This window comes from Nymphaea colorata, chromosome 5, assembly GCF_008831285.2.
Source record: "Nymphaea colorata isolate Beijing-Zhang1983 chromosome 5, ASM883128v2, whole genome shotgun sequence".
In the NCBI taxonomy this organism is placed as follows: Eukaryota; Viridiplantae; Streptophyta; class Magnoliopsida; order Nymphaeales; family Nymphaeaceae; genus Nymphaea; species Nymphaea colorata.
This window is the reverse complement of record NC_045142.1, coordinates 7692885-7764973: the sequence shown is the minus strand read 5'-3', so window position 1 is coordinate 7764973 and position 72089 is coordinate 7692885. Positions and strand designations below refer to the sequence as shown.

At 37.0% G+C, this 72089-nt stretch overlaps 3 protein-coding genes across 7 annotated transcripts; 2 read left to right on the top strand and 1 right to left on the bottom strand.

Moving 5' to 3' along the window:
* The first annotated feature begins 15966 nt into the window (after positions 1–15966).
* On the top strand, positions 15967–31323 carry LOC116254795 (ribonuclease MRP protein subunit POP4). 3 transcript variants are annotated; one of them, XM_031630372.2, is made up of 9 exons: positions 15967–16197; positions 19532–19596; positions 19874–20077; positions 21066–21139; positions 21585–21853; positions 25666–25734; positions 26262–26320; positions 26467–26568; positions 30885–31323. In XM_031630372.2, exons 2-9 carry the CDS (start codon positions 19554–19556, stop codon positions 30983–30985), a joined length of 921 nt encoding a protein of 306 aa, XP_031486232.1. In that variant the 5' UTR covers positions 15967–16197; positions 19532–19553; the 3' UTR covers positions 30986–31323. The 3 variants fall into 3 exon arrangements, with proteins under 3 accessions (XP_031486232.1, XP_031486234.1, XP_049933971.1); XM_031630374.2 differs by lacking the exon at positions 19532–19596 and having other exon boundaries at positions 15971–16239; XM_050078014.1 differs by lacking the exons at positions 15967–16197; positions 19532–19596 and adding an exon at positions 16260–18555.
* A 15404-nt stretch (positions 31324–46727) lies between these two features.
* On the bottom strand, positions 46728–52200 carry LOC116254731 (protein NRT1/ PTR FAMILY 2.7-like). 3 transcript variants are annotated; one of them, XM_050077949.1, is made up of 4 exons: positions 52034–52200; positions 51684–51952; positions 48610–49148; positions 46728–47711 (listed from the first exon to the last, which is right to left on the bottom strand). In XM_050077949.1, the coding sequence occupies exons 1-4, from the start codon at positions 52161–52163 to the stop codon at positions 46871–46873; spliced, it is 1779 nt and encodes a 592-aa protein (XP_049933906.1). In that variant the 5' UTR covers positions 52164–52200; the 3' UTR covers positions 46728–46870. The 3 variants fall into 3 exon arrangements, with proteins under 3 accessions (XP_049933906.1, XP_049933907.1, XP_031486140.1); XM_050077950.1 differs by having other exon boundaries at positions 46728–47699; XM_031630280.2 differs by having other exon boundaries at positions 51735–51952.
* An 8799-nt stretch (positions 52201–60999) lies between these two features.
* Positions 61000–65575, top strand: LOC126410072 (protein NRT1/ PTR FAMILY 2.3-like). Its single transcript, XM_050077935.1, has 3 exons — positions 61000–61122; positions 61199–61416; positions 64988–65575. Exons 1-3 carry the CDS (start codon positions 61011–61013, stop codon positions 65573–65575), a joined length of 918 nt encoding a protein of 305 aa, XP_049933892.1. The 5' UTR covers positions 61000–61010.
* The last annotated feature ends 6514 nt before the right edge of the window (positions 65576–72089 follow it).

Sequence of the window (72089 nt, the reverse complement as noted above, 5' to 3'; positions counted from 1 at the left end):
GAAAAAATTGAAAATTTTTTGTTGCGTCCACGTATTATTTAGATTTGGGTTCAGTTTGGCCCTACCCGGATGCAACCCACAAAACCATGCCCCTTTTCGTTGTAGTTCGTTGGACCATTTGGCCGTCCCTGAAAAAAATCCTGGCTCCGCCTCTGGAGCTGTGGGTTCGCTCCCACTCACCTTCTAGCCCATCCTACAATACTCACAATGTGCTCCATATCAATATACCATATTCTTTATATCAAAGATATTTCTATGATGATCAGCATTTTCCATACATTCGAAACTATCATAGAGAAGGATAATCTCAAGCTTCTCTTCGCCCATTTGGTATTAAATTTTCCATCTCACCCCAGACGAACGTCTCTATGAGATTGTTCATAGGCCCCAAAACAAATTAAATATCTTAGCTGCAACCCTCCATAAGTCGCACTCCAAAAATAAAGTGGTGGCAAGTCCCCTTCTTCTACAGGCAACTGTAACATCTGCTGGCTGAACAAATGCTAAACCTTTAAGTCTCCCGTTAATAAATAGTTTCCCACTTAAAATCAAGAATAAAGCCCACTGGCCTCCTGCAACCTGTCTTTCTCCTAACTCCCATCTTACCATGTGGCTAGTTTCATTTCATTCCCACAACAAACTCTTCCCATCACCACGACTTCTTGGACCCAACCTTGCCATAAGATAAGCTTTTCTTTCTTAGGTATTTCCTCCCAACAAAGTCAGACCAAGGGGCTGCCTTTTTGAGTCAAAGCCAATTCCCCATCTTCAAGTGGTCTCCATCAAGGGATCAAGTTCTCTATGCCGCTCCTGTACATAATGAGAGCACATCGAATATGGACCATATTACCAATATGCATATTTACTTTAATGTTCAAACATTGCATATGCACAACAAATATTTTTAATCATATTGTTATCTTATACTTCTGTAATTACTTCATACCCATGTCGTTATCTCATACACTTTATCTCGTACCCCCTGTGATTATCATCTTTGTCATTAACTCATACTTCTATCATTATTATACTTGTGTTGTTATCTCAGACTTATAGCGTCAGAGATAAAGACATAGAGTGATAAGAGATAATGACAATAGAATGAGAGAATAAATATGAGTTAATGACAGAAATATGAGATAATATGCATAAAATAATAATAGATATAGGGGATAATGACAAATGTATGAGATAACGCTATGAGCGAGGCAAAAAAAGAAATGAAGATGTTTTTTCGCTGCTCAAAAGGATATATATTGGTCATAATAATATGCATATACAGACTGACAACTTTTACCTTCATCAATTTTTTTATGGTTTTTTTTGTCCCTACAAGTTTTTTTTTTTGGTATTACTCATGAGCATTTCGTGTCGTGATTAAAATGACACATGAAAAATTCATACACGGCACAAGCGTATATAACCAGCTTCACCCCATCAATGGTTTCAACTTATCGAATGGATAATCTCCAAGGGGCCTGATGCAATCGACATGGCAGGGGCTTATAGGTGGCCACAATCTTTGTTTTGAGCTCTCGTGATATCAACTCTTTATATTGCAAAAAGGAGGGAAGGGGTTCATTAGGAAGGGAAAGAGGAACCAATATGTAAGTTGAAGAATAGCAAAAAAATCATCAGAAACACCAAAAGCAGTTCTGTTAATATGGGGGATGAAGAGAAAGGTGTTTCAGCTTTCAGCTGGGCAGTGGAATTAATACTCCTCCTAATCACCTGGAACTTATCGAATTGACCTACTTGTAGTTAATTTTATCACTCCATGAGAATTTGCTACATTCATTTTGAATGAAGGATAATACATGTCACTTAATGAGAATTTGCTACGTTCACTTTGAATGAAGTATAACATTTGGTAAGGTAATTTGAAGCATAACATCCACTAAATTTTTCTCACCAAATCACTCTTAAGATCATATTTATAAGATTAGACTTGGAAAAAAATATTTTGATAATTAATTTTAATAGGTCTAGTTTTTATCTCTTGCATGTTAAACTTTTGCATTTAGTTTATTTCATCTAGAAAAAATAAATTGAAACCATAATTTTTAGGAAATTTGAGTCAACTACAACTGAATTCTAAAGGGCCTCTTGAAGTTAGTCAAATGGCAATGACTTTGTTAAGCATCCCAATTCTTAATGACAATGGTTATTAAAAAGCATGCATGCTTAATTACGAGTCAAATAGCATTGAATCGTGATATAAGATTTTGAGTCCTTGCATGGAAATGAAGGGAACAAAGCCACAAAGTGATTAGGAGACGTTTGGCAGCAAAGTGATCGGCCTAAAAAGGATCAGTAGTCAAACCCCGAGATCGCTATCACGACCTCGCTAGTGAGCTCTTTCTGTGGACCATAATAGGTCCTAAGTCAGAGTCTATGAATCTTGAGGGTGATGGGCACTTGTGGCCTCTCTTTGAAGCGGTGAAATGAACCATTCACCCTTTGAAAAAAAAAGAAAAAAAGAAAAAAAGTCATTCAGTGCATGATTTTTCACCATTAATTATAAACCTCTCTAGAGTTAAAAATAAAAAAACAAATTGAAACCACGAGGTTGTGGATGGTTCCATGAATGTGAATAAGCTAATTTAACAATTCAGCTGAATCAATTGTGAATCAGCAACAAGAAAATTCATTATGTTATTTACCAAAAAAGGGGAAAAAATTATGTAAAAATCATTTAATAAATACTGAAAATATGTAAAAATATTGAAGAAAAAAAATGTGTGGGTGACATGGCATGCCCTATCAGCCAATGAATTGAATTGGTCTGCCGCCTATTCCATTAATTGGTGAATAGCCCCACTGTATGTCCTGTCCGTCTATATGCTTTTTCGTACCTAAAGCTTGCCAAAAGACAGCCATTGTCACTCTCTCTCTCTCTGGTCTCTCTCTCATTAATGCAAACAATAGTGCAGCATTAATGGTGGTGTCATCTTAGGCAAAGCGCTGAATTCACCCCACCCATGGCTGATTTGGCGACAAGGTTTAGAGCCTTTAGCGAGTAGGGATGTCAATATATCCAATCTAAATCTAATATTCGACCGAACTAATTCAAAAAATTCAGATATAGAACATGATTTAATATTAATAAATTGGAGCAGATTCGGATTTAAGAAATACATCGGATTCAAAATTGGCAAAATCCTCTTCAAAATTCGGGTTCGGATTCGGATATGAATACAAAAATCAGATTTGGATTGTAAAATCACATTTCTTTTTCAGATTTGGATATGACTTTTCTTTACTCGTATTTGAACCTGAATATGTTAATATCTGAAAAAGCGCATATGATTAAGGGTATATCCAATCTAAATCTGATCCATTGACATCCCTATTAATAATGGGTTGCACTAGAGGCCACCAGTTATTCATATTCCAATTGCCACCTTCATTGGCAACAGACCTTATATTTAGAGCTAAGATTACTTGAACTGAAATCCAAGGAGAGCCAGGCATAGTTTGGCTTGTTGCTTCTCTGATGTTGAAGTCCTGGTCGGCTCACAGAAATGAAAGTTGCTGTTCATTATAGTCTTAAAATTTTTATGTGCAGGGCGCTGTCTGCTCTCTTTTCTTCTATACATGCAGATCCCACTGGATCGCATCGTACCACATTTTACATTATGTCAGCATAGCGCCCATAGAAATCAAACTAAGCACATGAGGTCTTTACACCCACCCATTTGCAGTGTCCTCTTCATGGCTTAAAAGTTTTCGGATCTCACTGCCCGAGTGAAAGGGGATCCCTCTTGCCTACATGGTCATGTTTTTAGCTCTTCTCTCTCTCTCTCTCTCTCTCTCGCTCTTGCAAGCGGAGGTTAGCTGGTGAAGAAAGTTTTAGGTTTGGCCAAGCACTGTAGTCTATCAAATTACAAAATGCTCTTCTTGGAAAACAAAAAAAAAAGGAAAGAAAACCTCCCATAATGATAAAATGGAAAAGTGTACACTAGGTAGTTGAAGTTATGCTGAAGTTGATAACCAATCTCTTTCTTTCTCTTTCTGGTAGACAAAATCAAAACAGACTGTTCAATTGGCTGGGAAATACTTACCTATGACATTGACTCGCCATGTGTTTTCTGCAATTCCTCTACATATGGCCTCATTTTCACTCAACATTCCTAACTTGCGGTTGTCACTCGATTCTCAAAAGATGGCACAGCCAACTCAACTCCAACTCCTATTGTCCTACTTTATTGAGATAGATATAATATGGTAGTCACGCCCTCTTAAAAATGGAACGCTTCCTTAAGGCCATCACATTTATTTTTAACATGGATGTCGGTTTGGACTCGGTTTCAAGGAGGTCCTACCTCATTCCATAGCATGATCAACTCCTTCACATGGGAGGAGGATAATTGAAGCAATTTCTCCATCTCCTTGTCTATCATTCACTCAATCCTCTCATGCCATGAATGTTCAGAAGCAATTGCTATGGAAACCAGGACCACTACTGAGAACTCGATCAAAGGCGTGGTTTGTTTTTGATGGACAAGGTTCAGACACAGAAAAATGTGAAGAAATGGGGTTTATAGCTTGTTTTGGTACTGCAATAAGGTTCAATGTGTCTTTCTTGCACTACAAAAAATCGAGGCATATACCAATGCCCAAGAAATGCGGATGAAAATGGCCAGGAGTTTGTAATGGTTTTTCTGATGTTTTCTTTGTTAGTTGGTGAAGAGAGTGTCGGTAAAAATCATTTCTTTGTCCTTTGTTGAATCATCGTGGTTCCTGAGCTTTCAATTGATTCACAGGGCCTCAACAAGATAATTCCTATCAAAAGTAAATTCATATGTATTAGGTATAAACAAAAATAAAATAAGGTAAGAGAACACTCAAAAGGCCTATAACAATCAACATAGGATGACCCAACTTGATATTTTGGCGCTATCATCACAAAGAAGAGATTTAGGGTTTTGGTTCCCTCATTTTCTCTGGAAAGATTGAATCAAGTGAGGTCTCTAAAATGTTTCAAATCTTTCTTTTCTATTGCACGCTGCAACCAGAACCAGTATTAGGGTGTTTTCGCTTGAGCCGTACGGGACGAAATTCTCATATACGGTTCTCGAAGGGGAAGCCCCTTCAATTCAAATCGCCAACACACCAAACACGTAGGTAAAATATGATTATTACCGACATCCGAGTGCATCGGTGGTAGTCTTTTCCGGACATGGAGAACTCCAACACCAATGGCATCCACTCAGTCCTTTGCAAGAAATTTAGCTACCATGCTTCTTTGGAAGATTGCATATTTGTAGTTTGGTGGCCGATTGGACTGTCAGGAATGACATTATTTTTAGGAGTACAACATACGCTCATTTTTAGGGTTCAAACTGAAGCTTACCTCATTATAAGAGCTAGCCACCACCAGGATTTGATGAATTTGCCACGGCTCTACTTAATTTCTGTTTTTAAACTTTGTTGTTCTCGTCTAAACACTCGTTTTCAGCTCTTTCTTTCTTCCAAAGATGTGCTAGAGTAGATCAAGAGCTGGTAGCGAAGTCATTAAATTATTGAAGTGTGCATATTTAAGACATGATAGACCATTAGACGTGCAGATGATGCATGACTGTTTTAATGGGCATACACTCCCATAAATTATATCACTATACATCAAATGTCTTGTAATGACACATTGCATGTGCCATTGAGGCCGGCCGCTGTGTATGTGCCCCCAACTCCCAAGGGGTGTGTTGGTGCACAGGGGCGGAGGGAAGGAGGGGCCCGCCCGGGCCATGGCTCGGGTGAGCTTAGGAAAAAAAAAAAATTCTTACATTGAAAAAATCAAATTTTTTTAGTTTGGCCCGACCAGTCGCTCATCGTTGCTCCTTTTGGCCCGACCCTATTTCGGCCCGCAAATCGTCTTGGCTCGACCCTAGAAAAAATCCTGGCTTCGCCCCTGTTGGTGCATGGCTTGAGCCCGCGGCTGGCTTTGTCACCGCAGGGTATGTGGTCGTTAACTTACCCGCACAACGTCATTCCTCTTCTGCCATTTCCTCTTGATGGTCGGCAGTGGAGATCTTCGGCCGCCGGCGGCAGCAAACTGCGACGGATGGCGGCGGCCTTTAGCATTGCAGGATGGTCATTTCCTATTGTGTCATTCTTCCAAGATCTGCCACACTGCTGTTCTTCAAAATCTGCCTTACCTGCACCGGTTCTTCAAAGTCGGCTGTATAATCATCTACCGTTGCTGCCATTCTTCATAATCTGTGTGATTCCAACATGTTCGTTTCTTCACAACCTGTCGCTTTTCCCTCTTGCTCAGGTTATTCACCTATTCTTGTGTAGAACTGTGCATATCATTCATCTTTGTAAAACTGTACATATCATTAATCGTTAGAGCGCTTGTTGCCCTATTGCTTACGTTACAAGTCAAATCCAAAACTGCCGATTTCATTTTTGTTTTTTATATTTTGAAATTATATATATATATATATATATATATATATATATATATATATATATATATAAATTTTTGTCCTATGATACTAAATTTGTTAAAATTGTACTATCCCTACCTGCTTCCTCGTACTCTACCAAAAACTAAAAACTACATTCGTACCTATGTGACATAGGTGCCTTGCACTAGATTCTTAACTGCATGTGATCTCTAGTTATGAGTATATATATATATATATCTATATATATATATATATATATATAATATAATTTTTTCCTTTCATGTTTTTATAATTTTAATTTCTTAGTAAAATCTCAATATCTAATCTACCGCCCCAATGATAGAAGATTAATTTGTTATGTAGTCAGGATTATCTTGATGCATGGAAAATTAATTCACTTTCTTATATTTTTAACTTTGAGACTGGTGAATATATATATAGTGAGTAAATGATAATTTTAGCTATCCAGAGTCACCCAATCATCTAATTAAAATTGTCTATTTAAAGCAAATTAATGATCGAGAGAAAAACAAGAAAAAAATGTATAAAATTATAATACTAAATGATGAAAATGTTTATCACGTTTTCTTTTCATTTTTTCTCTTAATTGGGCAAATGTTGAATCGAACCACTCTGGTTAGATGGTTGAGTAACTCTTAAAAGCCAAAATCATAATTTAATTTTTCTATATACATACATACGTATATGAGTGTTCGCATGTGTGTAAATACAAATGGTTTCTTAAATGAGTTTAAATGTTTTTGTGGCTCACATGAAGCATATAATTGAGATAATTGACCATTTAAGCTTGGCACTAAAATATCTAATACAATGTCACGATTTCAAGTTCAAGCTCTATAGCTTGTCGGCTATGCATTTAATACATTTACTGCCCATTTGGTGGCCCTATGGCTAGTCATTAATAAATTGTTTGGCCATTGACCTTGCCACACCCATGAGAGTTGCCGCTGTTGAAAGCAACTTTAATCGCTCCTTACATGGGGTCAAAGCCATAAATATTGTTTAAGGGCACTAGTTATATAAATTTAAATGAGAAAATTTGTCATAAAATAACAAATACTAAAATAAACACTTTTTGTGGGTTTATCCCCAAGTGCCTCTTCTTCTACATCTCACCACTCGCACATACACCTTTGTATTAGACTATGTTGAAACTATAGTCACAGAAAACGCATTTATTCGAAAAAAAAATGAAAAAGTTTGATAAATTAACTAGCAGTTTAAAACTTAAAAAATGTTAAAAACAAAAAAACGCGTTTTAAATCATTTTTTTGTGTTTTTTTCAGCTTTTTTGATGTCAAACAATTTTTTTTTCATTTTTTATTTGTTGCAAATCTACTTATCTTTTGATATTTGTGATTAGTTTTTTACTTATTTTATTTTCTTATATTTTAGTTTTTTAAAATTTTTAAAAATTGACCATATTCTCCTATTTTTTTGAAGTTCACCGTATTATATTTGAGAAAAACCTTGCCGTTTAAAACTCATAGACGTTATTTGTGACTATGGTTGAAACCCTATTTAATTAATACTTGGACGAGAGGCATTGAACTGCAATGCTCCTTGCCCAAATGACCAAAATGGAGAGGTCCCCCTCCCCCCACAAGACAAACATTTGGAAGGTGGAAAAACATTTGAAAAAGATGAAAAAGCCCTCGTAGTGATAAGTGTATCTCTTAGCAACTTTAAATTATCCAGGTAACTTCTACAAGTTTTCCCTTGCAAGAAAGAACACTGAGCTCCTCATTTTTATTTTGATACGCAACACTAAGTTCATGATCTCTCATCGCGCTATTGCATGCGTTTTTGTGTTGATTACGTTTCTAAATTCTAAAATATATTTCAAATTAAATGAAGTATTTAGATGAGCCTTGGGAGAGAAAGAGAAGGAAAGAAAAAGGAAAGGGAAAGGAATGAAATGAAAAGAAATAAAAAGAAATGAAAAAAGGTAATTAAAAAGCTTATTTGGATAAAAAGGAAAAAAAAAAAAAGGAAAGACTAAAATCATGTTTGTTTGGACTATATAAATGAAAGGAAAAGACAGAATTTATAATACTTTACAATAATACCCCTAACAGTAAAAATGTTTAAAAAAAAAGAGGTTTCAGAAATAGTAAAAATGTTTAAAAAAAAGAGGTTTCAGAAAAAGCTGTTGTCACAGTTCTAGTCGCATGGATTGCATCAGAAAACAGGCGCCGCTTGTAAATTCAATATCTTCTCGATCATAACTCCAAAAATCATGAAACTTGGTAGAAAAATAATAGACACGTCAAGAAATTCAATGCCACCAAGTTTATCTTCTAACTCAGCTCCAGTAAAAATTGCGCGACTTAGAAAGTCACGTCTAGCCCTAGGTAGGGCACGACAACTGCCTCAGGCCGACCCTACTATCAAAGGACTGAGATTATAAGCCCATTCCGATTATAATAAAATTAAAATAAAAAAATGTATACAAGTGAAAATATAATAAAGTTAAACCGGTTACGTTCAAATATATAATTTTTATATAAAACTTAAAAGAAAATATTAACAAAAAAGGTTCTCAGGTTGAGTTGGCGGGCTAGCCCATCTCAGCCAGAAAAATCATCGGGCCCGCCCAATGGCTGGATTTTTATAGCCTAGGACCGGGTTCATGCCCTTTTCGAGGCAGAAGCAGGTGTGGGCTACATGTGGACAATTGTTTACAAGGATTCAAATTTTTTTTTATTAATTTTATATTGATATTTTTAAGAATTTTTCTCGTTTAGCCTTTTGAAACTTTAAAATTTTATATTAGTGCCCCTTAGCCAAAATTTTTTGGCTCTGCTTCTTGAATCAACCTGACTCAATTCATCCATTAGCTTTGTATGAAGCAATATTAATGAGTACGTGCAATCGAGCTTGCTGACAACTTAGACTGGACAAACGCCTGCTTCAAATAGGGCTCGATAGCTAGCACTCATAATAGATCAGTTTCTCTTCTCTACCCCTTAAACTTAGTTAATTAGGAAATGTCATGTCTTTAAGAATGTCAATATATTCGAATTAAATCATATATCTGACCGAACCAATCCGAAAAAATTGGATATGAAGAAAAATTTAATATTTAATTAAGAAATCAGATCAGATTTGGATTTAAGAATCGACATCCAATCAGATTTATTTTTAGACAAATAACTACATCTAATGTTCTTACATTTTGAAAATTGGCAAAATTCCCTTCAAAATTCAGACTCGTATTTGGATATGAATACAAAAATCAGATTTGGATTGGATTCAAACCAGATTCAGATTGTGAAATTGGAGTTCAGATTCGGATTCACATATGACTTTTCTTTATTCACATTTGAATGCAAATTCGAATATATGAAAATCCTTAAACCAAATCTGATCCGTTAACATCTAATCAGACCCATCTTGGTTTTGTTGTTGAATGAGAGCTGGCACCTCATCTCCGACACAGCTACTTGACTAGGGCCCCTTGAAAGACTATTTTTTCTTTGTTGCTGGCCTCTTCCTTCAAGTGGCTTTACTCATTCTCACAGGCTTGAAAGCAGCGGTCTCCTTTACTTCCTTCTTAGGTGACGACAGGATTCGAAACTGCAATCTGACCAACTCCTACATCCAGCATGTTCCCCTCTCTTTCTTTCACTACCAACGAGCAAACCGCTCGCCGCTAAGCGAGTGATAGAACCCTATGGGCCCTGGCCCCATCTCAATTTTTTTTTTTTTGTAAGTTTATGTATAAAAAAGTTTCACTTTTTATACATAAAAATTTTGAAAAATGATATTTGACTTTAGTCAAAATTTAAAAACTTTAATATGCACTTTTCATACTATCAAAGGGCAGAACTTGAGCCCAGCCAGATTATAATAATAAAAAAAAATGTATATGTGTGAAAATATAATAAAAAATGTATTATGTTCAAATATAAAATTTTGATATAAAACTTAAAATAAAATATTAACAAAAAAGGTTATTAGGCTGAGTCGGCAGGTTACCCAGCTCAACCTGACAATGGTTGGATTTTATGGCCTAGGTCTAGGTTGAGGCCCTTTTAGAGCCAAGTAACCACCTTTTAGAACCATTATATATGAGCTGGACTGAATCAATTAGGGGAGGGGCAGGTGTGGGCTACATGTGGGTAATTGCTCACACGAATAAAAAAAATAAACTTATTATTTTTATATTGACATTTCTAAGCAATTTTTCTCATTTACATATTGGTGCCCCTTGAAACTTTAAAATTTTATGTTAGTGCCACTTAACCAAAGTTTTCTGTCTCCACCCCTGGAATCAACTTGACTCAATTCATCTATCAGTTTCGTATGAAGCAATATTCATGAGCTACGTCCAATCGAGGTTGTTAACAACGTAGACTAGACAAACACTTGCTTCAAATACGGTTTGATAACTAGCACCCATAATAGATCTGTTTCTCCTCTCTACCCCATAAACTTAATTAATTAGGATTTTATGTTTAAGGATGTCAATGTATCCAATTTGAATTGGATATCTGATCGAACTGATCCAAAAAAATTGGATATGAAAAAAAATTTAATATTTGATTAAGAAATCAGATCACATTCGGATTTAAGAAACGACATGGGATCGAGTTCAGATTCAGATCGAATTTATTTTTGGACAAATATCCTATGTCTAATGTTCTTACATTTTAAAATTTGGCTAAATTCAGTTTAAAATTTGGATTTGAATTTGGATATGAATATAAAAATCAGATTCGGATTCTGAAAATCAGATTTCAGATTCGGATATGACTTTTCTTGATTTGCATTTGAATCCAAATTCAAATTTGAATATATGAAAATCCTTAAAATAGATATAATTAAGGGTATATCCGATTTGAATCTGATCCGTTAACATCTCTACATGTGTTTCTCCTCTTAAACTTACTTAATTATGAAATGTCATGCTAGCGAGTTTCAAGTCTAGTAGCAGAACAAGAACCTCCACTATGATGTAGTTAATGAACCACTGCAGCAAAATGATTTTTCTCTAAGCCAAGAAGGAGTGGAAGTTGAGTGGAGCAGGCTCTTTTTGGGGCAAGAAGGCAAGCTAATTGCCGGGGAACAGTGCCATCTAAAAATCCAAGCATGGCCATCATTCCGACAGGCTTGAAAGCAGCAGTCTCGATTGGGAGGTTTACTCCTTCTTAGTTGACAACGGGATTCGAACCTGATCTATCACCATGTACTCCCTCTTTTTCTTTCACACCGCCAGATGGGGTCCGATTCTGCTTGATATCAAATAAAAATTATTTTTATTTTATTAAATATATATATTATTATTAAAAAATATTATATATTTTTAAAAATAATTTTTTTATTGTAGCTAGGCCGGGCTAGGCCCGGGCTTAGGTTTCCAATACCGAGCCCAGACTCTAGTTTCAGACATCGGGCTGACCCAAGACCCAATTCTTATTAGGCCGGGCTGGCCCGACGCCCAGGTCTAATAGCTTGGCCAATAGCAAAGCGCTCGCTGCCAAGCAAGTGCTTTAAAGTAGATCCAATGCACGCTAGGGGGTGCTTCTTTGGTTGGAGCAAAGCAGCCTTTTTGGCGGCCGCCATACCTTATATATGCTGTTAGGGTTGGTAGCGAAATGCTGAACATCTTCGAGACCCAACCAAATCTTTAAGAACAAAAAGAAGCCCGACAAAGGTAGTGTGACTAGGAACCTAGTTATATGCAGCATACTAGTGCACGAAAATTAGTTGTATGCGTCACTGGTGCACGAAATTTAGTGCACTTGTATGATTAATGACTAAAATGTCCTTAGTTCACATTAAAAAAGAACTTTTTATAAAAACAAAAATGAAAATGAAAAGAATAGAAAGACTATAGAGGACATTTTTTTAATAAAGTACCAAAATGTCATTTCCTCCTTTATTACATAAAGTACCCACGGCACACACAACTTTCTGTATGCAGCATTTCTTGCCTATTGAAGTTCTGTTCAAAAACCTTGTACAAGAACTTGTATAGAGAGCTTTATGGATAGCTCTTAAGTATACCTTCTTCAGCTAAATCACATATATCATGTAAAATAATTGAGAGCTTTGTGGATCGCACATGATTGCTAAATTGTTAATAACAGTAAAAAAAGAAAAGCATAGAAAAGTGGAATTGAAAAAAAAAAAGAGATGTAGAATTTAAGAAGTTATGCTGCAGTGATATATATAGAATTTAGGAACTACTTATGCCTATAGACATTGAAACATAAATTTATTTTTTGGGCCCATAAAGTTGCATATTTCTCTGCAACTCCAGCTCCACTCATTTATTAACAAATCGAGTTCGAGTTTAAATTTATGCTTGAAATGTTAAACACGCTTGAGTTTGAGTTGCAAGTGAGTTGTAAGACCTCGACTCATTTACACTCAGCACGGCTCGTCTATATAAATGTGTCATGAATGAGATGTTTTTTGTTACTAATTTAGTTTTTCTTTAAGGGATATTTGGAAGTAGGATATGTGCATTCTTGCTTTAGATTGTCTGTTAGATAGTTATTCATAGTTGAATTAGTTAAAAGAAACCTGTTAAATGAGTCAACAAATTAAATAAGTTAAAGGAAACAAGACATGCTAAGTTAACATAAACAAGTTAAATGAGTTAAGCGAGTCAAGCTCGAGCTCAACGATGTATAGTCGAGCTTGAACCTGCTATCGAGCTCAGCTCAAGAGCCAAGCTCGAGCTTAAGTTTTTGGAGTTGAGTTAAGCTCAACCTGGCCCAGCTCGAATCAAATCGTGTGCAGCCCCAGTTGCAAACATGTACATGTAGATTCCAAGTCGATTTTTTCTTTCTCTTTCCAATATTATACAGATTAATGAGGTGAGACATTGGCTTGTTTATTTGCATTGGTATGTGAATGTGTGTGTGTGTGTGTGTGAGAGAGAGAGAGAGAGAGAGAGAGAAGAAAGAAGAACATTGAGCAAAAATAAGATGACAGAAAACAAACATGAATGTGAAGCTCATTTTCTTTTGGCATGATTTGGGAGGATGTTATGGAGCAAGATTTTCTACTTGGCCCTTTGAAAATATAACCTTGTCTGAAATGGGCTAATACTTTATAACAAAGATTCTTAACAATTGTACATGTTATATTCTTCTCTTCAATGAGTTGTACAACATATATAAACATGGGGATTGACATGGTTCAATCACTCAGAAGTTTGAGTAGGGATGTCAACAGACCGGTTTCCAATAAGATATATTTTTAACTGTATTTGTTTTTTTAGATATTCACATATTCAAATTTAAATTCAAATTCGGATACGAACAAAGAAAAGTCATATTCCAATCTAATCTAAAATCCGATTTCTTTGAATCCGATCCAAATCCAATTTTTACATACATTCATATGAGCATCCAAATATGAATTTTGAACTGAATTTGGTCGATGTTCAACATGTAAGAGCCTTGGATATAGATATTTATTTAAAATTAAATCCGATTCTAAAATCTGAATGAGAATCCAACGAGTAATAGAGCCAACATTATATAATTCCTTTTACAATTATTAAGATTACATGCTTTGTCCTCCTCTATTGCAGTGGTACAAGGATTTTTCGACTAAAGATGGAAAGATGAAGTCGGTTATGTCATTCCCCTCATTGCACTGAGAAAATATCGCTCGAAATCCTCACACTGGAGTCGTCCCTCTCGCCGTCTTCCTCTCCTACTACTCGAAACTCTCACCCTCACTGCCTCACTCTCCTGCACACTCACCGCCTCCCTCTCCTACTGCTCCAAACTGTCACACCAAAGTCACCTTTCTCACTGTCTCACTTTCCTGCACACTCGTCGTCTCCCTCTCGCTGTCAGCGCACAGGTAATCATCTCTCTCTCTCTCTCTCTCTCTGTTGCTGTTGATATGATGACTCTGCTCTTCTCCCTCTCCTCTGCCAAAACATGAACTTGTAGCTCACTATATATATATATATATATATATATATATATATATATATATATATATATATATATATATATATATATATATATATATATATATATATATGCGCACCTTTCGATTTATATATATATATATATATGCGCACCTTTCGATCAACCTTCTTTGTCTTTGTGTCTCCCTGTTTCTTCTTTGTCTTTGTGTCTCCCTGTTTCCCTATGCAATACGTGTCATGCCTCTTTGATTTTCTCCTGCCAATTTTAGAGTTGTAAAGCTCAACCAGAGCCTACTCTTTTATCGGTGTTATTGCGTGCTTCCTTCTTTTATTATCTTTGTGTCTCATTTTAAGAATACTATGTGATTTTTGTAAGAGAAAAGATAAAATGGTTCTTTAGTTGGTCATCTAACTTCTCTTGCTCATCTAACTTCCTTGTCTTCTAACTAAACACTTAAAACACTTTGGTGTGGTTGAAGGCAACGTGCGACTTGACTAACATGATAAAAAAAAAACTTCCTATTAACATGTTCCAAATAGAAAAATATGGGATTTTTCTTGATTGACCTTCATTACAAACTAAGCTGAAAAAACTTTCAAATCCTTCCCAAGAGGGTTCTCAATTAACTAGCTTCTAAAAAATTAGACGTCCTCTACATAAAAATGGAAGAAACAATGTAAAAAATGAGGAATCATCGGAGGGCAGACATGACTTGCTTCAATTGTTGAGAGAGAACATCCTTGACAACTAAAAATAATAAGAAACACATCCGCACAACAATGAAGCCAGAAATCTGTAACTTAGGGGCACTAATATGCCCTGACATAATTTTTTATCACATTAGAAGTTTCAAATTGAAGAGGTACCAATTTGTAATAACTAGGGAAACCAAATATGTAAATAAGCTAGCTTCAGGGGCCAAGCCATGATTTTTTTCAGGGGTAGTTCAAACAGTAGAGCCAAACTGAACTTGAATCTAAAAAATACATTGCACAACTAAAGTTTTAAAATTTTTTTAATGCATTTTTTTTTTCAAATAGTTGAAACTATGGCCTAGGTGGCCCAACCCCTCCCCTCCACCTCTGACTAGCCTGCTGTCACCCAGCTCCGCCACCTCCTTGGCACAACCCACGAGAGCTTTAGATTTTAGGACCTTCATGGCATGCATTAGACTCCAAATCTATTGGTACTTGAAAGGTTGCAGTAACCACTTATCTCTCTTTAGACGGAAGTTGATTATATGCTCAGTCTTAAGTAGACTAAAAAAAAGCACCTTCTAATAACTCTTTGTAAAACTCGAACAAAAGTGTCAATAACGAGTTTGGTAGCAAGAACAATCTGTGATTGTTTTATGAATCTGTCAAAAATTTGAGGCAGTTCCGTTCCATGAAACATTAAATCTAAGATTTTATGAACCTAACCCAATCTCTTAAGCAGATTTAAGGACAAAGTGACTGTTTGACAATAGTGACAATAGGAACATGCTTTTGATTACTATGTTATAAAAGTTTACGTAGCTTCATAAAACAATATATTCTAGTGCCGTATGTCAAATTTTTTGTGGTGAGGAGATGGTATGGAAACTTATATTGTTCCCAAATCGCTCCTAAATATTAAATGCCCCATATAAGGAGCAGACGAACATGGCCGAAACCCGTTAGTGCGAACATTGAGGCGTGCGCTTCACCTGCAAAAGAAAGAAAAACTGTCGGAAATTTTTATTCGTTTCCCCCCCTGTTTCCCGTCCCCCGGACTCTGGTTTCCCCCTTCTCTGCTCAACTGCTGCGTCTCTCTCCCTTCCAACTCACTGCTGAACGACACTTCTCAACGCTGCCAGAAGCTTTGTCTCGCTGACGCTGGTCTCTCCCTCTCTCTTTCTCGTTCTCTCTCCTCTCGTGCAGGTTCCTCTCTCTCTCTCTCTCTCTCTTTATATATATATGGAGGGCAGCCAGCCAGTAGTGGCCGCGGGAGTCTGCAGCAGTGCCATGGAGAAGACCGCACCGCTGTTGAGCTTCTCCATGGAGCTCTTTCTTTTTCCCTCATGGCTCACAGATGCCTCTCTCTCTCCCTCCCTCTCTGTATCTCTCTCTCGCGTCAGAATTTTGTTGCTTGCTGTCTTGGGTGAGATCAACATCGCACGTGTTGGGTGAATCCTATGCAGTGCCTTGGAATTTTTTATTGCTTGCGTTAAATCTGAGGAATTGATGGTTGCACATAAATTGTTTGATGAAATGCCTCAGAAGGATGTGGTGTCCTGGAACTTGTTGATTGTATCTGTGGGTTATGTGAAAGGCAGGGGATGTGAAAATCTGCAATGTCATTACGAGTGCGAGTAATTGATGATGAATAAGGAACTTATTTAGTATTTGGTCTGTCCGAGTTTTGAATTCCGGCAGTCATCATTTTTCTCCACCTTCTTATCATGACAGATTGGCCAACTAATCATGCTTCTAGGCTCTATTTACTCATACTACAGGCTGCTTTGAAGTGCAAACTAAAGACTCTAACAGTTAGAAACCTGATTATATATTTCCTTTGTTTATATTTGAAGTTCTCAGTCGTACTTTAAGGTTCGGAACTCGTAAGTTACTGAAAAAATTAGCTTGTATCTCTCTCTCAGTTTACAATTTTGCCTTAAAGACAGTTTGGAGGAATTTGTAGCTACAAATTTTGCACGATAGTGTATTGCCACAAAGTCTGTCTTCACAATAATGAATAATATAGTCTACTTTGAGGCATGGGACGATATTATTGCATACTTGGTACTTGGTAGGGCATATTGTTCGTCTAATCTTCCCTTTTTTCAAAGGCTTCACCAAATATCTGCAATTATCTTATGAATAATCTAGGCATTGGAAGATGTTTAACCTAGCTTGTTTATGGAGGGCAACCTGTCTTGTGCTAGGCTTAGCCAAGTGCTGGTTACTGTGGCATGTCTGTTCAAAGTATATGCATATATGATTGTTTCTTTCCTTTTGGGTTGCTCTTGTATTTGTCTAATTTTTCTGGTTTGACATTGACAGAGTGTTCATATGACTCATAAACATTGTAATTTGGGACAAGGCCCATGATTAGTAAGGCTGGTAAAGATTGAGCGATAAAATGTCTAACTTAAGTGGAAAAAGGAAAACTGTCACTCCTAATGAACAAAAGCGGAGACATATATGAATTAAATGTTGTCATAATTTCATGTCAACCTGATTTTTTCATTATTTTGTTGACATTATATATTTCAGTAAGTTGATCTTGAAGCTTATGCTTCAATGCCTCAAGGGTTATGTCTCATCTCATGGTAGGCTCAATGCTTCTTCCCTTGCCTCAATGCCTCTAACAACATTGTGAAGGTGGTTGAACACACAAATAACAGACACCCACCTTAAAAGGCCATTAAAATTGCACATTTTGAAAAAGAAAGGCCATATATAAATTGGTTATAAATTCGTTAAAATTTATGTCTATTCTAAGTCATGTGGGGCATTTTCTATTTTTTGACTAAAATCTTTAACAATGAGAAAATTAACTTTCAAATCCCTAAAAGACTAGTTTTTATGAAGTTCTATGTGGTATCTGTTAACCCGATAAACTCTGCCTTTTTTTTGAAAACCCAAATCGCACACCTTGTTTTCACAGGCAAGCTATAGTCTCCAGCAACGAATGATGCCTTCTCTCTCTATTTCTATTTCCATAGCAGTCAGGCCATAGTTTCCGTAATGGTGATGTCTTTCTCTCTCTATTTCTATATCCACTGCAGGCAAGCCTTAGTCCCTAGCAGCAACGATGAGCTTTCCTATGAACTCCAGCCCTTCTCTCTCTCTCTCTTTCTTTTTTCCTGGACTCTTGAATTGGAGTGAAAGCAAACCAGAGATTCCAACAAACTCTTATCTGATTGAACACCTAGATATCCAAGCGCACATGCTCCAGACAAAACAAGGATGCCCTTCTTCTCCTCCACCATTTTAATTCCTCCCTTAAACTGGAAAACAACCTCCCCACAACTCTGTGTGCACATCTGGCTCGCTTGTTTCAATATCACCTTGAAGTGGGCAGCACTCATCGACTTATATGCCAAATCCAACAACCTCTTGTTTGCTGAAGTTCCTTTGCATGATGTTCTATTGGACCACTCTCCTCACCACTCAATCTAATTTGGTTAATGGTGGATTTTCCCGTGAGCTGTTCGTCACAAGGGTACAGAAAAAGCTTATTACTTGGCACAGGTTGGTTATACTCTTTGCTCAGAATTGGCCGTAAAGCTGCATTGGAAGTGTTCTAGAGATTGTGGGAGTGCAAAGTGGCTTGTTATCATATTATTTGAGTTGAGCCTGTTCTTGGTTTAAAGTAAGAATAGGTTTTGCCAAGCCTCTAAAAAAGCGCATCTGGACAAATTCACTTTATTTGATAAATTACAAAAGAAGCAGTGATTGCAAATGAGGTAGCCAAGTGTTGTGGACATTTTTCTCTTCCGAAGGAATAGGTTACGTTTCTGTTGTTTTCTGTTTTATATTTAGTTTTCTTATATTACTTCTGCTTCTGCTTATTTTGATTTTCTTGGGGGCGTCGTCCAGAATGCCAGATCACCCATCATGGGAATGTCAATATTATAGTGGTAATATGAATAGGTTGGGGATTTGTTTGTCCATGCTGCTTAATTTCAATTATTTGTTGACATCATTTTTGCCTTCTGGGAGAATGGACTTTTGTATCTATTGATTGCATTATGCATCAAAGTGTTGAGTAGTTATTAGCTGTGTGGTTCTCATACTATTTATTTCAAAGGAAGCTATCATTGAAAATTTTCTTTTCCATGTTCCATGCCTTCCCTTCCTCCTAATTTTGTTCATTGTTGATAATGATTGTTTTTCATCTTAGTGCTTTTTGTTTTATCAATTCTCCCTCAGATTAGAGCTTGTAAAATTATTTCCAAATGAATGCTCAGAATGTTTGATGGCTGGCCTGGAAACATTCATCATCATCATAAACAAAGTCTATGGACTCCTGAAAGTTAACCAACTAATAGTTGAGATATGATTTTCAATGTAGACATCATGCTGCGAGTATGTTTATACTCTTTTGGTTATTGTCTTGTAAACTTCCTGTGTGTCGGATTCATGATTTACTTATACTTTAGTATGTGAGTATTGTAGCCACTTATTTTCACTTGTTTGGGAGTACCAATAGAGATAATTATGGTAGAGAACATTGTGAATATGGAGTTATGGCATTTGTTATCCTGTTAAAAGGAACAAAATTCAAGAAGGGTGCTTTTGAATGTCAAAATTTATTTAAATACTCATAAACCAAAATTTCCCTTTATATTTTGAGTATATTACTTGCAGCACTTGACTTGCAGTATTTTTTTTTAAATATTTTGAATAAGTCTTCAAAATTTTGTCATTCCTTTGTTATATACATGCGTACAGTACAGTTCTTCTATTTATTGTTTTTTTTCTTTCTTGTATTGGCAGTTGTTGAAGAAGCATTGCACCATGAACTAATAAGTGCCCCATTCTTTTTTTTTCCCCCATTCTTGTGCAGCCATGGGAGTTGAGGAGACTCCAAACATGTCCATGAAGAAGAAGCGTTCTCTTGAGGCCTTAGAGCAAAGATTTGCCAAGATCAATTCACCCAACCAAGTCACCAACCAAAGTTTACCTGCTGTTGCCCCCTGCTCTCCCTTCTCCTCGGTACCTGTCACTGGCCCTGTCTTGCGTGCTTCTTCCAAGAAACAAAGCAGCAAAGGTATGAGTGAAAAAGAGATGGGAAAGGGTAGAACTGGTTGGTCATAGGATCGCGTTGCTTCTTGAGCATAAGTGCAGTCAACTTTACGAGTGCCTGTCATGCTTCTGTTCATCCCTTGGGCGTGAATCAATTTTCTAGCTTTTGGTCTCTCACATAATCTTTGGCCTTTCCTTTTTGATCTCTAGTGAGACACTGCAATTTTACTAGTTTAGGCAAATAAGCATTTTTTTTGGGGGGGGGGGGTTGTTTTTAGAAAATCTAACATCAATAATGCAGCTATAGCCAGAGTGAGCAAACAAAAGCTTTGGTTTATAAATGGGGGAGCTGGTGGAGCTCTTGAGCTGGTCAGGTTTTCTTGCATGCAAAAGCCATATTGGCTACCGATAGATAAAGGTGTGCCGGGGGTCTTTGAGGATTCTTTACTCCTGCCAAGAGCTCTGTCCACCTGGCGAGGGTGCTGGATTAAGACCCTTAAGTTGAGGGAGGTCAAGAGTCAAATATAATGGGAATAGCTCTTGGCATACTAGTGACTGTCTCCCTAACCCCAGAGTCTTCACCCCAAACGAAAGAAAGAACTCCCTGATCCTTTTTTATGTGTAGGTTAGCAATGGATTTTTATAATATTCCTCTTGGACTATATCTCTAGGTAGACCAACATCAATGGCTTGAGTAGATGGGCACAACTGATATGCTAATTGTTTTGCTGCCTTTTTTGACTAAATTTTCTGCTTGAAGTTCTTTCTGTATTTTAATTGATCTTGTACCAACGTGAACCATGATACTTTTTTTTTGACACAATGTTAAAGTGATGTGGTTGAAAAACAACAGAACTGTCAGTAAATCACTACCATTTTTTCTATCATGTGCAGAAAAAATATACAAGATAGGAATAAACTCTATACTAGTTCATGCATGTTTTTGTTATACTTATACTGTATCTAAATTTATCTTCACTTCTTCATTTAACAAGTATTCGTTTTCAATTCAGATTCAGAAGATGATCCTACATATTTCAAGTTATCTAAGCCTGTACATGAGAACTTGTTGAAATTAGAGGAAAAGGTAACACACATTTTTTGTCTACCTTATGCTTTTGTTTCATGATTGCATCATTGGATACTAATGTGGACTCGTGTACCTTTCACCAGAACCTTTTCATTTCTAGTTTACAGTTGATTGAGGAGAGAACTCTCAATTCATTGCCAACTTTGAGCTAATTATGACCAGCATATATACTTTGTTACAACACCTAATGTATAATATTTACTCTGGAACCTTCTTTTGTTGACGAGATCCAATGGTTAGACTTATAGGAAACAGTAAGAGGATCTATTTTTAAATTTGAAGTACCCTTAGATTGTGGGTGTGACATAGTGGTATCATCTAGTTTAACTAAGACATCATAAACATGAGTTAGTTTATCACTTCTAGATGTCATTATTTCCATTTTTTTTCATTATTTTTACAAGTTCATATCTAATCTTCAGAACTTACATGGAATTGGCAGCTTTCAGGTGTAAATGAAGCTCATGCGGTCCAGAAAATTGTAAATAGCCTAATAGAAAATGGAGACAAAGCTGAGCATTATAGGCGAGGTGTATTAAGGACAAAAATAGATCATTCTCTTTTGCTTGATAATTACGTACAACGGAATGGTGGTTCTATGAAATCTCGCAGAAGGTTATTGCAGAAACACACAAAGCGGTCAAAACATCATATGTCACTGAAGCAACATCGACAATGTGGATCCTTTGATGTTCCAAAAATGTTCCACAAGTAAAGTTCCTTCTTTTAGATATCTGCTGTTATAAATTTTTGCAAATCTTTCGCTTGTTTGGTTTTGGTATTGCCAACTCCATTTTGGCTGGATGCTGGCCACATATCTAATTTCCTTGAACAGGATGGATTTTTATCTTTCAAAGTACCAAATCATGCATGTTTCTCTATTACTTATAAGTTGTAAGTCATGATTGATAGCATAATGGTACATATTTTAGTTCTCAAGATGGCATGATATGGTTGCATATTTTAGTATTACTCCTTTTTTGATTCTGAGATATGACCATCACAATCCCAAGACTATCGATTTATATTTCATGTTGAAAAGTGGTGGTACCAACATAGAAAGAAATTATATTGGAGAATTAATATAGGAAAGAATGAGAGTTTGTATCTCAGTTGATAGTTCTATCAGTCAGGGATATTATTTGATGTTGTTAGAGGAGATTGTGTAAGGCAGGAAGTCAAATTGGATCTGTATCTAAGGCTTCTCTCCATGAGTTGGGAGAGTCACCTGTCGCTAAAATAAGTTACTGGAACTTATAATTTGCGGTAAAGTACAAAAAAATATTGCAATGATAAGAATGCACTATTATGTCAAAAAGGGTGGGTGGATAACAGGATCTGGGCATCCATAAACTTTTATTTCATTGTCCCTAGGCTATAGGACAGTGTTTTCAAAATACATTTATTTACAGGACAATGTTTTCAAAATCCATTGGTTCATCATAACAAATAAACGATGTGTCATGCTTCTGGTTGTCCATAACCTGACCTGTGTCTGAATCCAGTGTTGAGACCAGCACATCTTGAACTGACCTGTGCCTGTCTGATGTTTTAATACGATCAACTATGTCACGTGGGTGTGGGGGTGCTGGCGCGGGTGTGGATGCAGCAACTTTCAAAAAAATTTAGGTGCAGGTGCAGCGAGGATGTATATATGTGTGTGTGTCTACATATATGTATATATGTTATATAGTTATTTAACTGTTCAGTAACCTTATTTGTCTATATTTACATGTAAACTTTTTGTATTAGAGCTGTTTAGTCAGGTGTATATTTAAAATGGTCAACTTTGGCCCAATTCAGCTAACCATATGGACATGCTGTGTTGGAGAAGCACCAGCGTCGACATAGGTGCGGCAACCATTTAGGAGCACCCATGTGACATAGACGATCGAGCTCAGCCATATGGATGGAGCTTGACCAGTCTGGCAGGATGGATCCAGTGTTGAATTTTTAGCCCAAGTAACCTGCTTAAACCTAATAATGTCTGAATTGATTTATTTATTTTAATCTTGCCATAACTAATAAAGAAGGATCTATTAAATGCATTATTTTCAATTTGATGAGGCTGCACATGTTACCAAAAAAATCTACAACTTTCTAGAATATAGAAGAAATTAAGAAAGTAATGTGTGTTGTTTTAATGAAATTAGCGCCGGCTTCCAACACCTCTTTCTCTCTCTCTCCATGTCTTAGAACCAATTCATGGTAAAAAAGTAAGCTGATTTTTCTGCCTCTATATAAATATCATCTTATCTCTCTCTCTCTCTCTCTCTCTCTCTCTCTCCATGTCCTAGAAAAACCAACTCATGGTAAAAAAGTAAGCTGATTTTTTCTGCCTCCATATAAATACCATCTTATCTCTCTCTCTCTCCATGGATCATGTCAGCAAGCTGCATGGAGTGCCCTGCAGTATGGTGAGTGACCGTGACCCACTTTTCTTGAGTAATTTCTGGAAGCATTATTTGTCACTGCAGGGAAGCAAACTATGTATTGAACTCTACCTATCATCCTCAAACGAATGGGCAAACAGAGGTTACCAACCGCATTACGGAAACATACTTGCGGTGTTATGCGGAACAACAACCTCATAACTGGATTGCATTCCTATCATGGGCACTTCCTACAACACAAGCCAGCACTCTAGAATAGGGATGATTCCCTTCGAGGCAGTCTATGGCGAGCCTCCACCTGTCTTAAGGAGGTTTCTCCTGCAAGGTGACCAACTTAACGAAATGAGTTATCCTACAACACAGCCCAGCACTCAACAATGGGGATGACTCCCTTCGAGGCAGTCTACGTCGAGCCTCCACCTGCCTTAAGAAGGTTTCACCCACAAGGCGACCAACTTAACGAAGTAGAAATTCAGTTACTTAGTGGGGACAAGGTGCTAGAAGTGATAAAGGCATGCCTGGCTGCAGCCCAGAACAGGATGAAATAGCAGTATAACAAACACCACAGAGATAAAGAATACCAAGTGGGGGATTGGGTTTATTTGAAAATATTCCGTGTCGGGAAAATAGCATGCAGAACAGCAGAAACTCACAAGTTTATGTACAAATATACAGGGCCGTATAGGGTGCTTGATAAAGTAGGCAAGGTTGCCTATAAACTGGCACTGTCGGAAGAGTCCAACATCCACCCAGTACTCCGTGTCTCGTAGTTGAAGCAGAGCTAGCCCCCTCCAGTTGAATCAGCTGTGATTGTCTCCCCAGTTGCGAGCACTACTCAGTCCCCTCAACCCTTTAGGGTCCTCCGCACTTACACTAGAAGTGTTCATGGTCAGGCCAAGGTACGTTGGCTCACCGAATGTTCAGGAGACGAGGACATCAGTCCAACATGGGAAGATCCTGTGCTGCTGCTGCAATGTTTTCCAGAGTTCACACCTTGAGGACAAGGTGTTGCAAAAAGGAGGGGAAATTGTTAGTTTTAAGGAAACTGTGTCATCATAGGGGGGTCTTTTATGAATAGAGATAGTTAATAATGGATCGGATCCCCTTGTAGACCCAATATCCTGTACTCGTAAATATGTTGTTACCCTAAGGGATTAGGGTTACTCAAGTAATGCGGATTTCCTCTCGGTGAGAGGGAAGTTCAGGCCTGACTGCCTGTTGGGAGGGTGCGTGAATTATTGTTAATCACTGGTATTACACACACAACACTAACACATTGTCTACACATACATATATTATTGTCACAAATATTGTTCTCCAGGTTTTGCATTCACAAGGTTTTTCTCATGTAATAATCGAGAAGTTTTTTGGAAATATCTCGAGAATTCAAAAAGTTAAAGAAATCGAAAGAAAAATCTACTCACACACATGTGACTTAAACCAACTTGAACTAGCTATTATTCTTAGGGCCTTGACTGACCGGTTTCTAAGTTTCGATCTTGACAAGTTAGCACAATAACAACTGGTCACCTTGTCTCTCAAATGTCAATCGATGAATGACTTAGGTAACTTATGGAGCTATAAGATGTGACAATTTTGAAGGACTCCTCTTCGAGGCCTGTTGTTCTTGTTTGGAGCTAGAACTAATTTTCTTTTACCAATGTTATAAATAGTCAAATTGGTTCTTCAGTTAAGCATGTGACAGACACTTGCAACTTCGACTTCATGTAGATATGCATATACCAGTACAAGTGTATATTGTTCATATTGTATCAAACCTTCTTTTATTGTATAATAAAAATGGAGTATTTTTTTTCTGTTCCTGTCAATTTGACATAGAGATACAGAATGCATTTAGGCCGATTTTGGTAATTTACCATGTGGATTTTCAAAATGAATGAGACGATTTATCTGTGCTATAACAATATAAATTTATGGATGTTGCTCTGGAATTAATCTTGAATCTCGCTTTCAGCATCCATGCCCATTTCTCTTCAACTTGGAAGTATTCCTTTTTGTGATGGTGCCCATGAATCAAGTTACCTTTGTGTTTTTAGCTTCTGATTCTCTGTTCTTTCTGAAACACTTGTGCAGCTCTTCATTATGCTGCTTCTAATGTTCATATTGCAGCTTTGATTCCTGCAAACCAATGAACCATATGTGGGAAGAATACATCAAAGAACTTTTACATGAGAAAAGGTAAATTTTTTTTTTGCATAAATACTTGTAAATGTAAGCATCTGTATTTAGGGTCTCGTGCCTTGTGCATTTTCTGTACCTTTTTGCTATTTTTGATTTTCGTCATGTCTTGAGAACTTGTTTTTGTCCCCTTGACACTGGTTGACTAGCAATAAAGACAATAGTGGGCTAGACAGTTTAATATGGAAATTAGCCCTCATGCATCTATGCGGCCTACACACACCCACGCCCTCACCAACATATCCCACATTCCCACCCAATCCTACTTCGGCTAAAATGATTGATTTCCCTGGGAACAGCCCTGCTTAGGTGTTGTCAGGGTCTTTTACATAGCCATGCACAATATTTTTGGCTATAGGGTATCACTTGTCCAATGTGCATGAGTGCTCAAGGAATTTAGAGTTAATATTGTTGCCTTATCTATGGCTGTAAGAAAAATCATGCTACGTAGGATATTACTAATCCTATGTGCATGTGTGCTTAAAGAACACGTGGAGTTAATAATGTTGATTTATCAATGCTTCTAGGAAAAATGGGATTGCCCAGCACCTGCTGACAGCAGATTTACATGGCGCTATTCTTCTAGGTAAACCATTTTTTATGTTGAAATGCACTGATGTAGACTAAACTGCAACTTTATTCCCTTGTTTCCTTTTTCTGTGTGTTTTTTTTTGGTAGTTGGCTATACTTTTATCTGGTGCTGCTTTAAGATCTGAACTCATTGACTTGCAGTTGCTGAGAGTAAGATAGCTGGTTTCACTGGAGAATGGGGCATTATGATTAGGGAAACTGCACAGACATTTGGGATAGTCACTGTTAATAATGTATTTCGCGGTAAGCCTTCTATCATATTAAACAGTGCCTGTATGTGTTTGCATCTTTATTACCTGGTCACAAACATGGTCTGTTGATTAGATGCAGGGACTCTATTTAACACTTTGAAGCTTGACCAGTGGGCAGTAGATATGTGGAAACATACACATATACACATAAGGACATGTTAAGAACATAAACTAACTAAAGGAGAAACGATATGATTTGTGCTTAATCGTGGGAAGTTGTGGCACTACAATATCTGGTAGCACATTATTTTAGAAATTCATTTAAAATTATAAAAATATTGTATAATGTGGTCAAGATGGTTGTTGGATTTGTAACTAAAAACAGATACTAAAATCTATGATGACGACAATTTCAAAAGTCAGAAAAAGGTATTTTCAAGCTGCATTATGTAGGAGTTCAGCACCACCTTGGAACATCTCAGCTCAAGTAGGCTTGCCTTTTTCATGTTTTCTTACCTTCAACAGTTTTTAGATTAATATTGATGGAAATGTTGTGACTTATATCACATACATATGCTTCAGATTACATTATCACATAGGAATTCCAAGTATTGATGTGGGGTGCATAAATGCAGATATGATGCACAATGTCTAAAAACTCACTGAGTTGACTTTGCCACTCTGATTGGATCAGCTCCCTATTTGGTAAATCCAGTAGGTAGACTTGGAATACCTCAACAGTAGTTGTCATGTGACTTGTATTTTTTTTGTTCATGTTTTCTGAACCAAATATTGTTTGAAAACTTTACAAAAGCATATTCAGGTTTTGATGTCATAACAACAACGCATTGATTTCTTTCATTTGACTGCCCAAGTTACATAGAAAACAGGCCTGTAAATGAAATAGATAGAAACATAAATATGTTTGTGTTATTTCATCCAAACTTGATCTTTTTTTGTAAAAAGTTCAATATTGTTTTAACTTTTACCTAAATTATTTTACTTGATGTTATTGAACTTGTTCCTCATGCATACAGGTTAAAATATCAATTTATAGCTATTTTTATGTTCACATAGAAGTTTATAACTTGATATCATTTTCTTTCAAGTTAAACAGTTAATTAGTTAATAAAACCTTACAAATTCAACAGTCAACTACTTAACAAAGCCTGATCCAAATAACCGAGTTCATTCTCAGAGTTACAGGCAGTGCTGTACGTATCGTACGATATGTATCGTATCGAACGTAAAATAGATACGATACACCACCGTATCGTACATTTACGATATGGTTACGATACGGCAATGATATGGCAACGATACGACATGATACATGTACGATACGGTAATTTTTTATTGATTTATTATTATTTTTTGAGAAATTTTTATATTTTTTCTGATTATTTTTTTTTTTAAAAAAGAAACGATATGGTTACGGTACGTTACGATATTTTACGATACAACATATCTTAAAGCCAGACCGACACGACTTACGATACACTTTTTACAACATTGGTTACAGGTCAATAGGCAAACAATGAATTCTGGTTCATTGAATATTAGAACATCGATATGTCACATGTGTAGAGGGCACTTTCAAAGAATCGTGGGAACAGGGATACAGTGGCTGCATATATACATATAATCAATAAGATTATAAACAAAGAATTCTTGTACTCATTGTCAGGTTGCATCACTCTTTTAGAAGTTGTGTGCTACATAGTTGATAATGTATTAATGTGTGTATGTATGTGCACCTTTGAGAAAAGTATGTAGGATTCATCTTTCTTTCTATAGGATGAAGAAAGAAGCCTATAACCAATTTGGTAGAGTTCAAATGTTTATTCTTCTAGTTGTGCCACACTTTACCCGTGGGACGTTTTGGTATTTCTAACCAAAGATGTTCTACTCCCAATCCTTTTTCTCAGTGCATTTGCTCCCTTCAAGAGAAAAGTTGTTCATAGAGCACTTATTGTCAATGTTGTAAGTGCATATCATAACACGCACTGGCCGGTTCAGTAGTTAGATACAACTCATTAGCTATCATAAAAAATCATACATTTATTTTTTAATATCAGAAAAATCAAAAAACAAAAAAATAAGGAAAATTCAGGAAAAATCAAGAAAATATGTTTTAGATAAGAAAACATGTTGTACATAGGTATAACAATGGACATTCGTCAATTCAACCTAACATAGTGACACAACACAACAAAAAATATGTTTAAGGCTTTATACATCACAAAGTTAACTTGTTCAATGCAAAAAAGAAAAAGAAAATGTGATAATCTTTCATGGTGGAAACTGAAGCTGCTCTTTCTTCAATTGCAATTCGATCTCTCACATGCAAATGGAGCTTCAAACCGACGTTTTCTCCTTCAAAGGTTCAAAATCTCAAAAAAGAAAAAGAAAATGTGATAACCTTTCATGGTGGAAACTGAAGCTGCTCTTTCTTCAATTGCAATTTGATCTCTCACATGCAAATGGAGCTTCAAATCGACGTTTTCTCCTTCAAAGGTTCAAAATCTCCCTTGTACTACTCCTAACAGTATACAGGAGTCGGTTCTGAAGGGGTTTTTGAAATCAAAAACTTTAAATTGGGTCTCGAATGCCTCATTGTTTCTATGGAGGCGATGTGGAGTCTATGACAGCATGTCGTACAATACAATGTTATAGGGGTACATTACAGCTCTGTAACTAGTTGCACGGGTAACTGTATGTACAGCACTAGTCACATTCTGCATTGGCGTGTGCATTTGTGTGCCAAAGGATGGAGTTTCTCTCTCTTAGTGCATATTAAAGAGCTTCATAAACACCCTTGATTATTGTAAGAATGGAGTTTCTCTCTCTTAGTGCATATTAAAGAGCTTCTGCAATACTTTCACAAACTAATTACTCACTCACATAAATACTATTTTCCCACAGTTATATAAAGGGGAAACACATTGAAATCATAATAAAGAGATCATGTTATATTCCCTAAGTACATGCAATCATGCATGGCTACTTTAAGAGGAAGAAGTTCCCTTGTTTATACAGAAAGGTGATTGTTCTAGCTGAAATGGCCAACCATGGATGCTCCCAACATCTAAAACACCTTTTTTGCTGTAATGCCATTTATTAGAATAAAGAATAGGAATAAAGAAGAAACTAACAAAATGAAAAGAGCGCGCACACACACACACACACATGAATACCCTCAAATTTTGTCATCACCAAATGTTTGCTAAGGTGGACCGTAGACTGGGACCTGCTAGGACCTTGGTGAAGAAATCTGCTCTCATATTTGAACATCACGTGGAAGAGATATGTAATTCTTCAAAAGTTTTTTATGATAGTGGTCATTTGTGGATGGTATGGTACTATGGTTACTTTCGGTGTATATACTACCTGGCCGGCTGGCCCAGAGATTTGGATGTGTTCAACCTATTTACTTTTTTGCTGCTTCCTACATTTTCAGGATTTAATAAATCACCTAAGAAGACAAAAACTAATAATCGAATGTTGATTCTATATATCCAACCCAGTTAGCATCATTATCTGACATTAGATTCAAAGAAAATGAAAATGAAAGATCCCTGCAGTTACATGGATACCTCTATTTGGGTGAGGTATAGTGTCTACGTGAGTGGAACGCGTGTATGCCCTGAGACACAGCTTGGACATGGTCAGACCTGTGTCGGATGCAGTCAATGCACCGATGGCCATGTCCATCATCATTTTCTACTTGGTCAAAGTTATTCAAGTCCATTATGTCCACTAATTAAGTTTTTTTGAAGTAATTGTGTATATAGGATGAAAGAGCCCTTGACAGAAACTAGAGGACTCTTCATGTTCTCTGCAGTTTGACTGGAACTGTTCAGTAGGACTTTCCAACGAGATTTTCTGGTAACCGTCCATTTTTCTTGCAACTTAGTTTGTACTAATAGAACTTTCTATATTTGTTTGTTTGTTTAAAATCTTACTTTTTGTTATGTGTGTGTGTACGGCCATATGTCTCCATACCCAATTTTTTTCAAAAAGTGCTCCGCATCTGTAGCCTGTCCCGATACCCATACCGGCATCCGTACCCATACCTATGTGACATAGACTGAAATAAGTACTCAAGAAAACGAGCAGTTAATTATTACTATTTTTTGTGCATGAATGCATGATATATTCTCTAACCTTTCATCATTGCTGCACTATCTTTGACGTGATGATTAAGCTATAGTTCCTGGTAATTGTTGTATTAGTCAGAACATCATGTAAAAATTTCATGATTCTTGGTCTGAGACATGCATTATGAGGGTTCTGTTAATATTCTACAAGACGATTAGGTGTCCATTGTCTCATTCTTTATTTTCTTTCTCATTCTATTTAATCCAGTTGTGCCTAAAAGGGGATCTACTTTCATTCTCCGAGCTGATAAATGGAAAATTACTTTGATTGGGGACAAGCTTCTTTCAAGAAATGGAATCGTTGTTTAATTGGGGCAATTACATGGACTGCTATAAGAAGTAACAGGGAGGGGGAGGCTTTCAGGCCCATCCCCCTTATGGCATAACAGACAAGTCGCCTTCAGGTTTAATGGCACGTGTATTTTTCCTTTTCCTTTTTGGTTTATGGGTATAGTTGAAACTGTCCATAATGTTGAAATTTTCCTCGAGCTCAAGTTATAGTCCCACTGGTCACAATTTTATGCCAGTGACACGAATGCTGGTATTGTAGTAAATGGTAGCGCACTGCTGCAAGCCCATTATTTGTCCTTTTATTTTCAAATAATTTGAATGTGTGCAATAAATCAAAGAAGTGAAAACTTGTCATTTATCTTTCTTATATTTTTCATTATTGGTTCTGAATGGTGTGCCTGTGTTGTACTTTCCAGTTCTAGTGAAACTTGAATGTGGTATGGTTACAAGATGTGTGTACAGGAGGCAGCTGTTTGAAGGATTTGTTTACTTGTTTCATTTTCTTAAATCTTCTAGAAAAGAAATCAGATGGAGCAACACTTATAATCCATCTGTCCTTGCAATTTTGTCTCATTTACTTACTACTTCGGGTGAGCAGCATCAATATTTTATCCTACTGCCTAATAAGAAATCTGAAGCTCATACCCTTTCCACTATCCCCCTAGGCCACATGATCCAGTTTTACTGCTTCAAGATGATGTCTCCACTATGTTTCAACTTGCATAACCTTTTGGAATAATGGTTGTAAGTTTCTATTTTTTATTTTGCAGGACAGTCACTAGAAGAAACATTATAAGTTGTAAGTAGAGCAACCTTAAGGTTAAGGTGACCCAGAATTAAGAATCCAAGTCGCAGCATAAGTGTGAATTAGGAACAAAGCTAAACTTTCAGACAGTTCATTGAACCGTTCAACATCTTTAAGAAACGGAAACAGAGTTGCCACAACCGTGAGTTTTTCTGGAACATTTTTTCTGGAACATTAGTACTTTAAATTATCCTATTTTTAATTTATTAAGGGGTATAAAAGAATAGGACAGTGTTTAGCTGGTTTTTTTTGCTCTTTAAAAGCATTGGAATTATGAACGAGGTATGATGGACGGAAAGTGGATTGAGGTTGCAAAACTCTAGGTGATGAAGTGAAGACGCTTTCGACACGGGATAAAAAAAAAAATTAGGAAAAATTTTCAAGCAGTTTTTACTCTTTAGCTCACTTCAAGTTTAAATTAACTACGGATAAAGTGGAGAAATTAGAGAATCGGATTTAGTCTTTGTCATGTCTGGTTTGTTAGATGTTTAAATATTCAGTATTCAAACCATATTTTTAAATTCGCAACTGAATTTGTCAAGTTCAACTTTTAAACTCACAATTGAATTCAGTATGGAATCCATAGTGGCTTGAAACTAAATGGGTAGCATGCTTGACTTTATGTCCATTATTTGCTTGTATATGTATTTTTTATTGATAAAATTATTATTGTTAGTCAAATAATAAACATTAATATTAGTCTCAGGGACAACATATCAGATATTAGATTAATAACCATATATATAGTTTCAGGCCCCGTCATTCCGAAGATCACATTTACTTCATGTTCCCTCTTCTACTGGCTGGCTCCATTTTCATTCAGGTGGCTGTCCTTGTGAAGACTTACAACTTTATTTAAATTAGATTTAGTTCAAATGCACATCAACACCTCATTTAATTTGCATCCGGGGAGAATTGTATCAACGGATAAACCAGATCCAGTTGGAATCCAGATGAAGGCCCCATTCACATTACACGTAGCTAGTTTTTGCATATTAATCACTTTTAATTTGATATCCAATTATTTTTGCTATCTTTTGCAACAGAATCAAGGAACAGTGTGCACAGGACTTTTGGACTTTGGAATCAATTACAACTAATCAACAAATCTATTTGCATTGGAACCCAGATCCTGATTCTGTCGGTCAAATAGGGGGTGTTTGATAGCCTCAGACTTGAGATCCTTAGGATTTGAAAACAGTGGATTTAAAACCAGACCTTCCCTACCACCGATCTTAAATCTGGCCTTTCTCAATGCAAAGAAATAAAATAAGAATCTTAATGGTCGATCTTATATTTGACCTAAGATCTTTAGTTTGATGAATGATGGATCTTACCATGGATCTTTTGCAATATCAGCAAAAATATGTCACACCAGATCTACATCATATCTATGCATTTATGCGGATTTGGCTTTGAGTCCAGGTACAATCTGCACCAAATTGGGTTCTTCAAAAGGAACAAAAAGTTAATTTTTGAACATTGCTGAACCCACTTCTTGACTGAAACTCGAAGGAGATATATAGAAGATTAGTGTTCATCAGACTTGGTCAGTTGTCTTTAAATGGATTGGGAACTAAAATCATGTTCAGATGTCATGTAAGGCTATGCATCACCCTTTTAAGGCAAAAATTATCCGAGATAGAGGAGGGGACTTGAGCTAATGGGTCAGATCTGTTATTTGACTTCAGTCCAGTTTTCTAGATAATTAAGTTTCATTAAAATAAACTTATGAAATTGTTTTAAAAATAATATAGTGATAATAATATATTAACAAGTAACACTAATCAACCAGGCTGGCCCGGGACGGGTTAAACCATCTACTCCTTAACTAGTCGGGTTCGTCTTTAGTACTTTTAGAACTGACATGAGATAATGAATGTGGGCATATCTGGCTGTATCAGTGTCGGGTCTGGGTTCAGTCTGGTTGGGCCAGCTCAACCAGGCCTGTGTGCAGCCATGCGGCTGCCATTTAAACCAGGTTTTCATGAAACTTAGTACCTTGCCAAATGTCCACTAAACCAGGTTTTCAGAGCTGGAGGGCGTGAAAAAAAAGAAGAGAGAGTTATAAATTATAACTTAATTAACTTCAACTTTTTACTCCAAAGGACCACCTAATGTTTAGCAAATTGTTATCACTGAATATGTTTAAAATAATACAAAACCACATGATTCACAAACAAAAGTTTTAGAAGATATCTAAAAAGACAATTTAACCCTAAAAGAAAATAAAATATTTTAAATAAAAGGTTTTTACTATCTACATTTTTTGGTCAATCTCATCATTTTTTCTCCAAAAGAGGGTCATTTGCATGTCATGCATTAACACCTATGCTGGTTTCCAATGCAAATGAGAGTTGAGAGCTAGGTTCATCCATTAGCACACCGGCTATTAGATTTATAGCTGTTTGCATCCTAAAATTTGTTTTGGTTTTTAAAGTACTTTAACAAAGTAAATTTTTTATAGAGAAAAAACGGACTCGTCTGTCGGTATAAGAATTGGCCATTTCCTACACCTTTACCAAAGATAACTAATCCAAAAACTATGTTCACTATTGGGCTATATGTTCACTTAAACATATATTTTATCCTAATGCAGTGTAATGCTTGGCAAGAAATTTTTGAAGATTGGTATTTCATAAACTTTTATGTGAGAAAATTTTGAAGTACTTTTGAGTGAATAATGTATTTTGATTTGAGAAATCTTTGCAAGTAGCCTTGAAAACTTTTGGAAGCCAAGCCTGGTATTTTGAATATTTTTTGTTCTCTTGAAACCTTAAGTTAGTTTCAGATATTGCTCTAATTTGGTTACTACATTATTAGACCTTAATTTCATCTTGTTTAAGTCCTTTAAAAAAGTGTTTGTGATTATTCATGAATTTCGCAAGTGATTGTGAGTGCGTGAATACATAAATGCATTGATTTTATTCGCTTGAACATAAATTATTCATTCATATCATAACATTCATCTAAGAGTATTTCTACCATAACTTACATCTAAATTTCCATGCATTTGCTTATATCCTCTTTTAGAAAGTCATTAGACCAAGATACAATTTTCAAAAAAAGGTTTTGAAAGTATATTGGGATTGTAGACCAATCAATTGGATACATTAATTGAGTTTTGGACTAATTGAAGCAGATGAGTGAAAATCAAAATTTTAGGTCTTAGAGAAAAGACAATTGAAAGGGAGGCGATTGTCAACTACAAGAGAAATTTCTTTAAGGAAAAGACAAATTTGAGAAAATTTATAAGTGAGAAGGATTTTAAGATTTTAAAAGAAACATGAAAAGAAAACTCAGAATGAGAAGATTAAAAAAAAAACACTAAACAATAAAGAGGAAAGGTAGAAACCATGAAATGGAATCAAACGAAAAGTTAGTGTCCAAGAGAAAGATGAAAATAAGAATTATATATATATATATATATATATATATATATATATATATATATATATATATATATATAAAGAGAGAGAGAGAGAGAGGGAGAGAAAGAAAGAAATATATCATATTATCTAAGAAATTTATCCAATTCCTTCTATCTTACCAGCCACTTCCTTCTCTCCTCTATGGTGCCTTTAAGTGTACAAAGTCATTCCTTGCAATTGGACACAATGATGATTTTACAGGCATATTGGTGTAGGTGTGAGATACCCCACTACAAGATATCAAAATCACCTGAATCAACATTACCCTCATTCTGTCAAATACTCTTAACAAGAGAATTAATTAAACGAGTATGAAGAAGGAATCCACCTAACAGTAGTTTTTCCCTTTTTTGAACTTGACAATAGATAAGATACTGTGTCTCCTAGTGGAAGTCAGTATAAACAGCATCCATATGTAGCCAAGTGTTAACTTGATCATATTCTCTTTTCTTCCACTTAATGGCTTTGTATCTATCCTGGCAATAGTTCCATATAATCATGGGGAAATCCTGCAGCCAACCCTCACTTCAGAAGTCAGGAAGCAACATGTTTCGAGGCCACCAGAGTCTCCAAACCACTATGTGAAAGGTAATATTCCAGTACTTGATTGTCCATGCATGTATCAATTTGGCATGAAGCTAGACCTGAAATTCTTCTTTAATTGCTATCTGCCTAACTTTGGGACCATGAAATACTGAACTGATTGGTTTGGCAGCTCTGCACCTTGCTGACATGGTTATTGTCTTCACTATTTTCCTTAGACGTGCTGCACCGATTAGCCACATACACACCAATTTTTTGCAACCTATCGAGAGTTGGGAGTCAGGAATTGCATGCTTTTAAGAGAAACCAACAAGCTCTAGTTGGTGGTCTGTAATTCCAGATGTCTTTCCTCCAAACTAGGGCTTCACTCCTAGTTTTATATTTTTCATAAATTCTGAAGCAGTTAACTTCTCAAGATCTTTGATGTTGTCTTCAATAACACCTTGTCCTTGGCCTAAATTCATATGACAGAGCAAGGAAATCCCCTCAACTAGGGCAAAAAGATGGCTACAGTCTTTAGCTATTGCTTCCCTCAGATTTATATGCAGATGATTGACAATCAACACCACGAATGTGATTAAGCAACACAGTGACATACCAATTGTTAGTCCAGAATCTAGCTCTATTCCCACTACCAATATGCCACCTCATATTATCTGTAATGAGAAACCAATCTCAGAGCAAACCTTTCCACACCCACAAACCATTGTTGTGCAAATTGGGAGACCATTAACCCTTGATCATATTTAGGTATTTGTGATGGAGCCACATCCGTACACCAGCATTAGCATTAACAAAAAGCTTCCAACTACTTAATACCGACATGAGGCTTAGCCTAGGGTTTACATATATCTTTTCATGAAATGAGATGAAATCCCTTCAAGCCATTAACACTAGCTGCCCCCAAGAGGCTGTTCATACTTTTCTCAAGCTCTTTAATATTTAATTTAAGGATCCTCACCCCTTGCATCCAGAAATTTATTAGGGGTATTACGTTAAATTTGACCAAGCATAGAGGCTTGCCATTTTGTTAGCTTTCTTGCTACTTTCTCCATGTGGGGTCCACATGAGGAGTCCACCAATTGATCTGCATTGAAAGGAAGGCCAAGATATGATGGGGGAAAACAAGATGGTGACCATTCTAACAACGCAGCCCGGCTGATTCCTTTTGCCTTTGATAGTGTTTATAGTCACCAAATGCGACTCATCCTTGTTCACCTTCTGAACCAATCAATCAAATGTTGAGTCATAATGAACTGATCATGTATCATTCTACATTTAAGAAAAGCTCTCTGGCTAACATTAACAATTCTAGCCAAGATACCACACATAGACAAGACCATGATCATAGTTATGAGATCTTGTAAGTGCAATTGTAAAGGGCTATGGGCCTAAAGTCATTGTGCCACTGAATTTACGCAAAAACATTATATTGGTTTTATTAATATCTTCGACCATCATGCCCACGTTAGAAATCAGTTACTGCTTTACTGATATAATCTTCGATGACGCCCCACATTTGCTTAAAAAAAAAAAAAAAAAATTCATAGAGGTTTCTGGCCACTTTCACCTTTTCAATTCTTTTTTTCTTTTCTCTATTCTTCGCTATCGCATAAAAGAAATGCATGTTTTCATCCCTTTCTTGCAGCCAGCAAATTCTCAGTTTATTGCGCCATAGTATTTTTTCATATTGAAATATTGTGAGAGGGTGGATCTCATTCTCAACTTTTCTTCAACACTTCCTGCTGCCCCTTCTTCTATTCTCATATCAACAACCTAGTATTGCTATTGAAGGGAAGATATTCTATCAGTTAGTTTGTTGAGGCAGCTTTCCTTGCAGCTTGAAATTTCTAGAAAAATTTAAGCATAATGTGTAGCCTGAATATTGCTTTTGTCACTCTGCCTCTATTATAATTTTTGTATGATCAGCAGGAAGGCAAAAATTGTGAAAACAAAAATATCGATCTTCTTGGTATGTGGTATGTTGTTTGCTTTATTAATGGTGATCAGATGAAAGCATAGGAATGGTTGTTACATGGCAGCTGCAGTTCATCTCCATCTCTTAATATGACACTCTCCTTACTTCCATTCTTCCTTCGTTTTTTGTTGATCACAATCTAGGCTTCCTCTGAATCTCTCAAACTAATATAACGTTGAAGGGGTTTCCTTCCTCCCAAGCTCTTCATTAGCTAGAACCTAAGGGATCTTTTAGATGCCCCATAGCACTTTGTTGCCTCTCCTTTCAAATGATTTAGATTTACCCCCACCTTAAAGGCAAAACCTGGAGAAAACTCAGTTTACCTCTTATCATTTTCTGGCATCAAGCTAGTAAAGGCATCAGCTAAAGGTAAGGATAAGGAGGGACCTGCATAATTTATGCTCGTTCCTGGATTGGTTGTGCCGTTTCCTGATCCTTCCTTATCCTTGACAGTTGCTCCTGCTTTCAGACCTGCAATTGGTGTACAAACTTCATATTCCTTCTACCCTCCTTGGCTAGGTCTCTTGTTTTCTGATTGGGTGTCTTGCTAGACCTTACATCCATGTTTCCAAGAGGCCCTTTCCCTTTGAAAACAGTGGTTTCTGCCTTCGACAGGGTAGAGCATCGTCATCTCATCTTTCCTCATTGCTTTCACTGACAGGTAACGCCTGAGTGTATCATCTGCAAAAAAGATGCATGCCTCATAGTGAATCTCCTATTATAATAACCTATTTCCACCCAATCTAGTAGATACTTGTGGCTTAGGAGAGAAACCAACAGGGACATCGATCCGTGTTCGAGTATAACACAATTTTCACCATATTTTGGTACATGGGTCTTCTTCCACAATGTTCCCCGTGGTCGTAGCACCCTTGCTATTGTCGAACGAAAAGGTATATTTGTTCGGATTTCTCCCCATAACGCATATACAAAATCAAACGTATATACCCTAAAACAGGATCATGCTCACGCTAAATCATTGAAATAAACGAATTCCACCCATCAAAGAGTCCGTAATTCCATACCGGTATCTATACATTTCAAAATTACCCCATACCATCTAAAATGACGTAATATCCCAAAATGTAATAACTTAAGCGGATATTCACGTTAAGACAGCCATAATGTCTGAAATTCTTCATAGACATATGCCGGCCCACCAAATGATCTTACAATCTCCCACTTGGGACAAATATGTCTTTATATATTCAGACATTGCACAAAACCTTAGGAGCTCATAATTGCTGTGTTATTAAACGTCATTTCACCAATCTCGTCCATGATCATATCAATACAGAACCAAAGCGGCTTTCGCTATATCAAAATTAACTAAACCTTCAATGATCACAAATGTTAACATAGCCAATGACATAGATCTGATATGGATGTATAGCATGAGAATTACATGCAATGTGATTACAACATGTCTATTCTCAACTGATCCAACTTTAAAACCTTATGGAGATCAAAACACAAACACATGAACACAAAATGGAAACAAAGAACTTCAAACTTTATTCTGTAAAAAACTGAATATGTGTCCATACATAAGAGCAAACAAAATACAAACTCCCACTAAACTAGCACATCATCCAAGGATAACACCCCCATATGAACAACATGTTCGTGAAAGACCTTAGGTGTTAAACCCTTAGTAAGCGGATCCGCAATCATAGAGTTTGTCCCAATGTGCTCTAAAGACACATGACCATTCTGTATCCTCTCTTTAACAGCCAAAAACTTTATGTCGATGTGCTTCGACTTTGACAAACTGCGGCTGTTATTAGAGTACATAACTGCTGAATTATTGTCACACAATAACCTTAGTGGTCTTTCTACACCATTTATAATGTGCAACCCCGTGACAAAATTCCGCAACCACAATGCATGATTGGATGCCTCGTAACATGCTATGAATTCTGCTGCCATAGTTGAAGTAGCTACAAGTGTCTGTTTGACACTTTTCCAGGATATAACTCCTCCAGCCAACAGAAATACATAGCCTGAAGTAGACTTGCGACTGTCTTGGCACCCAGTAAAGTCAGAATCTGAATACCCAATGATCTCCAACTGGTCTGACTTCTTGTATGTGAACATAAAATCTTTTGTTCTTTGTAAGTATCTCAATACTCTTTTGGCTGCTTTCCAATGATCCATACCTGGATTACTTAAATATCTGTCTAACATTCCCACGATAAATGCAATATCCGGACGAGTACAAACCTGAGCATACATAAGGCTTCCCACAACAGACGAATAGGGAATCCTTTCCATTTCCTTATATTCGATTTCACTTTTACAGCACTGTTTGAGACTAAACTTGTCTCCTTTAGCAATTGGAGTATCTCTATGTTTACAATCCTTCATGCCATATCGCTGAAGCACCTTATCAATGTAGGTCTTTTGTGATAATCCAAGAATACCCCGAGAACGATCTCGAAATATTTGGATTCCTCATGCAAAAGATGCACAACCAAGATCCTTCATGTCAAACTTTGATGACAAAAATTTCTTAGTTTCATGTAATGTGCCCACATCATTACTTGCCAGCAATATATCATCGACATATAGAACCAGAAAAATAAATTTACCCCTACTGAACTTATGGTACACACATTCATCAACCATATTGGTCTCAAAGCCAAATGAAACTACAGCTTGATGAAATTTGTAATACCACTGACGGGAAGCTTGCTTTAGCCCATAGATGGATTTCTTATGTTTGCAAACCATTTTCTTTGCATTTCCTGAAGCAAAGTTTTCTGGTTGCACCATATATATCGTTTCATCAATGTCTCTATTTAGAAACGCTGTCTTAACATCCATCTGATGCAGCTCTAAGTCAAAATGAGCCACAAGTGCCATTATGGTCTTGAAAGAGTCTTTCGACGAAACTGGAGAGAAAGTCTCTGTATAATCAATGCCTTCCTTTTGAGTAAAGCCCTTTGCAACAAGACGTGCCTTATACCTTTCGATGTTTCCTAATGAATCCCTCTTGGTTTTAAATATCCATTTACAACTAATGGGTTTCATACCTTCAGGCAAGGGAACAACATCCCATACGTCATTGTCCATCATGAACTTTATTTCCTCACTCATGGTATCCATCCACTTATGAGATTTAGAACTCTTTATTGCTTGCTGGAAGTTAATAGGATCATCTTCCATTAAGCCCATATCAACATCATGTTCTTGGAGATAGACAAAATCATTTGAAATTATATTTCTCCTCTCTCTAATGGATCTCCTCAGTGGCACTTCTAATTGATTTTCTTGAGGTTGTTGAGTTTGTTCTTCAGTAGGGAGATCGACAATATTGTCTTCTTCTGAATATGTTGATGAAACAATTGCAGGAATGAATACCTGACTATTGCTTACAACACCTGTATGAGTGGACTCAGGCCCCTCATCAAAGGCAATGTTTCTAACCTGATCACCTCCCCCAAACTCAATATCTTCAAAGAAATGGGCATTTTCCGTTTCAAAGAAAGACTTACTGGATGTATTATAAAACTTATAACCCCTTGACCTTTCAGAATACCCAACAAAGTAACAGCTAACCGTCTTAGAGTCCAGTTTTCTTTCGCTTGGCCTATATGGTCTTGCTTCAGCTAGACATCCCCAAATATGAAAATGTCTCATACTAGGCGTTTTGCCTGCTCAGAATTCATATGGAGTTTTTGGTACTGTTTTTTATGACACTCTATTTAGAATATAAGTTGCAGTCTTTAATGCCTCTCCCCAGAGGGACTCTGGTAAGGTAGAATAATTAATCATACTCCTTACCATATCCATAAGAGTCCTGTTTCATCTCTCAGCTACACCATAGATTCTCGGAGAACACGGCATGGTGTATTGAGGGATTATACCGCATTCCTCTAGGTACTTAGCGAAAGGCCTGGACGTTGTTCACCTGATCCATCAAATCTACCATAGTATTCACCACCACGGTCAGATCTAACGGCTTTAATCATTTTGCCTAATTGATTCTCAACTTCGACTTTAAATGATTTGAAAACGTCTAAGGATTGAGACTTCTCATGAATCAAATACAGGTAGCCATAACGAGAATAATCGTCTATGAACGTGATAAAATATTGTTGTTCATTCCAACAAGCCGTAGGGAATGGACCACAAACATCCGTATGAATCAGTTCTAAGATGTCTGAAGCTCTACTTGCACCTGTTTTCTTAATGTTTATTCGTTTTCCCTTTATACATTCAATGCAAACATTAAAGTCTGCAAAATCAAGGGACCCAAAAATTCCATTTGACATAAGCCTTTTTATTCTCTTTTCAGAGATATGTCCTAAGCGCCTATGCTATAACATAGCATAATTCTCATTGGCTAATTGTCTTTTAGTACCACTGGACGTAACATGCAAGGTCTCATGATATGAAGCAACTGTATCAAGCAAATAGAGGTTATCGCTACTAGATAAAGAACCAGTGGCGATCAAATTTGAGTGCAGAAACAACTTGAATTTATTTCCTCCAAATGAACAATAGTAACCAAATTTGTCCAATGAGGAAATAGAAACTAAATTTCGTCTAAAAGACAGCACCACATAAGTTTCTGTCAAATTCAAATAACAACTAGTCTTTTACAATAACCGAAAATCTGCTATGGCTTCAACTTTTGCCTTCTTGCCATCGCCCACATAGATGAATCTTTCAGCATCATTTGGCGTTCGACAATTTAGGCAGCCTTGCATAGAGACACTTATGTGAGTAGTAGCACCTGAATCTACCCACCAAGTGTTTCCGGATACTGAAGTTAAATTAACCTCCGAACAAACCAAAGTGAGAAGTGTACCATTCTTTTCACGCCATGCGTGAAACTTAGTACAATCCTTCTTTATATGACCTTTACCCTTACAAAAGAAGCAGCCTAAAAGGTATTCCTTATGCTTCTTCTGTTTCTTAACGGATGATTGGTCAACGGTAACTTCTATAACAGTCTTTCTTTTCTTACTTATAAAAATCGAATCATTCATCTCAGTAATAGTACTCAAATTTGCAAATATCATGAAAGCAGAACTCACTGTACAAAGAACAAACCAAAGCATGCTCACAATCAATACATGTACAAAGATGAAATAACAAATATAAATGAATTTAAACACAATGGCCCAAAACCCATCACAAGGTACCGGTGCAACGCTAATATCCAATCTTTGGATTGAAATATGAACTGCAAGTGGCATTCTTGGTCAACAATGAATATAGATAATTAATCCTGTCAAACAACGAGCCTATCTTTGGATTGACTCGCTATTCACATGGAAACCTGAAAAATTATCACATATTCATTGCCCTCTATACTTAAACCTGACCAAACAACAATCCTCCTTTGGGTTGATCATTGCCCGCATGAATCAAGTATATTATCATCCAATGTTCAAAACAGGCAAATTCATACAACAAAGGTCACTTTGGCGACATAAAGTACAAACTTACTCATTTCAAACAACAGACATGGCCAAAGATCAAATTCATAATCTAAACATTCATCTAAAGCACATACACAATTTTAATAACATGCAAAACATGATACATGAATTAAAATTTACATACAAATTTGCCCTATATTGAATCCAAAACTAAAATGATCCAATAAAAGGGGCCCAAAAGTGTCCAACATTTATAAACCGGTACCCAAAAAATGCGCTTAAGCGGGTCAAGAACCACTGAATCGGCCTTAAAATGGCCCGTATCGTTCTTAAACCACAACTAAAACACCTACATGGCGCTAAATAGGGCTGGACCGGTCTAAAAATTGGACAAACCAGTCAAAAAATAGACCGTATCGGTTCTGAAACCCACTGAACCGGTCAAAATTGGCTAAAATCAGTTCAAAAACTGTAAGAACCGGTCTGAAGAGGGTTCGAATCGGTTCCAAAATGAACGAAACGGTTCTAAAACTGAATGAACCGGTTCTGTCTTAAAAAAACAGGCCGTGTGGATATGGGTCGGGGCCGACAGGACCCGACCTGGTCCGAAAAACTTTAAACACAGAGGCGCGGGCGGGCAGCAGACGAAATTTTTTTTTTTTTTAAAGCTGATGGATCCGGATCGGGTCTGTCAAGACTCGACCCGGGCCGACCCGCCCGCTCGACCGCTTGAGCGGTCGCGGGCGTCGTCTCCACCGACGGGCCATGCAACATCATGGGTGGCAGCCGGAGGGTGCCGCCAGCGTCGCCGGACGTCGGCCGGCCGACACCCGCCGGAAACCGGTCGATTCTGGCCGGTTTCCCCTCTTGTTTATCCTGCCCTTTCAGATTGTCGGGCGGTTGCAAAAAGCAGCGGGAAAACCACCGGCAGGCCACCCAACGACGTGGGTGGCTACCGGCGGGTCGTGCCAGGACAGGGAGGTCAGCCGTCGCCCAACGGCCGGCCGACGCCCGCCTGGACGGCCTGAAACCTACTGCCCCTCCCTGCCGTCGCCTTCCCACCCGTCCCCTTTCGTTCTTCTTCCTCTTTCGTGGCTGCGACGGAAGCCCGACGGCTGTCGCCCACGCCGGAAGCCCGACGGCTTCCGTCGCCCACGCCGGAAGCCCGACGGCTTCCGTCGCCCACGCCGAAGGCTCGACAGCCGGTGGGTCACACTGTCCCCTCCGGCGACAGTGACCTCACCGGCTATCGCCCCTCCCTCTGTTTCTATCTCCGGATGCCGATGGAAGCCAGATGGCTTCCATCGCCCACGTGATGGAGGCCGTCGCCTCTTTTCCAGAAATTTTTGTTGCAAACGAATAAAGAAAGAAGAAGATTGGAAAGGAACAACGCACAAAATTCAACCAAAAATTCAACGATTTAACAAAGAACATGGGCTCTGATACCAAATGTTCGGATTTCTCCCCATAACGCATATACAAAACCAAACGTATATACCCTAAAACAGGATCATGCTCACACTAAATTATTGAAATAAACGAAACCTTAAACTGAAGCTGAAGCATACCTGAATCCATCTGAACTGGTGCACGGGAAGATCACAACAGGGTCTTTCAGGATACGTGCGGCGCGCTTGATGTCTCTCTCAGATGGGGAAGAGGAAAACCCTAGAAACCAACGTTTCAGGCAACTATTGCGCGACCCCAGGGACCACTACCATTTTATAATAAAGGACAATTACGGATTCCACCCATCAAAGAGTCCGTAATTCCATACCGGTATTTATACATTTCAAAATTACCCCATACCATCTAAAATAACGTTATATCCCAAAATGCAATCACTTAAGCGGATATTCATGTTAAGACAGCCATAATGTCTGAAATTTCTCATAGACATATACCGGCCCACCAAATGATCTTACAATATTTTGCTCAGGTACCGTATGCTTGCTATGAGCATGCGTCTACCTACTTGCCATGCACGCTCTCTTCCTGAGAACCAGCCGCAATTCATTTTCTGCTGCAACACGGATTAGGAATCTTCCGGTTCCAATCACATAAAATTTGGGCTAACAGCAGGGATTCAAAAATGTAGTCCTCCATTCCAGGACGGGATGCTCATCTAGAAAAGTTTACTGTTGCTGCAAATCTGAATGGTTCCACTAATCTGTCATTTCTATGTTTGCTGCCAGGAGACCATCCATGGGGGAATTCTCTGGAGTTTCAACACACTGACCCATTAGTGTCTAGCTCTGTTCCATAGCCCGAGAGGCAGTGGGCCATCCGTCATTGTCCTTTTAGGTTTTTCTTCACGACATCGCTTGTTACCTTTGTCCATAAGAGAGGGCGAGAGGAGTCAAACTTTCATTTTTTTAAGTTGAATATTTGCAAACTAGTTTTTTTTTTTTTTTTTAAGTATGATTAGAAGTACTTTCCATACGAAGCTTTGTATGTGAATTAATTTACGAGCGCATGCTACTTTTCTTAAATTTTAAGCAGTTAAACCAATATAAATTTGGAAGAAAGGATATGGTTGAAAGCTAGCAAACGAAAAAAATGTACAGATAGAAGTTGCGAGAATGAAAGGCAACAAATACACCCACACACACCACCACCAAAAAATAAAAACAAAAAATTACACATGCCTGGGCAAGCCTAAGATCGGCCTGCCCCGGAATGTGTAAATGGGAAAGGCAGCATAAGACACACTTCCCTCTTATGTCCCTAACACAAAATCGCCCTCATATATATGTGTGGCCACTTACATTTGACTGATTATTGTTTGTTTAGAAGCGAACAGCCCCAAAATTCATGTGATCTACTATAGAAAGGAAATATAAGGACTTTTCCATTATGACCATCTACCTTTTGCCCATAATTCAAAATACAGTCATATGTTTCTTATTGACAAATTGGTAGAAAGGAGCATTAATCAGTTAGATGCTAACATGTTGAAAGTTGTGAACGAATATTATTCTTTTCAGGACTGCTCTTTCTAAGTTAGAAGTTGTTCACTAAATATGCAAATACAAAGGACATCACCATCATTTCCTTCAGCATGATGACATCGGCAATCGAAAATTAGGTGTTTGTTTCGGACTTGGGAGTGTAAAAAAAAAAAAAATCGAGGCCCATGTCTAAAACCACAAGAAAACTCATAGATTATAATTAGGGTGCTAAAAGGCAATCCTTCACAAACGGAATTGCCGGAAGGATAACAATGATGCCTTTTTTCTTACTCAAACTCTTGTTTATCACATAAGACAAAGAGGGGCAGGCTTTTAACAAATTACATTCTTGCAGTAAGATGGATTCAGTGGTTGATATATGGATACAGGGACTTCAAGTCACTCATGCGTGCATACCTATATTAGGATGAAAACAATATACTTCTGTCCGACAAAGGTAATGATAAGTCGTATAACCAAAGTACACAACATCCCCGGATATGATGAGCCTTAACTTTAGCAAGAACACACTTAACATTCTATTGCAAACATCATTTTAATTCAAATTTCTCTTGAAAAACAAGCTGCAGCAAAATAAACCAGAAGGTTGTTTTCGTAGTCTATCACAGAACGGGAAAAACACATTTTATTTTCATACTCAAGCAACAGTTTGCTTATTTTTCTTCTTAGATAAGCTTTGTATCGACTTATTGACTGTTGCAGTGGAGAAAGAGTTGTACAAAACATAATTCGCCTCTTTGTGGTCATTTCATCAACTAGTGTCATCTTAAAACCAAACCCTCTAGTTTATGGAAAGGAGTCCTTCAAGTATACACTTGGACGGCTGCTTCCTATACCACTTAGCACATAAAATGAAGTAGCAAAAGTTCAAAGTTCCCACCACTGCAAGCATCCAGAACACATTGTCCACTCTCCCATAGTTAATGTCATTAGGTAACCAAACAGTCGATTTCTTCACTGCATTCACTATAGCAGCAGTTAGGTAAAATGCAACTGCAATTATCACAGACATCAGTGCTGTTGCCGTGCCCTTCAGAGACGTAGGAAAGTCTTCATAATAGAGACTCACTTGGCCGGGAAGGTGGCACGCTTCGCCCGCACCGACGATTACTAGTGGAGCCACAAGCCAAAGGGCAGACATGGGCACAATTGCATAATCCTTCTGCTTTGTGAGATTATGACTGTGAACTACATGAAGTCGCCTTGCCTCCACTAGAGCCGAGGCAACCATGCTGGTGATGTTTAGCACATGGCCGGCGCCGATCCGAAGGAGGAGTGTAGGCGACCACCCCAATAGTTTGCGACAAAGTGGGTATACAACAAGGTTCAGGAATGCAATGAAAAATGATCCGGCTAAAAGGGCAAACACGGGGAATGAACTGGCCGGAATTTTGAAGTGGGCACCCAGGTGGCGGTCCATGGTGAGGGCCTGGAGAATGGTCAAGCTGGATTGGACTCCAATAGGTGTACTGAGGAATATGCTGCTGGACCAAAGTGGGAGTATGTTGATAATGCTCTTGAGGTCTTCTACCTGCTGAGTAGTGCATAATCTCCAATGCTTTGCTAGTGACCCATCTGAGTGAGTGTCCCCTTCTGTTATTATGGCTGCTCTGTTTAGACAACTGCATTATTAAGTACGAAGGACATAAAAGTTAAGCTACACAAAAACCAAAAAGCTAAGCCCAACGATCTGAGCATGATATTACCTTTGCAAGTAATTGAGTTGCACTGAAATTGTACGAGCTATATAAGTTTAAACCACATATTAAAAAGAAACACTGTGTTCGTATTGAAGCCTAAGAGACTAAGAGTGTTCCATGAGTCCAGCTTACTTGAGCATGCCTCGAACTCACTTGTTAAACTCGACTTGTTTATGCTCCACTCTTTTAGTTAACGAGTTATTTTCGAGTCAAGTTATGAACTTGGTCAAGTAAACAAGTTGAGTTCGAGATAAGCAAGCCCGCTTGTTTGAACTCAATTAAGCCCACATATCGTGATGAGAACACATATAATATGCTTCGGAAATAAAGCTACTTCAAGTGGGGGTTTTTATATCGTTTACAAACCTAAGGTCATGTTTTAAGTCCCTTGGTCGTCATTCAGGTTACAAAAAAAATTTATATTGACCGGCACAGGGTAGCCAGCTCGAGTAAGCTCAAGCCCAATCTTGGCTCAAGCTTAACCAAGTTGAATTTGAGCTTTTTAAGCTCGAGCTCGAGTTATAGCTTACGGTGCTCAGCCCGAGTTCAAGCTGGCTCAAGTCGGTTTGAACTCTATTCATGTCCAGGCCTATTGAAGCGTATATATAAACTTACATCTTTTGGTAAGCGTATATATGTTCAGGCCAATTTTTGTGTTGTATGTACATACTTCAAAAGTCATAATGGTTATATATGAGGAGCACTAACATGCTCATTTGGTTTGGATGTATATTGTTTCACGCTTGCCATGTTATTCCATTAGCCTATTCATAGGAAAGAGAACGTCATGTTTATGGAATTTAGGGGAGAAAAATCTTGCCTGAACTTTGAAGTCACTTGGCACATTTGCTTTGTGTTCATCTGATCATCTTGGTAGAAGTAATCGCTCACATTTTTCGACAACGCCACTTTTCGCTTTCGAATCGCGGCAATTACCAATCGAGCAATGCCAGTGAATGGACTCCCTTGAGGCTTCACTTCTTTGTAGTACCATTTGCCAATGAGTAAGATGACAATACTGATCACATTGGCTGCTAGGCATATCCCGTACCCCCAACCCCACCCAACAGTGTCTTGCACAAAAACAACAACTGTGCTGGCCAGGATCATTGCAACGGAGAATGCCATGAAAAACCAGTTAATGAAGGTTTCCTGCCTCTTTGGATCATCAAATTGGTTTGCGCCAAATGTGGTCATTGTGAACCGCGAGCCGCCGATGCCCACACAGACGAGAGCCAGTGAAGCATAAAGGATTGCATACTGAAAAGCCGAAGGCGGTTTGCATGAGTTGCTTAATGAAGTACATGGTGGTGGCCTAAGGGACTGTAATATTGCAGTCAAGGTCATTGGAACGAGTCCCTGTTGCATGCAACATTCAAGCAAATGAATCAACTTTTCGTGTACAAGGCAAAGCCATTTCTGTCATATTGCAACATGCTTGGTGCATTAGGCCACGGCACATGATCCTATCATCCCTTGCCTTCTGTCCATCCTAGCCCACCGAGGTCTCCATTTGTTTGTACATGTTTTCATCAAACTGAACCTTAACAGATGATGACTCACACCTTGCTTCAAATTAATCAAATAAGCATGCAAAATGCAATCCTTAAGATATATATATATATATATATATATATATATACACACCATTTTGGCAAGTCATGTGGGCAGTATTTATTGCCAAAACATACGCTTTTTGAAAGGAAAATCTCGTGATATTTATAAAACATCGACAAAAAGGTATTTCCTCGTGCCCCAAGGTAGCTCAGCTACTGGCACTATTTGTTGTCAGTCCTTCTCACCTTTTCTCACCTTTAAGTTAAAGTATGTCTGACAGTGAGTTTCTTGGAGACCCACATTTGGATCAAGTTCCTATACCTATTTTAGATATACTTTTTTAACAACATATTCTTTTGAATTTATTTTTACGGGTTGCTTAACAACAGCTGTTCCATGTACCTACATAAAAAATTGAGACTGCTTCACAGAATAGAATGTTTCAGCCTTCTATAAATCTACTTTAATTTTTGAGGGCAAGATCATGGAACAATAGCATATTTTTACCGTTATCAAACGTAACCTCAAATTATTACTTTCATAAGGTAAATAATTCTTGAAAGCTGAATTAGTTTAAAACGTGAATATATATATATAAATGAAGCTGAAATCATCCAGAATGATCTACCATCTCACGTATCTAAGTCAACACAATTAGGGCTGCACATGAGCCGAGTCCAGCTCGATCTTGGCCAGCTCGAGCAAGACTCGGCTCAAAAAACTCAAACTCAAGTCGAGCTTCTTGTAGCAAGCTCGAGCTCTATTCGACTACACAAAATCGAGTGCTTAACCGATTTAACTCATTTAGGCGTTAACTCGTGTAACTTGCGAAAATTTGTTTTTACCCTAAAAGTTAAAACCAGTGACCGGTTTTGGTAGTATTACATAGAGTACTAGTTTGCGAGTCGAGTATAAATGTGTTGAGTTCTCGAAACTCGAACTCGACTCATTTATCATTTCGAGTATCTTTGTAAGCTTGAACTCGAATAATTTATAAACAAGTTTATCAAAAGCTGAGTTTTTTCGAGTGAGTCGAGCCCAAGTAGGCTCCGCTCGTTGTGCAGCCCTAAACACAATTGCATTAGGGTGCATCCAAGCGGCTGGAGAAATCAAGTGGAAGGGAATGATCTTTTAGGGATCCGTCCAAAAAAAAAAAAAAAAAAAAGGTGGGGGTGTTGTGTACTCAAATTTACTAAAGCACCCTCCTTATGAATACCAAATGAATGTGACATCTTATAAAGGGTAAAGGTCGGAGAACTACATTGTTCCACCACAGTCCAAGTCTCTTCTTAATAAAGCTTGTCCGAATATGACCCCGACCCCTTACCTAACTCTTTTCACGTGTGTTTAGCTTTGATGGCCTGACCTAACTCTTGCCACCTGTGTTTAACTTTGATGGGAATACTATTGATCATGGTTCAGCCCTACCATTTTCATTTTTTTAGTTTTGGTGTAAGTAGATACCAACTTTTGCATTTAACAGGATGTCATAGGTGAGTAGATGGAGTATTTCGTCTTATCTCTGAATTATGAATTACAGGTTGTTCCCTCAAATGAGAAGTACAGGTTCTTTTTTATATGCAATATAGGAACGAAACAAAAAGATGAACTATCATGTACTTCTCTTTTACTCTCTAGTACAAAATGTAGGTGTCCATGCCACTTGAACCCGTGACCGTCGCGTACAGTCACTGGCTCGAATTATTTGCCCCCCATCACTTAAGGCTACGTTTAGACATGATGTCCTTATCATAATTTGGATCAATTAGTATATAATATTTTGCAGTATTGATTCCACTGGAACTGGGAAAACTCCAAAAAGTCGTGCTAAAAAAAAGGGAAAGACTGATTGAGTTGGGTTAAAACTTACTGACATATGCTTATGCTATTCTTAAGAATGTTGGTAGATAAGGCAGTCTAAATTTGTCATATTATTGGACACTCAATTCTCGGAAAGTTGGGTTAAAAGCCTTGAGAAGTTGTTTTCTTCTTTGTCTTGGAAGGGGCAGTGGCTAACATGAGTTGACATGTTTTCATGTTCTCCTAAAAGCTTCTTTTCATAATTTTATGAAGGATTTTTTTCCTTTTTCGTTTTACTTTCGCCCTTATGAGAAGGGTGTCTTCTATTTAACAAACGGCACATTTTAGTTATATATCTTAAGCTGGTTCAATGGACTGCTCATTGTACCGAAAGAAATTAAAAAATTAATAATCAGCCTACCTTAGTAAAAAGAAGACCCACCAAAAACATATATATATTTTTTGTGCAACAAGAAATATTCAGGAAAAAATCAGTCAAAAAATTAATTATTCTGAACATTCGGGGAGGACCATTACTTGGCTGTTAGCTCGTCTTGCCAAAGAAATACAGGAAGGGCAGGAACGAACCAGGAAAGAAATGATGGAGGCTGCCAAAATAACAGAGAAGCAACCAGCGAAGGAGTCGGAGATGATGCCGCCGACAAGCGGCGAAATGGCTCCACATCCATTGACTATGTTGAAGATCTGCACCGCTGCGATCCGGCTGACGTTGAATTCCTGAACCAGATAGACTATAAGGTTGGCAGCTGCGCCATACGTAGCGAGGCCCAACAGCGTGGAACTTCCTGTTTTAATGGCGGCATCCCCCGTTAGTATGTAGCAGAATAGCAACTATATATGAGCCAATGAAGATGAACTGAGCTCACCTATGATGAAGGGGAAGGTGACCCACCCTCCCTTTCTCCGTTTAGATCGCATCGACGAATCAGTGCTGCCGGGAAGTTCGCCGGAGAGCGAGCTACGCCTGCCGGAGAGCTCAGGAGACAACGTCGCCATTTTCAAGACACAGGCTGGAAGATGGTGCTTGGTTGCTGCCGGAGTGCAACTAATTATAAGGTCCACCGGGCCTCAGGATATGCACAAACTGTTCGAGCTTGGACCGTTAGGTTGCTTTTATCGGTCAAATATATTCCAAAATTCATTTCTTTAAGAAATAATTAATAATAAAAAATTGTGAAATGTTTGTAAAAAGTATGAAGAAGTTGTCACTATTCAGGCTGCTTCTACCGAAACCAGTTTTAAATAGGCCGAGAATCAAGTAAACTTCTCTTTCTAAATGAATTAGGAAGCAACGAGCTCTCCAGCACTGCATCTAGGGTTTCTTTATCTTTTTTTTTCACATTTGTTAACCATTGTAGGTGGCCCATTCAAGTGTCATGGGTTAATAACTTGTTTTATAAAAGGGTATTTTTGTTTATTTGAGCAATCCCAACGGTTCAATAAAGGACCCGGGGCATCAATATGGAAGACTGAGAGTACCAATATGCAAGTTGAAATATAATATTACTGTTACCTAAGTCATCAAAATCAAGTCTGGCACCTTAGGGATAGACGGAAAAGTGGGGTCATCAACTTTCTCAATTTAAACCCTACCTATTTTGTACTTAGTACATATAAGAGGCAACATAACCTACAGTGAACTCTGCACAAGGATAGAAAGTGGCGCAAAGCTTGGTTAATCTTGTGACGTCCTGACCTTAATTGGCTAACCGGCTATGCACATATGCATGGATCTCGCCCTTAAAACCTGATTATATCCATTTTTTGTTTTCTAAAACGATATAAACTAATGGTTGAAGAATAGCATTCCTTTGCTACTAATTCAAAGCGTGTACGAGCTAAATATAGTGAGATTATTTCCTAAATGTATAAATAGAAGATCAAGCCTTGTCTCACATTTCTTGCAATTCAAATTATAGCGGAAGCCAGCCCCTTTACCTTGTAGATTCAGGGATGCATTATGGCCTGGGTTGGAGTTAGTGCTACACATAGGGATGTCAATAGATTGGATGTGTCCTTTTATCACATTCGTGTTTAGATATTCATATACTCAGATTTAAGAACAAAAAAATGAATAGAAAACTATGCCTGACTTAATTATTTTAGATCTCCTTTTCTCACTAAGCAACTTGTAACATATCAGTGAAGAGGTTGGTTGGGCCCCAACATCTAGGAGAGGAGAGAGATATGTGGCTCTGTTGTAAGCAGTAGATTGTAACATATTCTTTCACTTAAATGCTGTGGCATTAGTAAAGAGGTTGGTTGGGCCCCAACATCCACCCTTACATGGGTATTTCGGGAAAATGGTAATTCAGCCTTTTCAAAAAAAGTTTTTTTTTTCCTTTGTTTTCCTCTTTACACGATGATATTATAACACCTTGTTTCGAAAAAGTTTAGTCCAATAAATCTAAAGATACTTATAAAAAAAAAAAAACTGTTACGTGATTTGTTGTCTTGATTCCTACCTGTTTTAGAGAAAGAACCAAAGCTGCTAAAGGGAGGGGCACTGCAGTAGGAGCTCGAGGCCAGTATTGTAAAAGTGGACTGATCATGACAAGTAATATTTCTTTTTCAGTTACAAATGCATTTTTATTTCATGCACCCAACATGAGTTTTCCATGTTCGAGTAATATTTGTGCCTGAAAATGCTATGGGTGCCTTAACACATCAAGTCCTTTTAATGAGGCTTAGAAGAGCCTAACGTTTAGAAACTGGTTGCCCCTGTGTAGATAAACTTGTGTAGAAGGTTAAGCAATGACCAAAATACCCTGAATTAAGTAAAAAAAAAAAAGATATCTTTTTGGAAGGACAAAAAAGGGGTTATAAAAAAGCTAAAAGTCTAAAATATACATTTCTTTAAGAATTTCTTTATAAAAAAGCTAAAAGCCCTAGTGTCCCATGTGTCTACTTTTAAGAATTTCAAACAATATTTTAATATTTTTAATTATTCAATATTTTACATTTGGTATTTTAAATGATTGATTAATTTTATTTGCAAATTCAATGCAAGCAAATTACCAATTCAGTTCATAAAATGTTTTTTACAATACCAGCTCCAAGTTAACCATAGTATATATATATTTGGACATGGTTTTCCAAGTCATTTAGCATATTCTTTTATACTTTTAGTGACATAAAATGAATTTATATAAGTATTTCATATATATATATATATATATATATATATATATTATTCAAAAAACAAAAGTCCTTTTATAATAATAAACTATCCAAAAAATGGTAGAACCTGAACAGAATTAGCAGTCGATTCATATAAAACAGCAAACTAATTCCAAAAAAAGGTGAAAAGGTGAGCCTGAAAACTTGTTACAAGACCTTGGATCAAGTCTAAACTTTTTGTCATTTTTTGTTGAACATTCCTATAGGGCCCATTTGGAATATTCATTACATACAATTTTATTTGCCAAAAGACCGATAGTTTTGTGTTTATAAGGTTTGGTAGTATTTGCCTCAAGGGGCATAGCGTAGCTGGTCGAGCTAGGGGCCTGTATTAAGGCAGGTCTCTAGTTCGATTCCCGTGAGCGCTATGCTCCTACGTCTTATGGTGGTAGGGCGCAGCATCCAAGCTGAAGGGTGCACCGTTGCTATTCGCTGACACTGACGCAGCCTAGGACCCTGGAGGCAGGGGGAATGGGGGGCCTTCGGGTCTTTTTCGGGCGATAGGATTAACCTCTCACTCACCCGAAGGTTTGGTAGTATTTGCTATACCAAAAAAAAAAAGAAGAAAAATAGTTTAAAGTGTTCAAACCTATTGTAAGACCCATCCTTGTGGAATTTGTTCAACGAAATTATATCTTTTTTTCTTGGTGGATTCTTGAGACATGACATTCTAGGATTTACCTTTTGGTGGATTCTTGAGACATGACATTCTAGGATTTACCTTTTTCCTATGGTTCCTAATGAGTGTTAAATATTTTACTTACGGTGGTGAGAGTATTCCATGTGACATGCCTAAATATGGATTTCACCCTTTTCTATTTGCCCAATATAGGACCGCTACAAAAAAAAAAAGGTCTTTAAAGGAGAAAAATGTCAATAAAAATAAGCAAAAAAGTCACTATTGGTTCACTGACATTTTATCGTGAACGTTGGTAAAAATAGTGTCCATGATACTTTCATTGATGTTTCGACAATATGTCAGTAAAAATTAGCCTTTTACTGATGTTTTCTACAATGAGTTCATGAAAATTAACCTTTTATTGAGAATGAACTTATCACTAAAAGTTTTAGTAACGGAATGCTTTTGTCAGAAAAAAAATTTCATTGACGTGAAAAAGAGTGTCTTTAAAAATCATAGACCTATACTCGTCAATATTTTGCTGCCACAGACTTTTAAACAAAAGAACCTCGTAACGGTTATTCAGATCTTCAGCTACTAGTAGCATTGGCAAAAAGAAGCAAAAAAATGAAAAGAAGATACAAATACTAAATAAAATTAATAACAATGAGAAATAAGAAAAAGAATTAAAAAATAGAAAGAACTCATGACAAAATTGATGTTCCATAGTTGAAGTAGCAATTGGCATCCGCTTTTTTGCAATACAATAGAAATAAAAATAAACAAAAAAATACGCATATAAAATACATGGAGAGAGAGAAAAAAAAAAAGAAGGGAGAGAGGGAGAGAAAAAGACTAAAATGAGGGGGTTGAGATAGAAAATGAAGGAGAGAGAGATAGAGGAATATGTCTTAGGCGGATAAGATTTAAAAAAGAACGAAGAGAAAGTGCGAAAAAGAGGAGGGCATGCCTGTCTTTGAAACCGGGCTATAGATTTAGTGGCTGCACTGTTCTCACGTCACTTAAAATTTAAAGATTGAGGGAAATGTAAATATTTAACTGTTACTGATGGGACTTATCGCAGGGCCACTAATGACTATATTTTTATGATTTAAAAAAGCTTAGGAAATAAAAAAATTGAAACTTTTTTTGAGGATATGGAAAAGCGTCACCGAAGGTCATACCTTTCCTACGAAAACGTCACTGGAAATCAAAGTAAAATGAAATCTTTAATGACGCAGATCGACGGCGTCAGTATAGTCAGCACTTTTAGTAACGGTCTGTAAATTATACCGGTGATTATTATCACCGCTATAGATCTTCCTCTCGTGAACTTCCCGAAAGACAAGAAATTTTGCTGTCGAGGAATCACCATCCGTCAGTAATGCTTCCTCTCTACTGAGACATAAACCTTCGTACAAAAGAAATTTTTCTGAGATATGTTTTTCACACGTCATAAATACATTTTTTTTTTGTAGTTTGCCTAAGCCTGCTAAGAAGAGGGCCCTCCTTCCACCCATGGCATGCGCCTATAGGAAGAGATGGGTAAGACAGGATCACATACACACACACACATATATATATGTATATATATATGTATATATATATATATAAGTCCATGGGCAGGTGACCGACACCTTTTAGTTGTTTGGGCCATCTCCTGTTCAAGGATTTGTGGGATTGGGTGGCTAAAAGCATTATAAATTGCATTGGGCAGTTGTCCACTATACTAATGATCTCATTGACAACTGTCTTTCATAAATAAATTTTTTATTTTTAACTATTGGCAACCAATATATATATATATATATACATAAAGAGAGAGAGAGAGAGGAATAGCTACTTGCTTATAGTGCGGGTATGTTTTCATGGGGTATCAATGGTTTGATAGAGCTGGTTGGGCTAATATGCTTCTAGTGCAAAGTGAAATGCTTTGTTGAATTTTTGTGAGTGTCAATCTTATGGGTAAGTAAAAGCAAGCATACGCCTTGAGTATAGGGGATTGAAGGCACCAATATGTAAGTTGAAGCATAGAAAATGTGTTATCTAAGACATTGAAAGCAAGTCTGATACCTTAGAGGTCGTTTGATTGCTGTCCACTTGGACAGGACGGACAGGACGTCCTGTCCTTAAAACCACTGCCCTGTCCTCATGGACAATGGTGTTCCTTGTCCACCGTTTGATGATTTTAGGAACAGAACACTATGTTCTTCTAGTCCAGCGTTTGTTTCGTATGTGTCTGTTCTGTCTGTCTTGTCTGACGTTTGTTTTTGTCTTGTCTGATTTATCCGTTCTGTCCTATGTTTAATTTTGTCTGACGTTTGTACTGAAAGAAACCTTCAATTTCAATATCTCATGTATTTATTTCCAGACAATATTTTATTTACAAGTACAACTTCATCAGCAATAAATAAGAAATAACAAAAAACTTAAAAGCCTTTTATCAGGAAGCAATACATAACGTCAGTGAACAAAGGGTGAAGCATTCACATCACATTGGAAAAGCGTGCGCCCTTCACCTTAGTTCTGAAAGTATTTCAAATGAACTCTTCTTGTAAGTATTTCAAACAAAAATGGACATCTCACAATTTTCCCCATCAATGTTAACAAGTATTAACAAGTATCGAATAATTACAAAAGTATCCGATAGATGAAGCAAGGAATATTACATTGACTATGAAAGCAAAGTACAACATTGACATATTCGCCAGTATCACCACCAATAATGAACTAAAACACTTTGGTCCCGTACAAATTGTTTAAAATATTCAATTGTTGTAAGCCATAAAACAAAAACAACTATAACAACTTGCTAGATAACTAAAACAACTATAACATCCTTGCTAGATTTCTAGTAAACAATCCCATCGAAGTCATGCAATACTTGAGAAGATGCATCACCAGCTGCTTCCTGCATTTCAAAAATTAAAAAGACAAATAAGTAATTAGGTTATCACCATAAAATATTAAAATAATCAAGCATAATTAAAACAATGACATATAATATAATGAGAATGTTACACAATCAATATCTTACTTGAAACATAATCATTCCACATTGTTGAAGTAATCTGCTCTTTTCTACTTGTTTCGAATTTTCTCTAATGTAAACATTGGTCCATATGCTTCCATCATTTTTTGTTCAACCACCTTCATAGCTGTTTCTTTTAATCCACCTGATGTTCGCATTCCTGGAATCTTAGCTTGCTTCAACATCATGTCAAATAAAAACTGTACTTGATCTTCATCCTACTGTAGTTTGTTATGGTGGCTACTCATCTAAGTTTAACAAATAGAAGTACAAGAAAATCAAGCAATTTAGTTACATGAAATAAGTTAAACAATTGAATGCTTATGCAAATAAAAAAATATACAGTAATAATATGAAAAGCGAATGCTAAACGTAAATCCTTGATATGCTTAGGCGGCATTGAATTTCTATAAGCAGGGACTGTATTTGGTTAACTGTTATTTCAGTCTTTAATGTTTCAGTCTTTATTTCTAATAGCTTCACCAATATGGTTTTTATCATCCTCAAACCAAAAAAAAAAAAGTTAAGCCTTGGCTTGGACAGTCATCCAAATAGACAAACCAGGTCTTAAAACATAGTTTAGAAAACAAAATCAGGTTTAGCAGATTTAGGGGTTGATTTTGCAAAGATATATGTAGACATGGATGAGTGTATGGTACAAAATGGATGTGGCTCTGTTGTCTCTGGTTCTTCCACCCCTCCATTTTCTGGTGTTTGAGGGATGGACTTTTCACTTGGGAAGCTGCTTACCCCGAAGGTAGCCATGGCAATTTGCCAACAAAAGGAGACACATGTTTTAATTCAAAGGTGTATATATATAGCTGCCAAGCACTTGCTTCCTGTGATTTAGCCATGACATGTTGAGCATGTGACTCTCCTCAATCAACTGTAGCCTTTACCAACTCTAATTCCCTGCAGAAAACCACAGGCCCAGCCAAGCAGAACAGAAGATTTCTCCTCCCTACCCTTTGGCCTTACTATTCTGGTGATGTCAAAGTAGTTATACCAAACAACTACCAATTAACGCCCTGAAATTTTTTGACTTCCTAACATAACTCCAAGAAATGTGCCTGGATACCTCGTCTCCAACTCACCTAACCAGTCGCAAGGGCGGAGCTAGAAATTTCTAGTTAAGAGGCAGGAATACTTTAAATTTTAAACATAAATATATGGTTTAAATGGGCTTAAAACTTCGCAATTCTGATTTGGAATTTTTTTTTTTGACATAACATAATTTAGGTGTAAGGTACCTCAGTGGTTAACTGGTTGCTTTCTGGTCATACATGGATAGCCCTGTGCCTTGTGGGGCAGACTAAAAATTCAGTAGTGAGCTGGTGGAAACGAACTTGGTACAGCCAAAAGTGGCAAAATGTTCAATGTAGATTAGAAATATTTGTAGATATTGACCTTAACTGTACTAACATTCCTCAAATCAAGCATTTCATGACTTCTTAGCAAGATTTCTTCTGTTAACAGAACTACCACTTTAAGGTTGGAAGCCAACCTTAGCTAAGTTACCTCTTCGATATTGTAAAATTCTGAAACCAATCACTTTTGAATTATGGAAAAGTATTGATTCAAGTAAGCATGCAGTCTGTTTGAAACTTTGATGCACTTCATAACTGCGACCAAAAAATGAAGATGAAAACCCCTAGCAATCACTTGTCATTTTGATATGGTTTTGCAGGGCAAACTTCTGGTGGGAGAATGAAAATATTCTGTCTAGTAAGAACCAGACTTGATCCCCATACCCATGTCTAGAAATCGAAGGTATGAGACAGACCTGTTTCTAATATCTGGTGCTTGTTCATCAATAGCTTTTGCAAATCATGCCCCGATTTGCTCTGAACATATTGATTATAGGACTAGTTGCTTGTGTGTGTTGTGAATAACTGGTGCTAGCAGGAGCAGCAGTTATTGTAGTGGAGCAGAAGGCCAGGATAGTGGTAGTAATAATAAAAGAAGCAGGTCGTGGTTTTATTATGCTATTGTTATCATTGTTACGACTATAGTGTAGAAATAATAGCCATTCAATGGTTCAATAACTGAAATTCATGGCCATTCAATGGTTCAATAACTGAAATTCATGGCGGATTTATTAATACTCTTACGTACAGTTTTCCTTTTCTTCAATTTCTTAACTTCTTCAATGAGCTCATCTTTATTGTCAATGTCTGATTTAGTGTTCTGGCCCAGAACCATTCAAAGGACCAGCTCAGATCTAGAAGCGCCAGCCAATTTAGGTAATTTCTTCTTGATATGCAACAGAACAACTCCAATCAGGATGTAACTAAAAAGCAGTCATTTCTTCTTTTATTTTCCTTTTCAAAACTTAATTTTCTGTAGGATCTGGTCATGCAGCTTTGACTGCTGGTTCCTAAAACAGCCAAACTTTTGTAGGCTTCTAAGGTTCCTGCACGCAGTAAGAGATTCAAAGATGCAGGAATCCATAGATCTGCAAGATACCTCTGAAAGAAGGAAAAAAGAAAAGGTACCAACAACAATGGCAGCCATGGCAATGATGCCAAGATGATGTATGTGGGAAAAAGATGAGAGAGATGCTATCTCAATTCATACATGAAATTTTCTTTAAGAAGTTAATGAGGAAGGACAATTCTATCCTCTTCTAACTCCCCACATCTCTTCTGCAACAGTGCGTCCATGGAAGTGAGTAAAATGTTGGGCGTTTCATAAAGCAAGAGCATTGAGTTGTCCTTTTTCAGGAGAACTCCATGATATGCACAAGTGTATGATTCCATCGGAAAGCACCAATCTTTAGGAGTTGGTAATCAGAGGACGCCAATTAATACTATTTATTATTGTAGACATCAGGCCTGATATATTACTCGCCCGAACATGGGAGTCTCGTGTTGGGAGCTTGAAATATTAACTATGCATTTATAATTAAAAAGGAAATACTACCTTCTTAGTGGACCTTATAAACTGCACTCCCGCAGCAATCAAGGGCCATATTCCAGCTTGTGTCTTCAAAATAGCGACGTTATCTCCTAACATGCTCTCCGGCAGCCCTAACATGCTCTCCGGCGAACTTCCCGGCAGCAGTGATTCGTCGATGCGATCTAAACGGAGAAAGGGCGGGTGGGTCACCTTCCCCTTCATCATAGGTGAGCTCAGTTCATCTTCATTGTCTGATAGTTGCTGTTTTGCTCATACTAACGGTGCATGCCGCCATTAAAACAGGAAGCTCTGGGCTGTTGTGCCTGGCTGCGTATGGCTCAGTCGCCAACCTCATAGTCTACCTGGTTCAGCAATTCAACGTCAGCCGGATCGCAGCGGTGCAGATCTTCAACATAGTCAATGGATGTGAAGCCATTGCGCCGCTCGTCGGCGGCATCATCTCCGACTCCTTCGCCAGTTGCTTCTCCGTTATTTTGGCAGCCTCCGTCATTTCTTTCCTGGTTCGTTCCTACCCTTCCTGTAATTTCTTTACCAATATGAAAGAGGAGCTAACAGGTTAGTAATAATACTCTAAAGCGGGGCCCCTGAATTTTCATAAAATTTAATATTTTACTAATATTTTTGAAAATTTCTTTTTTAATATGCACAGAGTGACAGAAAAGGGAGAAGTTAGGGCAATTTGAATTTTGTTTTAGAAAACATGTTTTTGGATTTTTAACTTTTTTCAATATTTTTTTGGGTCGCGTAACGAGCAATCCCCTTTTTACTAACCAGGGGCATTCTCTATCTTATTAGTGATTATGTGTCATGGACTGTAAATGATTAAAATGCTGTAAAGGATTAAAATGCTCGGTTCATTAAATAGAACACCCCTTTTTATACTTATAAAAGCAAAAGTAAAAAAAAAAAAAAAATCCTTTACCTCGACTTGGGCCAGCTCGAGCTCGACTCAGCACAAAAACTTAAACTTGAGTCCAATTTGATAGAACAAGCTCGTGCTCGACTCGACGATATAAGGTCGAGCTCGAATTTGACTTGTTTAACTCGTTTATGTTATGCATGTCTCATTTTTTAACTCGCTTAGTTCGATTAACTCGTGCAATTTTTACTACTTCAATTATTTTCTTATTATAGTTCAACATTCATTTGAGTCGAGTTGAGTATAACCCAAATTTTTTCATACTTACATATAAATAAATGGTGAGTGTCCACCAACCAATGGAGCCAATATGCAGAATATCATATACACTAATCGGAGCTTAACAAGTTACAATGAGGACATCATGTTCGAATGCTCAAGCAGGGGCAGAGCCAAAATTTTTTTAAGAGGCGGGCCAAACGGTCTGCGGGTTTGGCCAAGTGGATCGACAGATCGAGCCAAACTAAAAAATTTTGATTTTTTCAATATAATTTTTTTTTTCTGCGCTCACCCGAGCTCCCTCCACCCCTGGCCTCAAGTGGTGAGCCCCGAATAATTCGAGCTAGTGACTAGAGGCATCCCCTCACGGGTTGAGTGGCACGGGCATTCACCCTTTGTATTATGGATAAAAAAAGGGATGGTCTGAAATATTGTGTAAGCTTCGACATCCGAGATAAAGATGAAGTTCTACTTCTGCTCATTCAGGACATCACATCTAAATGTAAAAGTTTATACCTTCCTAGACCAAAACTAGAATAAAGGTAGGGCTGGGCTGCCATCAACTTGGTATTTCACATCCCTAATTTGCACCTGCTCCTCAATATTATTCGCATAAAAGTGAAGGAGATATGGCAAGAGCTAGATCAGGGGTGGCAGTTGGAGTCAGACCAGTAATGGAGCCAAAAAACATTTGTTTAAAAATACTCAATTCTGATGGGTCACTATATATATATAAAACTTTTAAGAGACTGGTGTAGGTAACTGCCCACACCAGTCACAATGTGACTACGCCACTGAGTTGGAGAAGCTTTAGAAAGAAGACACTTGGACTATGGTCGGACAATGTAGTTCTCCAACCTTTTCCCTTTGAAAATGGTCACATATATTTGAGTTTGATAAGGACGGCACTTTAGTAATTTTGGATACGCAACAATTCCAACTTTGGCAAGAATCCTATTCTTTTAAAAGATCCTTGGAAAGCTTTCCCTTCCACTTGATTTCTTTGGCAGCTTGGATGCAGCCAAATGAAATTGCATCTACATGCATGGGAGGCCGAACACATTCAGACAATTGGATGATTTCAGCTTTATATATATATATATATATATATAAAGATTAGATAAATTCATGAAATTATTTAGCTCATCAAAGTATTAATTTAAAGGTTTGTTTGGCAACAGCAAGAATATGATCTTGCCCCCAAAGATTAGAGTAAATTCATGAAAGGGTAGTTGCAACACTATATTTTATGAATTTAGCAACTTGTTACTATTGCCAAACATTTCCTAAAATATATTGACAAAAATGCATTGTTATAAATATATATGTAAAATAGATATAAAGATACGATTGAAAGCTGGGTATAAATGAAACTTGCTGTCATACATAATTAGGTTTCCAATTTCATCGGATGTCTCCAAAGAAAAAAATGAGAGTAAAAGGTTATAGGTTAGCCAGCTAAGATAGAAACAGGCCTCAATTAAAAGACCATGTTTTGAAATTTGGTAAAATGTAAACAGTATCTTAAAAATTAAAAACGAAACAAGAACTTATCTGGTTAAGCAAAAATTATTTCTACAAATTTCAGCTATCGATTGTTTTAATGGATATATTATTTAATACAGGGGCTAAGTTTTTTCCTAAAGCTATATGACGCATATCATAGGTGGTATTCTCGTAAGGACAATAGTTTTATGGTTAAATGACAAACAGCGGCCCAATTTAAAGTTTATTATTTTTGGAGGACATGAATTTTGAGCTTTTTAGGTAGACATTTGCTTAGTTCACCAGTCGTTTGAACTCTGAAATTTAGAAAATACCCTTAAATGTGAAAGTGAGGTTCGACTCCTGGAGATGCGAAAAAGAAAAAAGATTTTTTTTTCGTAAAAATGATTTAAAAATATATGTATTTTTTAAAATACCAAAACTACCCCTTTTAGAAAAGCCGCTATCTGTTCACTAGTAGAAAAGTGAAAGATAAATACGTGCCACTTCTTTCAGCCTAGATGATTTATTTAGCTTACTTTAAGGAACAAAATTACACACAGCCTTTACTGGAAAAATGACAACAAAAGGTGGATCCCTCGTGAAAAATTTTCTACAATTTCTCACAAAGTTGAAAATGTCGGGAATTAAAAAAAATTCATTTTGACAAATTATGAAACTAAGAGTTCTATACAGATTTTCTCTAAATATATTGACGAACATTTGAAATAAACAAAAAATGTTTCATGATAGCATACACTAAAAATATTTTAAAAAGATATTTTATGCAATTAAAACATGGTGACACGAGAAATACATTTTTGTCATTATTATTTAAATATCACAAGATTTTCCCCTCAAAAGCAGAGGCGGTTTTGGCAAATAAACACACGTTAAGTTGAAAACATGTCCACACTTGCCACAATGGAATTGGATCTCTCTCTCTCTTTTCTCTCTCTCTCTCTCTCTCTCTCTATATATATATATATATATATATATATATATATATATATATATATATATATATATATATATATACCCTATGTGTGTCGGATGTTGCTAAAAGTTAAAAATTCATTGTTCAAAGCATCATAAATTATTGCTACAAATTTAATGAATGGTTACTACATTATAATGCTCGCTACTCATTAAATTGTTTTTTTTTTGTAATGATTGATTTTTAATTTAAATCACCAGGCAACATTCAACACACAACAGCATCACTATAAGCAGTTAGAGCCATCATTCACTATATATATATAGGATTGCATTTTGTAAGTTTATTTGATTAATTTGAAGCAAGGTGAGTCAGCATCTATTGTGGCCCAGTTTCATGAGAACCTGTACAAGGCAATGTCTATGATGGCGATGAGACTAGGGATGATGTTTCTTGTTTGTGTTGCAAATTCACCAAGCTGAGTCATTCGCTTGAATGTTGCATGCAACAGGGACTCGTTCCAATGACCTTGACTGCAATATTACAGTCCCTTAGACGACCACCATGCAGCAACTCATGCAAATCGCCTTCGAGTTTTCAGTACGCAATCCTTTATGTTTCACTGGCTCTCGTCAGTGTGGGCATCGGCGGCTCACGCTACACAATGGCCACATTTGGCGCGAACCAATTCGAAGATCCAAAGAGGCAGGAAACCTTCAACTGGTTCTTCATAGCACTCTATGTTGCAATGATCCTGGCCAGCACAGTTGTTGTTTTCGTGCAAGACACTGTTGGGTGGGCTTGGGGTTACGGGATCTGCCTAGCAGCCAACGTGATCAGCATTGTCATCTTCCTCATTGGCAAATGGCACTACAAAGAAGTGAAGCCTCAAGGGAGTCCGTTCACTGGCATTGCTCGAGTGGTAATTGCAGCGATTCGAAAGCGAAAACTGGCGCTGTCGACAAATGTTAGCGATTACTTCTACCAAGATGATCAGATGAACACAAAGCAAATGTGCCAAGTGACTTCAAAGTTCAGGCAAGATTTTCTTGTTGGGATTTCTCATAATGCTAACTCTTGCCTAAGAGGTGGGAAGTAGGGGGTATTTATAGAGAATTTTAGAGCCAAAATTCGAAATTCGAATTGAAGAGGGAGAACTTTTTAGAGCCAAAATTTAAAATTTGAATTTAGGATTTGAATTCAAGATGGAAGAATTTTGGAGCCAAAATTCAAAATTTGAATTTAGGATTTGAATTCGAGATGAAAGAATTTTAGAGCTAAAATTCAAATTTAGGATTTGAATTCAAGAGGGAAGAATTTTAGAGCTAAAATTTGAAATTTGAATTCAAGATTTGAATCCGAGAGGAAGTAGTTTTGGAGCCAAAATTCAAAATTTGAATTCGGCTTTGGAATTTGAGTTTGGAATTCTCGATTTGGATCTAAACTTGAATTTTGGATCTAAACTTGGATTTAAAATTTATTTTAAAAATAATAGACCCAAAATTTTAATAGCCCCCCTTTTTTTGAAAAATTTGAGGTGATTACAGATGCCACTCTTTGTTAATAAGCCGGTGTTAGCCGTGCTTAGGGACAAAGATAAGCGCCGCAAATTTTTCAAACTAAACATGTTGGGAGAGATGTTTCAAGCTTAACCTCTTGCCTGAATGGGTAGTTTGAGCTTACATTGCATGTTTAACCCCTTGCCTGCATGGGTTTGCCGTTATGAAATTCAGGTTTACCCCCCTGAATAGGTTGCCTTGACTTGCATCGCAAGTTTATATCCTTAACTGTGTGGGTGGCATTTGCTTGCAGTGTAGGTTTAACCCCTTACCTGCGTGGGTTGCTTTGGCTTGCAGTGCAGGTTTAACTCCTTACCTGTGTGGGTTGCTTTGGTTAGCATTGCAGGTTTAACCCCTTGCCTGCGTGGGTTGCTTTGGCTTGCAGTGCAGGTTTAACTCCTTACCTGTGTGGGTTGCTTTGGTTAGCATTGCAGGTTTAACTCCTTGCCTGCGTGGGTTGCTCTTTTGTCCATAATTTCAGGTTTTACCCCTTTCCTGAATGGGTTGCTCGATAACAAGTGGCAATATCGGGAAAGAACCTTCATCACCTCGAACGTCTTTGTTGAAACGGAGGATGAGATCCTATTGCTCCAACATTGGTTGTGACGAGAAGTCTTCTTATCACTTCGAGCGCCTTTTGGTGAAAATTTTGGTTTTCACCCAAGGGTGGATTTTGAACTTGTTAAAATTCCCCAAATTAGCGTTTGGGTTGAGCTTGCTTCGAAAAAGCCCTTAGCCAAACGGCCAAGTTGCGCTTGCTCCATAAAATCCCATTGTCTAATGACATGGTTGAGCTAGCTTTAGAAAGCTCCAAGCCTAGCGGCCGAATTGCGCTTGGTCAAATCTTTAGCTTAACAGCTGAATTGATTTGATTGGGATATTATCCCTTTTATATGAACAATGAAAATATTTGTCGCAAAAGCAATTTAGAAATGTCTTGAAATATTCATAAAAAAAATGCCCCAGTATTAGGAATTTGCCATGATTGATAAATGAGAGAATGCTAGAAAGATGATTGAGACTGAGGCGAAGAAAGTAATGGAAATTGCCTCAATCAAATAAGGTATGAGCAAAATTATATAAAGGAAATTGATATAACTTCTACTAACAGGAAAATGAGGATGCAAGGTAATGACATATATATGAACTTTGGTATGCAAGAATTTATGTTTTGTCTATGAGGTAAAGAAATTGAGACAAAACTTGTAGGAGAAAAATTTGTTATAAGAATATGATAGGTAGATGGTAATTCTCATTGCGAGATATCTAGTTGATAATGCAGCAAAACAGAGAATCTTAGTTTTGCAATGATTAAATCTCGAGTAGAATATGAATATATGAGGTTTGACTCAGGAAGATATAGATTGAACTAGGGTGAATAAATGAGTCAAAAATTAGACGTCGATTGAAAATATAATATACCGGAGCATTAGCAAAAATCTTGGAATAAATGATGACCCAATAAAATCATGGAAATAGTAAAATGGAAAGAAATACATTTCATATGAATTGAAGTTGAAAAATTATTGGGCTAAATGTAAGTGAGAAAACAAGGAATGTATGGCCCGAGTCAAGCAGACTGAGCTTGAGGCGGAGAAAATAATGGAAATTGGCTCAAATGTATAAAAAAATTGATATGTAAGAGTGAAAGGTAATATCATGTGTCTGCACTTGGATATGAAAGAATTTTGACACGTAATTGGGCCAAAGCTAGTATGAAAGAAATTTGTTGTAGAAATATGATTGGTAAATAGTGATTTTCATAGCAAGATAAGAAGTTGATAATATAGAAAAATAGAGAGAATTATTAGCAATTTATCACTTGTGAAGAGAATCTTAACTTTAAAAGGATTAAACCTCCAATAGAGTATAATGAATATGTTTGATTTATATGGATCCAACAAATGGAAACCACGTGTCTGACGATTGAAGATGGAGTATAATTCAGTAAAGCAAATATTGATATTCAATTTGAAATAAATAATAGCTCAATGAAATAAGGAGAAAGATATGTGTGTTGAGGCCAAAATAATTATGTATGACTCGAGTCAAATAAAGTTAGTAATTGAACTAATAGATGAGTCACATACTTGATATCATAATATACCTTAGCCAAAAGGCATAGTACGATCATAGAATTCTCCATTAGGAAACTAAGGGTAAGGTTTATCCACTTCTTCTTGATCACTCGTCGATATACCATAAATTACCACTCATGGTACTAACGAGAGGGCTTTCCGGCCCAAGGTGTGGTCTAGTTGTAAGACTTAGTCTTGTGCTACCGCCTAAGACCAAGTCCGGCAACATGATGACCGATACAAATAGGTATTGAAATTTTGAAATATGAGAAATCATGAAAAATCAATTGTCTCTAATGCAATGTTGCCTAAGATGGGGATTAAAATAGATAGAAGAGCAAACATTGTTTTCAAACAAATCCTAAATTGAGGAGGGTTGTATTTGACCCTAGATCTATGTGAACATGATTGATCAACCTCGATTAGTCTCATATGCAAGAAAGCAAATACAATCATCAAGCACTGAAATGAGAAGTCAATGGGGTCAAGGCCAAAAAAAGATACATGCTTTATCATCGGCAACATATGAGATGTTCAAGTTTTTGAAAAATGCATCAATTATAATTATAGTCAAACGATGACGGGTCCCATCACGGTCGCCATCTGTTTGCATCCCAAAATTTTCATTGGTTTTGGAGTGCTCCAAAAAAATGAGGTTTTGCTTTGAAATAGGGAAGAAAGGGACTCGCCCGTCGGTACGAGGATCGACCGTTCCCGGCACCTTTATCGGGGGTAATCAACCCAAGGGCTATGTTTATTATTGATGCATTTTATTTTAACTTAAACATCATTTTAATTCTATATGCGGTGTAGAAAATATTGAAAGTTTGATGTTTCAAACTTTTGAAAAGACTCTTGAAGAGTTGCTTGAAAATGTGAAATATTTTGAGGAAAAAGTGGAATTAGTAAATATCATTTGAAAAGCTTATGAAATCATTTTGAAATCACTTTAGTGTTCTCATAAAACTTTAAGTAGGTTTGAGATTTTGCTCTAATTCGGTTACCACCTAGTTAGAGTTTCATCCCCTCTTGCTTAAGTTCTTTTGGAGATGTGCTTGTGATCATAAGTGAAATAAAGTGGGTGAGAATGCATGGATGCATTTATCCTATATGATTGGAAGAATGTAAAACATTCCCACCACAACATTCATCTAAAGTCATTCCTACCACAACATACATATAAGATTTTTGTTTTTGTAAATATCATATATATGAAGGAAAAGTTTTTGAAAATGGATTGGGATTGTAGACCTATCAAGCATGAATCCAATATTGAGTCATTACTTGGTTTGTGGTCTTGATGAAGTCGGCAAATGAAAAATTAAAAACTTAAATGATAAAAGAAAATATTGAAAGAATGTAAAAGATGAAAGACTTGATCCCAAGAGAGAGATATAGAGAAAGAGAAAGAGAAAGAAATATTGCAAATCATAAAATCAAAGATTTAAAAGGAAGAGAGATACGTATTCCTATATGTATAGATACGTACATGAAACCTTGTGAAAATGAAGCTTAAATCAAATAGAGAAGAGAATATCATTTTAGAAAGAGAGAGAGATTTAAAATGGAATACACGTTTATATATTTGTATATACGTATATGAGAGTTTGTATGTTAAATCATAAAGAGAGAATGACAAAGAAAGACATTCATGTGCACACATACGCCATGTATATACGCATATGTCTTCATGAGTATTAAAATCAAGAAATGAATTGAAAATAGCCGACTTCAATTTTTGATGTAGGCCGGAGGGGAACTTGGGCTCATGCAAGAACCTAAGTTAAGTCTCCAAGACCGTATTAGAAGGTTTCTTTCCAAAATATTTTGAAAAATATGATTTATATAAGCATAGAATATTGTTATTCAATTGGTTGCAAGGGAATATGTTTCGTCCACCGTTGGGTATGAAAGAAGCTCAAACCACATGATAAAGTGCTCATTAGGGTTTCTAATTGGATGGTTAAAAAGAAACTAACGCGAAATGATATGAAAATGCACTTTAACACGTACAAATTCGTGAAGGTTCTTCTCGAGTTGGACAAGCCCCAACCTCAAAATTACATGAATAAAACAAAAGAATCTCAAACCATACTCTCATTCTCACTGTGCATTCACATATAAATGAAAAATCAAATAGCTATGCATGGATAGTATCAAAAAACAATATTTAAGAAAAGAAAGAGAGTATGATTCAACTATGGAATCAAATCTCATCTTTTCATGTTTCCGGTACACTTGAGCATAGCCTCTTCGCTCTAAAATAGAGTTGAGAACTATCTCTTATGACCATGAGAAAATGAAAAAGAGAGGAAAATAGAATGAAGCAAAAGAACAACAAGAATGTATTGAAGAAATGACATGACTCACGCATGGAAATGAAAGATCATCTCATCTTCTCATGCTCTCGGTGCACTTGAGCATAGCCTCTTGGCTCTAAAATAGAGTTAAGAGCTATCTCTTTTGGCCATGGAGAGAGGAAGAAGAGAGGAAAGAAAATATGAGAGAAATGAGAGGGATGATTATTACATACCTCTAAATGAGAAAATTAATTAGGGAGAATGAACAATCATGCTTGAAATAAACTTGAACTCACCTTGAATGAAGCTCTAAAATGATGAAGATGAGTCCTCCAAGGGATCTTTAAAGCTCCATTGGAGAGTTGTACACCGGGACCTAATTATTTTAAATCCCTTTTGTCACTAAGCAACTAGTGGTGATCATTTGAAGAATCCAAAAGGGGCCACCGAAGAAAACTGGGTAGCTCATAGTTGTTTATGACATCATCAGGGGCAGAGCCAGAATTTTTTCATGAGGGACCGAATTGATGTTTTTAAATTTTGACATGGGTCAAAATATCATTTTTCAACATTTTTATATAGGACAAGTGAATTTTTTAAATTTACATGTAAATCTTTTAATTTTTTTTTGAGGTGGGGCGAACGCTGAAACATTAGAAGTAAGGTGGTTGTTTGAGTCCCAACATCTACCCCTAAATGGGTGTTCCTGGAAAAGGGTACACTTCCGCATTTTCAGAAAAGAATTTTTTTTTTCGCTTTTCTTTCCCCCCTTATATAGAGGTAGTGTAACAACCCACTTTGAAAAGTTTAGTTTCATATCTAAGAACAGTGTTGAATCTCGAGACTTATAAAAAGGCTAATAAGTACTTTGTTGTACTAATTTTTAGACATTTTGAAGAAGAAACTAAAGCTGCTAGCAAGTGAGTTGGGATCCGTCAGACCAAAAGCCCGAGGACGGTGTGGATGTGAGTGAGTCATGACAAATAGTATTTCTTTTTTCAATTACAAAAACACAGTTATTTCATGTTCCCAACATGAAACTCCCAAGTTCAAGCGAGTAATATTTGTGCCTGAAAGTGCTCCAGGTTCCTTAATACATCAAGTTGTTTCAATGGGACCCATGAGAACCTAATGATTCAAAACTGGATATGTGAACACCTCTTTGCACAAAAAAAATTGTGTAATGGCCTATTCAATGGGTAAAATACTCCGTATTAAGTAAAAAAAAAAAAGGATAGCGTTTTGGTTGGGCAAAAGAGGGTTATGGAAAAGCTAAATTATAAAATATACATTTCTTTATAAAAAATTTTCTAAAACTTTTTCTCTTTCACTGTACATTTTGATAACGTAAATAGTTACACCAAAAATGGATCTAATAATTATCCACTAGATCAGAAGACGATAAGGAATGAGGTTCATCTGATAATGCATGAAGAAAGCATCCAGCATAAAGAGAGCATTCAAAGAAGAGTGAAAGGATGCCTAATCGGGACAGTCATTGTAACAAGCTCTTGTATAAAACCAGGGGCAGAGCTTGAATTGACGAGGAATTAAAGTTTTTAAATTTTGACATAAACCGAAATATCACAAGTAAATCTTTTTAAAATTGACAAGTAATTTTTTTTTAGAGATCCTGGACCCATGCCGGCCCCTCTTGGCACCATCCTTGTATAAAG

Coding starts and splice junctions, on each gene's coding strand:
- LOC116254795 (XM_050078014.1), top strand. CDS start 18,492: ATGGTGGATTTTCCCGTGAGCTGTTCGTCACAAGGGTACAGAAAAAGC. Junction 18,556..19,873: donor AAGCTTATTACTTGGCACAG/GTTGGTTATACT, acceptor ATTCTTGTGCAG/CCATGGGAGTTGAGGAGACT. Junction 21,140..21,584: donor TGTTGAAATTAGAGGAAAAG/GTAACACACATT, acceptor TGGAATTGGCAG/CTTTCAGGTGTAAATGAAGC.
- LOC116254731 (XM_050077949.1), bottom strand. CDS start 52,163: ATGGCGACGTTGTCTCCTGAGCTCTCCGGCAGGCGTAGCTCGCTCTCC. Junction 51,953..52,033: donor CACCTTCCCCTTCATCATAG/GTGAGCTCAGTT, acceptor CCATTAAAACAG/GAAGTTCCACGCTGTTGGGC. Junction 47,712..48,609: donor CAAGTGACTTCAAAGTTCAG/GCAAGATTTTTC, acceptor TTAATAATGCAG/TTGTCTAAACAGAGCAGCCA.
- LOC126410072 (XM_050077935.1), top strand. CDS start 61,011: ATGCTCTCCGGCAGCCCTAACATGCTCTCCGGCGAACTTCCCGGCAGC. Junction 61,123..61,198: donor CACCTTCCCCTTCATCATAG/GTGAGCTCAGTT, acceptor CCATTAAAACAG/GAAGCTCTGGGCTGTTGTGC. Junction 61,417..64,987: donor CCTCCGTCATTTCTTTCCTG/GTTCGTTCCTAC, acceptor TGCATGCAACAG/GGACTCGTTCCAATGACCTT.